General features: G+C 39.3%; 1 protein-coding gene across 1 annotated transcript; it reads right to left on the bottom strand.

The window, feature by feature from the left end:
* Nucleotides 1-36383: 36383 nt before the first annotated feature.
* On the bottom strand, nt 36384-55656 carry LOC120304885 (lysosomal acid lipase/cholesteryl ester hydrolase-like). The gene is made up of 9 exons (XM_039335939.1): nt 55480-55656; nt 54304-54421; nt 51018-51216; nt 49422-49531; nt 47698-47831; nt 46898-47038; nt 40060-40131; nt 38316-38387; nt 36384-37449 (listed from the first exon to the last, which is right to left on the bottom strand). The coding sequence occupies exons 1-9, from the start codon at nt 55492-55494 to the stop codon at nt 37216-37218; spliced, it is 1095 nt and encodes a 364-aa protein (XP_039191873.1). The 5' UTR covers nt 55495-55656; the 3' UTR covers nt 36384-37215.
* Nucleotides 55657-67944: the final 12288 nt, after the last annotated feature.

The following is a 67944-nucleotide window of genomic DNA, read 5'->3' as shown; positions in this document are numbered from 1 at the left end:
AGCTATAAAGAATGTTATTTCACAGGAAAACTGTGTTATTCTCATACCTGGTTATACTTTTCCATATTCTTTTCTTTAGTGCCATAATCATATGCTTGAAACACTTTTTCATCATGGATCTATAATGAATATGGAATTACAGAACTGAATAAAAGCAGTGCTTTTTTTGTAAAAAAAAAAAAAAAAAAAGGTGCAAGAACTCACACATGTCATACAACTCGCCTTGCCTACCCTACAATGTTCCATCCAAAAAAGGTGCTGGAACTCTGTTCTGGGCATTCTATGACAAAAAAAGCCCTGAATAAAAGTATTACAGGTCATTTTGAAAACATGACATTACTGTTATTCAAGCTACATTTGCTTCCAGATGCAACTCAAGGTTGTCATTTCTAAAACTTTTCATGGCTTGGGACTGAGTTACTTATGGGACCGTTTCTGCCCAGAGGTTCCTGTCTGTCCCATCCAGGAGGAGGGCATGCTCTGGGTATCATCAGCTGTGGGCTGGATAGGTCTCTATCTCTAGCCTAAGTCCTTAATATTATGGCTGCAATACACACACTCACACACACCCATACACACACACACACACACACACACACACACACTCTGCAACCATAACATTAAGGACTTTGGGTAGCGATAGCCTACAGTATTCAAGCAGTCACAATATCTCTTTCTGCAATTTTATAACAGGCCTGCAACATAGATCAATATGTTCATCCCAATATTTCCAACTTATTGTTACCATTACTTCAATAGAATACTAGATTCAATTTTTGTAATTTTTCAAATCAGAACTTAGAACTTAAAAAAACTAAAAACTTTGAAACATGCTTTGTGAAAAAAGTGCTGTATTTTTTAAAATAATATTTTATTAAGTTTCTAATTTTACATTTAAGTAGTTAAAAAGCAATGTGGTGGCTGGGTTAATCAATAGTTCAGTAACATACAAAAATCTTTAGTACAAATCTCAAACTAGAACCTCAAATATTTCCTTTCCCTTTTCCCTATCTACTATCTCATATTTAAGCTAATACAATTCTTACTATATCAACTAAATAAAAACATCATTATTACATTTATCAATACATTTTTAGCTTATACATATCTTAATTACTTTTACATTCAATCTTTACATTCAATTAATGTCCTCTTGTTGATTTTTCCCAATTTTTAGTTTCCCATCAATATTCAAGTTTAACATTTGATATTTATCATTTCCAGGTTTTAGGTAACCAAAGTTTCCTTTATCTCAATTCATCACAGAATCTAATATTCAAAATACACATCTTATCTATTTGGGTTTCCTGCCTGAGCAGGGGATTGAACTAGATGACCTCCAAGGTCCCTTCCAACTTTATTATTATTATTATCTATTTCCCCCATCTTACATCATCTAATTAATAATACAGTATCCCCTTTAATAAATCAAAGCCCATTATATATATTGTCTGAGTTAATCAATAAATCAAACATATTCATAATATTTTTTTCCTTTTGGGTCTAATTTTTAAGTATTAAACAAATAACATCCTTATTTTCAACTAATTTCCAAATGTTTTAAATTTAATGACCAAAATTTCCTTTATCTCAACTTCTCCCTTTGACTCTCTAATTAGTAATATGTAATCCCTTCTACTATATCAAAACCCTAATTTTCTTCAGCCTTTTTTGGGGGAAAGGCTAGCCCATTTGTATTCCTTAAGACATCTCCCTATTATTCCAAATCCCCATAATTGTCCTGGTATGTTTATCTTCCATTCAGTCTGTTCTTCCTCTTGCTCCTCAAATTTCTTTTGGTTTATATAGAAAGTCTTTTCCATTTTCAGTGTTGTCAGTCCCTCTTCTGGATATTCCATTGACTGTATTTGTTGTTCAATTGAATCCTCTGTCTGAGTATTTGATTGTTCCACTTCTCCTGTTACCTTCTGCATTGTTAGTTCTTTAGTTGTAGTCAAAATTTGGGTTTGTATATCTAAGCTGACATTTTGTTCTTTTCTGTAACATCTTATTTCATCACAAGCTGAAAGGATGGTTTCATGTATTGCTTTCAACATGGAAAGAATCTTTTCCTGGTCTTCATCCATCATCTCTTAATGGTGCATTAAGTTGAGGACTTTGAAATCAGATGATGAAAATAATTTTATAGTATGGGACCTCTATTTCACATATTTGTAGGTAATCTTTATAGTAAAAGTCATTTGTCAAGTAAGATTTTATAATCCAAGGTATTTCATCATCTCAAACAATGACCAACATTCCTCAGGTAAAAAAGGTGGTGTTTACCAAAGTTAAAAGAGTCTTATCTGTGGTCTGAGCTTCAAGACAAGGCAATAACAAGTTGTAATACCAGACTTCTGGTTTGCCGACATGACCGCCATGGACGTCTGGAAGGCAAGCTCTGTCTTCCGCGTCCAGTTTCACATTGCTGGGGGACCCTGGAAAGGGTCAAAAGTTGTCCTGTAGGGGTGACCAGCAAAGAGGGGATCCCTGCTTGATCATGGAAGAGCAGTAGCCCTTCCATTTGATCCAGGGCAGCCCTCCAAACCGGCAGATGAAAGACCGGCCATAAAAATATAGCTCGCACTAGGCTGCAGACAGCCGAAGTCACACTTACCATCAGGCAACTTTAAAGCAGCACAGAAGAGACTGGGTGAGATCTACCTCTCTTAAATCCTAATTATCTTTTTTACCTGCATAAACTGATTAAGTACTTTCCCTCCTATGGAGAGGGAAGGGAGATTTTACCCTCCCCCTAAAAAAGCAGTGACTGACTATCTAGGGGAATTTAAAAACTTTGCAAGAATTACTTGATCCTAATTGGAATTTTACTTCTTAAAGTTTGTGGACTAAAAGACTTTCTACTTTTACTGAAGATCTGGGTTTTTTACTTATAAAAAAGAAGTAAAACTGAAAATATTATAAAAACCTCGGACCTAAAGGAAAATTTTAAATATGGGGTGACATCTTGTGGCTAAACCTGATATTATAACCTGTTATTGTTCAAAAGAGATTTGGCTGGCAACCTAGACAATAGATAAGACTTATAATCTTGAGATATCAGCTATGAAGCCCAACAATAAGTGTTCCATACTTACTGAAAAAATTTTTTTTTACATTCTCTGAGTGCAAAGCTTTTAACTAAATACATTACTAAGAGAATATGGAGGAAGATCAGGAACAGATTCTCTTTATGCTGAAAGCAATTTACCAAACTATTCTTAAATCTACTGATGAAATAAGAGGTTGCAGAAAAGAATGGGATGTCACCCCAGATACACGAACTCAAATTTTGATTACAACTACACAGAATATAACGGAAAAATTGGACCAATTAAATACTATGACAGAGGATTCAACTGATCAACAAATACAATCAATGGAAAACCCAGAAAAGGGACTGACAATATGGAAAAGGAAAAAGACTTTCTACATAAATTGGAAGAAACCTGAGCATCAAGAAGAACAGCAGACTGAAGAGAAGATAAACAGTTTAAGACAAAATTTTTATAGTCCTTTTTCCAATTTTATTTCTTTTTTATAGATTAAAACAAAGGTGTCCAGTGAAAATAAGAAAACTTTTGGTCCCCAAGTTTCAGAAACATATAAATCCAATTAGATTAAAGTTATTCTTTTAGTGCTTTAAACTCCCCTGGGTAGTCAGTCACCAGTATTCTTAGAGGGTGGGATAGAAATTCCCTTCCCTCTCTCCTCACAGGGGGAAAGATGCTTTGGGCAGCTTTTACAGGAAGAAAAATACTTAGGATCTTAGAGAGAAGATCAGATCTCACCCAGTTTCATCCATGTTGTTTTAGAAGTGCCTGGTGGTAAGTTTGACTTCAGCTGTCTGCAGCCTAGTGACAAGCCATATTGCCATGGCCAGTCTTTCCTCTGCCAGTTTGGAAGGCTACCCCGGATCAAGCAGAAGGGCTACTGCCCTCCTGCGATCAAGCTGGGGTCCCCTTCTTGCTCATCGCCCCTACAGGGTGACTTTTGACTCTTTCCAAGGTCTCCTAGCAGAAAGAAACTGAACTGAACTGAATCTTATTTCTTTGGAAATAAACCCCTAAACCCCTAAACACAGATCCCACCACCTACCTGGAAAAAATGACCAGATCCAAAATAAAAGCCTCCCCCATTAACGAAGAGATCCAGCAAAAAATCATTCCCAGAGAGAAATCATCCAGATGCCTTAAGCTCTATGGTCTCCCCAAGATACACAAAGAAGGAACCTCACTTAGACCCATAGTCAGCTCCATAGGCTCACCTCTACAAAAACTAGCCAAATTTCTCGCCAAACAACTACAGCCCTATGCAGAATCCATCACCTCACACGTAAAAAAACTCATTCCATTTCTTAGAGATCATAAAGAAACAAAACTTACAGCCCAGAGACCTACTCGTGAACTTCGATGTCATATCCCTCTTCACTCAAGTGCCTATCAAAGAAGCCTTGACAGCTATCCAAAACAAATATAACCCCCCCAAACACATCCTAGATCTGACCAACCACTGCCTATCCAACACATACTTCATCTATAATAGACAAAAATACAAACAAACCATGGGATCACCCCTCTCACTTGTCATTGCAAACCTCTACATGGAACACTTTGAAATCCAAGCTCTAGAAAAATCGGATCACAAACCCAAACTCTGGCTCAGATACATAGATGACACCTTGATAATCTGGCCACATGGGAAAGAAAAACTGGACAACTTCCTCATACACCTCAACAGCCTACACCCCAAAATACAGTTAACCATGGAAACAGAAGCTAATAACCAACTTCCCTTCCTGGATGTCTTAGTCTACAAGAAATCCAATGGCTCCCTAGGACACACCATCTACCAGAAGAAAACACACACAAACCGCTATCTGCACGCTCTCTCACACCACCACCCAGCACAGATCAACTCCGTAGCCAAGACACTCATCTCTAGAACAAAACGCTTAGCTGATGAACAACACCTAAAAACCAAACTACACACTCTCACTAATGTACTGACATCCAATGGATTCCAAAGAAATAAGATTACCAAACTAATCCAAAAAGAAACCCCCACTAAAATCCAAGACAGAGAACAAGCAAACAGCAAAGCCCTCCTCCCTTACATAAAAGGCACCACAGACAGAATCAGCAAGATCCTCCACAAACACAACATTAAGACAGCATTCTGCACAAACAGAAAAATATCCACCATCCTAAGAAACCCCAAAGACAAAATTGAATTAGAAAATCAAGGAGTATACGAAATCCCATGCACCGTTTGTCCCACCACATACATCGGACAAACCAATAGAAGAATAAGTGCATGCATTGAAGAACATAAGAACTCAGTCAAAAAAGAGGAACCAACTTCTTCCCTGGTCCAACACCTTAAAATCACAGGACATGAAATTGACTTTAAAAAGGCCAGAACTATCACCAAAACTGAACACTTTAATAACAGAATAATCAGAGAAGCCATCGAGATAGAAAAACGCCCACACAGCATGAACAAACGAGATGATACCTCCCACCTACCAGCCATTTGGAAACCCACCCTTATTGACAAACAACTCCCTAACACAAAGAATGACACCAGACCCACACTCACAAAAGCCACACAGGATGTCACCACCACACGTCCACGCAAAAAGCAAACCCAAACCCACACCGATGATGAGGCATGACCACAAACCAGAAGCCAGACCACAGCTGCATCATTAGCCACTTTAAACCCCTCCAATCCATACATGAAGCAAACTGACACCCACCATGAAGATGAGGCACGACCACGAACACGAAGCCAAACAATAGCAATGTAGCTCACCATCTCACATCTCCGTGCAACTCAGACTAACCTGAGCACAACAATGCCCCCACCCAAACAGAAAACTCCCCCAACCAATCAGAGCACAGCCAACCCCCCATCCAATCAGAGCACAGCCAAGCTCCTAACCAATCAGAACACACCTCCATCCAATCAGAACACAGCCAAGCTCTCATCCAATCAGTTCATACCCCCACTGGCAGTTAAAAGGAAGAAACAGCTACGATCACACATTGCTCCTAGAAGCATGAAGCCGAAAACACCAGCCTGAAGATGACGAATGAGACTTCATAGAAATGTCGCCAAGACATTTCCAATTTGACACGGGAGAAAGCCTGAATAACCAAAGACTTATATATATATAGGTCTTTGGTTATTCGGGTTTTCTCCTGCGTAAAATTGGAAGTGTCTTGGCGATGTTTCGACAAAGTCCTATTCGTCATCTTCAGGCTGGTGTTTTCGGCTTCATGCTTCTAGCAGCCCAAAGCCGAAAACACCAGCCTGAAGATGACGAATGGGATGATGGCCAAAGCTAAAGTGAAGAAAAGAAAACACCTCTTCCACGTATGTAGATGCAACGGGTACCCAACAAAGTTTATCAAGCACCATGGCATACTATCCAGACCCTCAAATAACCATCAGACGGAAGAGCTACCACCACGAGTGGCCCGTATCACCCTCCCTTATATTAGTAACGTCTCAGAGGCCACAGCAAAGTTGTTGGCACCCTATAATGTGAGGGTGGCACATAAACCTAGCTGGATGCTGCGCTCCAGCATCATGAGACCTAAGGACCCACTCCCCACGGCAGAGAAATCGGGGGTCATATATAAGATCAATTGCAATGATTGCCCCAGTAATTATGTGGGTGAGACTTCGAAAAGAACAAGGGTCCACGAGCACAAGCTGGCCATAAAAAGAGGGGAACAATACTCTCAAATGTGGTCTCACATATGGAATCTGGGCATAGGTTCGATTTCGATGGTGTTCGAGTGATTGCCAGTGACAATACGAAAAGTGGCAAATTACTCAAAGAGGCTTGGCTCTCAGGTGGAGCATCCATCAATAGGCATGTGGACCTGTGTCAAGCCCATTTGGCGCTGAGGGCATGGGAAGCGCGTGCTCGCCCTCCACGGAGCAGGCAGGTTGGTAACATCTTCTGGCCACTAGAGAGAAGAACGGAGGGAGGGAGAACCACCCGACTCCATTGTTCCACTGGCATCGAAGAAACAAACGATCTCCAGCCTGAGAGCCCACCCATGAGGAGGCACTCACACCTACAACGAACGAAGCAGCCCATTAACATCAATGATTCAACTCTTGACAATCCTAACATCCTGTTAAATTATGGGAGGTGCTCGAAAGAGACGACTCTGCAAGTACGTGTTAGGACATGGAATGACTACTGTCAAAGGGGTGGTGCCTTCCCCCCTGCTCTTACTGACATTCCCACTGGTCCCCCCGTTTCCACCTATATACCAAAGACATGTGCGCACCCACGGGGAAAGGAGAGAGTTTTGTATGATATAAGGATATCACCACGTGAGTCAGGATTGCCAACACCCCCCCCAAAATGCCTGATGTGCCGAAATGAAATGTGAGGGGAGACGACCAGTACCACTCCACCTTGGGTGCAATCACGCGCTCTTGAAAAACAGCACAGTGGATGAACGCAGGGGAAGAAATGGCCAACGGACTGATGACTACGCCATACCCCATGTGGGAGGAGGATGGGAATGATCGGTCAGGTGAAACATCAGGACAGATATATCTGAGAACCCCCCTCGCCCCAGTCACGTGGTTGAGACGACGGGGACTTCGAACCAGTCCCCATAGCATTCCGCAGCTCACTAGCATCAGGAATGAGGGATGAGGGATGGTAACTGCTGGGAAGGATGTTGATTGTAGGACCATCAGATGCATGAAAGAAGAGGGTGAAATGTTGGATAATATAAGTCAACGCAGGACATCTAATAAGGAACCTCATGGTAGGAGGGATGATGTTGAGGACTATGAACAGGAAAGAGATGGAATTGGTAAAAAAATCTACTATGAGGGAGCACCCCAGTAAAAGGGGTGAGAAGATGAAATACCCCAAGGATTTGGACTGTGTGTCCATTTAAAGTAAGATGAGGAATACTCCTAGTTTGCAGACACAGGAGGAGGAGAGGGAAGTAAGTAGCAGTAGGTGCGCAGGTAAGGGAAGCAAGTGCAAATTGGCTATTAACACGGAGATCAAGACCGGAGCGTTGATTGGTCGGTCAGGACCTATAACGAGATCCATGAATTGGATGCAAGCGGCTTTGTCATCTATAAATAAACTCTCTCATTGACCTAAATGATCCCTGACGATGTTGGCAGAAGCCAACGAAAGCTTGGAATTTTATCTAATTAAAACTTTTATAGATTTTAACTTTCCTGGTGTTCACGTTTGTTTGTTGTTCATCATATATATATATATATATATATATATATATATATATATATATATATATATATATATATATATATATATATATATATATATATATTTGTTTTCTGAGGTTTTCGCGGGTATTTGTATGTAGGTCTTTGGTTGTTCGGGTTTTCTCCCACGTAAAATTGGAAGTGTCTTGGCGACGTTTCGACGAAGTCCCATTCGTCATCTTCAGGCTGGTGCTTTCAGCTTCGTGCCTCGAGCAGCAATGTGTGGTCTTAGCTGTTTCTTCCTTTTAACTGCCAGTGGGGGTATGAACTGATTGGATGGAAACAGAACTAACAACCAACTTCCCTTCCTGGATGTCTTAGTCTACAAGAAATCCAATGGCTCCCTAGGACACACCATCTACCAGAAGAAAACACACACAAACCGCTATCTGCACGCTCTCTCACACCACCACCCAGCACAGATCAACTCTGTAGCCAAGACACTCATCTCCAGAACAAAACGCTTAGCTGACGAACAACACCTAAAACCCGAACTACACACTCTCACCAATGTACTAACATCCAATGGATTCCATAGAAATAAGATTACAAACCTAATCCAAAAAGAAACCCCCACTAAAATCCAAGACAAAGAACAAGAAAACGGCAAAGCCCTCCTCCCATACATAAAAGGCACCACAGACAGAATCAGTAAGATCCTCCATAAACACAACATCAAAACAGCATTCTGCACAAACAGAAAAATATCCACCATCCTTAGAAACCCCAAAGATAAAATTGAATTAGAAAATCAAGGAGTATACGAAATCCCATGCACCACTTGTCCCACCACATACATCGGACAAACCAACAGAAGAATAAGTGCACGCATTGAAGAACATAAGAACTCAGTCAAAAAAGAGGAACCAACATCTTCCCTGGTCCAACACCTTAAAGCCACAGGACATGAAATTGACTTTAAAAATACCAGAACCATTGCCAAAAGTGAACATTTTAATAACAGAATAATCAGAGAAGCCATCGAGATAGAAAAACGCCCACACAGCATGAACAAGCGAGATGATACCTCCCGCCTACCAGCCATTTGGAAACCCGCCCTCATTGACAAACGACTCCCTAACACAAAAAATGATACCAGACCCACACTCACAAAAACCACACAGGAGGTCACCACCAAACATCCACGCAAAAAACAAACCCAAAGCCACACTGACTATGAGGCACGACCACAAACCAGAAGCCAGACCACAGCTGCATCATTAGCCACTTTAAACCCCCCCAATCCATACATGAAGCAAACTGACACCCTCCATGAAGAGGAAGCACGACCACGAACGCGAAGCCAAGGAATGGCAGGGCAGCCCAAAATCTTGAATCCCTCTGCAACTCAGACTAACCTGAGCACAACCAAACAGAACACTCCCCCAGCCAATCAGAGCACAGCCAACCCCCCAGCCAATCAGAGCACAGCCAGCCAATCAGAGCACAGCCAACCCCCCAGCCAATCAGAGCACAGCCACGCCCCTAACCAATCAGAACACACCTCCACCCAATCAGAACACAGCCAAGCTCCCACCCAATCAGTTCATACCCCCACTGGCAGTTAAAAGGAAGAAACAGCTAAGACCACACATTGCTGCTCGAAGCACGAAGCTGAAAACACCAGCCTGAAGATGACGAATGGGACTTCGTCGAAACGTCGCCAAGACACTTCCAATTTTACGTGGGAGAAAACCCGAACAACCAAAGACCTACATATATATATATATATATATATATATATATATATATATATATATATATATATATATATATATATATATATATATATATGTCATAACACTGGTAGAAGGGAATTAGACACCCCCAAAGTATGTAACGGAAAGGAGAATGGGAGGGGAACTAATGGCATTCAAAGAAAGGAGGAAGAAAGGGTTAATAATAAAACAAAAAAAGGAGTGATTTGGGGGAGTGATGTAAGTGAATGCATGGAGAGTAACAAGGAAACATCTAGAATACAGATTGACTGGTCAGGACCAGTGATGCGGTCCAAGAGCCGGGTGCAAATGTCAGCCAAACCCATTTAAGTCATCATTGTTTACTGGCTTCTCAGCCCTGATGATGTTGGGAGCCTCCCCAATGAAAGCTTGGCGTTTTTAGTAAAGTATATTTTTATACCTATATTCTCCTGGTAATTGTGTTTTTTATCTGTCATATATATATATATATATATATATATATATATATATATATATATATATATATATATATATATATATATATATTTGTAAGGAGTATAATTTTGTTTATTGTCTATAAATTTCTGAAAAGATAAAGAAAAGAGAAAGTGGATTGAAAGGAATGAAGTATGAATCTAATGGTCTAAAGGTTGCTAGAAGAAGCCACCTGAAAATCATAATGAGTCTAAAGGTTGCTAGAAGAAGCCACCTGAAATGAGTCTAATGAGTCTAAAGGTTGCTAGAAGAAGCCACCTGAAAATCATAAATAACAATTAAGATTGTCTATCTATCTATCTTTTCTAAAATGTTGACAAGTACAAATATGACAAGCAGGAGTTGCTAGCTAACTGAAACCGCAAGTAGAAGAAGAACATCATCTGTATATAAAATTTAGAGCCCAAGGCATAACTGCAGACAGATGAGAAGAAAGCTTCATTGATAGAAAAGAAGATGGTGCTAGACAAGATAAGAATAAAGGGCAGTGGTTTTAGGCAGTTCAGATTAAATAAGATGCTCAATTCAAATCCTTAACTGTCTGTTGTATATATTGGAAGTCTGTGTTTTAGGCAGGAATGTATGCTTTAAACTCATTGGCTGCTGCCTAGTGGCGGTCCGTATAAATAAGAGTCAAGTGGCTGCTAGAGCCGCTTCTATGTGGATTGAATAAATGAGTTGTTACTTTCACTCCTGTGTCTTCAATGCCTCACCATTCCCACTACATAACAGTAGCGACGAAGGTGGGATTATGCTGGTAAGAAGAAAGAGCTGGAGGACTAAGAGCTAAGAGTCACTAAGAGGTAAGACCAGGCATCAGCACCCTGGTAGGAACAGCATTCCCCCCCTTCTGCCTGCCAGCAAGCCATGCTGGAGGCATAACTATCCTAAGGATCCGTCCTAGGATTCATACAGAAGCCCCTAGCAGCATAAGGCATTGGAACACGCAATAACAGCCAGCTATGGCAAAAGTTGGCAAGCTATCCAAATTTGACGTAAAGCACCCAGAACAATGGAGTTCGTATGTCTCCAGAGTCGAAAACTACCTGAGAGCGAACCAGGTCAGGGATGATGGACTAAAGGCTGCGACCTTGTTGTGTGTATGTGGCCAAGCAACTTTTGATATAGCAAAGAATCTAGTCATTCCTGCTACTTTGGAGCCAGTTACCTTCGCTGACTTGAAAAGAAGACTCAAAGAACACTTCAAATCAAAACTATCTATCATCGCAGGGAGACATGCGTTCGAGCAGAGAGAACAGCAGCCCGGGGAATTCATGGCTGCCCTGCTGAATTCGTGGCTGCCCTGTGACAGGTGTCCAGGCTCTGCGAATTTCCAGATTTAGAGGATCGGCTCAGGGACTGACTAGTATGTGGCCTGAGAAGCAGAGAATTATAGCAGAGGCTGTTTGCAAAGGAGAACTTGGCATTCCAGGATGCACTGAAAGAAGTGATGGCAGAAGAGGCCGCAGGTGGAGCCGTCAAGGCTTTACAATCCTCAAAGAATTCCTCCAGCCAGATAGCCATTCATCATGAAGATTCTGAGAGAGCAGATGACCCAGAGGAGACATTGAGATCGACTGGGTGCAAAAGCTTCTAGAGAGAAAGCAGCAGCCACTTGACAAGGCAGCCTTCTTCCCTAGCTGTCCTGGCTGCAGAAGATGGCACCAGGACTCAGAAAGCAGGTTTCGTGTGGCTGTGTGCACAGCATGTGGCAAACAGGGCCACATCGCTACCATCTGTAAAGATCGCCAGAAGGAATCTCCACCCAAAGACTTCCCCAGGAAAGGTAAAGGAGCCCTGGGGCAAAACAGAGTAGGATATTGCTCATGAAGGAGGAGCATCCTTAGAACAGGAGCCCATCACCTCCTCAAAGAGCCCCCTGACTCAAGGTCAGGTTCCAAGGAGTCCCATGTTCAATGGAACTGGACACTGGGTCAGCTGTTTCTATAATTTACTACAAAACTTTTAATTACGTCAGCAGACATGGCGGGAAATGAGTCAGACTCAAGCTAACAAATCTAGTGTTGACAGATTTTCAAAATACCCGGGTAGTGGTTAAAGGTGAAGCTACATTAAAAGTGAAGTTCAAAGAGTTTGAGGGTCCCCTCAACATTGTGGTTGTCGAAGGCCAGTGCACAAGACTGATTGGCCTAGACTAGTTTGGTGCCCTGGGCATCCATGTGACAGGCATCAACAGAACCCAAGCAGCGGATTTGGCAGCTGTCTGCCAGAAGTTTGCTGATGTATTCAGCCCCAACTTAGGAAAATACAAAGGAGCACCAATTGCTCTTCACCTTGATCCAACCGTAACCCCTATCAGGATAAAGCAACGTTGAGTGCCTTTTGCCCTTAAACCCAAGATAGATGCAGAGTTAGACAAGCTTGTTCAACAAGGAGATTTGCAACCTGTTGACAGCAGTGTGTGGGAAACCCTCATAGTCACACCGGTTAAGCCTAATGAAAAGGTGCGCATCTGCACTGATTATAAGTGCACTATTAATAAGACACTTCAGCAGCATGCATATCCAGTACCTGTAGTTAGCCACATCCTGGCATCATTACAGGGAGGTCACTTATTCACAAAGCTGGACCTGGCACCGGCATAATAGCAACTGCCTGTGGATGATGCCACTGCTGAGGTACAAACAATAGTTACCCATAGAGGGGCATTCAGGGTTCATCGTCTGCAGTTTGGGCACTTTCAGAGTGTGATGGATCGCACAATCAAATATATTCCAGGTGTGTGTCCTAATTTTGATGATGTTGTAATTGCTGGGGAGTCAGCAGAAGTATTAGTAGAATGTCTAAGGGCTGTTCTTCAGTGATTCCGCGAAGAGGGGCTGAAGCTCAAAAGAGACAAATGTCAAATAGGAGTGAACTCCACAGAATTCCTCAGTTTCCAGATTGATGCTGCCAGAATACACCCCGCTGACACAAAGCTTAAGGCTATTCTGCAGGCTCCCCGCCCTAAGTCAAAGGGGGAGCTGCAAGCATTTTTAGGGTTACTTAACTTTTACTATGCCTTCCTTCCGCATAAGGCAGCATTAGCAGAGCCTCTGCATAGGCTCCTTGATAAAAGGGCACCGTAGCAGTGGACTAGCACCCATGAAAATAGTTTCAAAGCAGTCAAATCACTGCTGTCTTCAGACTCTGTGTTAACACATTTTAACAAAAAACTGTCTATCAGTATTGCATGTGATGCTTCATCATATGGGATAGGAGCAGTTTTGAGCCACTTAATGGCTGACAGGAGGCAAGCTCTCATAGCATATTATTCAAGGACACTTTCCCCTGCGGAAAGAAATTACGCACAAATTGATAAGGAGGCATTAGCCATAATAACTGGAATAAAGAAATTCCACGATTTCCTTTATGGTCACCCATTTATGGTCTTTACAGATCAGAAGCCTCTTTTAGGTCTGTTTACTGCAGACAAGCAAACCCCTCAGATCCTTTCTCCAAGGATGCTGAGGTGGTCAATCTTTATGACAGCCTACAATTACAGGCTAGTCCATAAGCCTGGAAAGGAAATGGGCCACGCTGACGCACTCAGCAGTTTGACCCCACCTAATTCAGAACTAGACTCCGCACCTGCTGCACATATCCTGTCAATTCAGGATCTGCCAGAATCTCCCCTTCACGCAGGGGATGTGGCTGCTGAAACAGCCACTGACAAAACACTCAGTCATGTTTTGAACTGGGTGCTGAGGGGGTGGCCAGGAACCAGTCCTGGGAGAGAATTTCACAGCTTCATCAGAAGACAAGGTGAGCTATCTGCATACAAGGGCTGCATTCTATGCTGCATACAAGGGCTGCATTCTGTGGGGAAGCAGAGTTATAGTCCTACACACATTAAGAGCAAGGGTCTTAGAATCTCTGCATGAGGGACATCCTGGAATAGTCAGGATGAAGGCACTTGTGAGAAGCTACCTGTGGTGGCCAGGGTTGGATAAGGAAATAGAGGTTCAAGTGAAAGGATGCCAGGTTTGCCAACAGATCAGACCTGAAATTCCTCAAGCCCCTAGACCACGCAAACCCCCTGGTCTAGGATTCACATAGACTATGCAGGACCCTTCCAAGGACAGGTGTTCCTCATTGTAGTGGACAGTTATTCCAAGTAGCTTGAAGTAGCACCTGTCCCTACTATGACTATTGCCAGGACCATCCAGAAACTGCGCAGAATCTTTGCCACGCATGGCTTACCTGATGTAATTGTGTCAGATAATGGGGCACAATTTACTGCTGCTGAATTTCTTAAGGACTAACATGATTAGACATGCCACTTCAGCCCCCTTTCATCCTGCTTCAAATGGCCAAGCAGAACATATGGTCAGGACGACTAAGGAGTCACTAAAAAGGGGATTGGCATCTGGGGATTGGCATCTTCGGCTGGCAGACTTTCTGCTCTGCCAGAATAGAACCCCTTGCACTTCAACAGGCCTTAGCTTAGCGGAACTGAGATGGGGATGTTGACTGACTACGAAGCTGAACCGTCTCCATCCAGACCGAGTAGCAACAGAGACAGCGCAGCTCAAGCCCCCAAGGAATTTGCAAGGAGGCAATTGAGTTTGGGCAAGGAACTATGGTCAAGGGGCACCGTGGGTGGTAGCTGTGGTTTGCAAGGTGTCAGGACCATGTCATACAAAGTGCTCCTAGAAGATGGGTGTGTTTTGTGCCACCACATTGACCAACTGCTTCGGCGGCAGACTAATCAGACCCTGACCAAAGAGCCAGTAGCTGCCTGACAGTTGTGACCCATCTGGGTCTCCTGGGTCTGGTAAGACTCACAGAGAAATGCTGGATGACTCAATCTTGGCTGAGTCACCACAGACTGGAGGGACCATACCCACAGAACAGAACTTGCTTGTGGATTTGTTCCCTAGTCTCTCCGGGATCACTCCGCTCACAGACACGAGCACTGGTGTACCCGGCGAAATCAGCCAAAGAGACACTGGTCTACCCAGACTGATCAGTCAAAGAGACACCAGTCTACCTGAAACTAGTGGGTCGAGGGGCCCTGGTCTACCCAGCCAGCCAAAGGGACGGGTAAACCGGGAACCTCCGGCAGAGATGCAGCGATCAGAGTGGTCAAGGAAGCCGCCTATCTACCTACAAGATTATGTTCAATTTCTTGATGTGTGATTTATCTAGGGGGAAGGGGTGTTGTGTATTAACCCAATTTCATAAGGTCATAAAATGGTTAAATAAGATATTCAATTCAAATCCTGTTGTATATATTGCAAGCCTGTGTTTTAGGCGGGAATGTATGCTTTAAATTCATTGGCTGCCACTTAGCGGCGGTCCATATAAATAAGAGTCAAGTGGCTGCTAGAGTTGCTTCTGTGTGGATTGAATAAAAGAGCTGTTACTTTCACTTCTGTGTCTTCGATGCCTCACCGTTCCCACTACACAACAACATCCATTTATTGGTTATATAACATCATTTCTGATTTTTCCCAGTTTATTTGCAATCCACTATGTTTCTCAAATTCATTCAAATGTGAATATACTCTCTCTATAGTAGTTATGGGATTTTGAAATGTTAGTAATTTATCATCTGCAAATAAATTTATTTTAGTTTTCTTATATACACCAATTCCTTCAATCAATGAATCTTTCCTGATTGCATTTGCCAAAACCTCCATCAATAATGCAAATAGAACTGGGGATAAGGAGTAACCCTGTCTCATTCCCCGGCTTAAGGTTATTGTCTCTGTAACATCATCATTTATAACTATTCTCACCTTATTCTCTGAGTATAGTTGATTTATCACCTTTCTAAAAAAATGTCCAAAGCCTAACTTCTCTATTAATATCTTCAGTGTAGGCCATTCCAAACAAAGGCCTTAAATACATCTAATGCTAATAAACCAGACTTTAATTTTTGATTCTTTATATAATAACCTATATTTAATACCCTTCTTACTACATCTGACATTTGTCGGCCTCTTATAAAGCCACATTGATAATTTTTAATATAATTCTCTACTTATGTATTTTTTTCCTTGAAATTTTGAATGCTTATGTGTTTTCTTACAAACTGAAATGCTTAAGTATTCTTGATACTGAACAGTGTAATGTCATGCTTATGTACCAGCGTATGCCATTATGCCTTTTGAATGTTTGTAATCTTTGAACAACAAACTATGCTTTGTAAGTGTCAAAGATCCAGGGGGAAGGGGTATAATGTATTGAGTTGAATTTATGAAACAGGTTGCTGAGTTTTGTGTAGGAACAGTTAGCAGACCACGTGGCCTGCCAGCCAGACTTGCTGTCTACTAGACTACTTAGTATGCATTTAAGCAGGAGAATATTGTGTTCTCATTTCCTGCCACCGCCCAAAGCTGAATGTATAAATAGGGGTGGAACAATGCTTGTTAGTTTCTGTTTTGACTATCAATAAAGAAATGTTCTGTCTACTGCTGCCTCTTAAATGCCACACCGAACTGAAAACTTAACAGTCTCCATTTAAAAGTATCCTGGCTGTTTATTTATTATAAATTGCTTGAATTGCATTTATAAAATTTTTGCCAAAGTCCATTTCCGTCAACTGTTGAAACATAAATTGCCAGTTTAAGTTGTCAAAAGCTTTTTGTGCATCAAGAAATATCGGTGCCATCTGTTTCCCGGGTGGTTTTCATAGTACTCCAGAACATTTAAAATGATCCTTAAATTATTTTTTATCTGTCTTTTAGGCAAAAAGCCATTTTGGTCTATGTGGTTAAATTCAGTCAGGAATTTCTTCATTCTTTCTGCCATTATTGAGGCAAAGATTTTATAGTCCACATTTAATAACGATATTGGTCTATAGTTTTTTATTTGTGTGAAGTCAGTATCTTTAGATATCAGGGTGATGTTAGTTTCAGTCCACGAATTTGGTATTTTTGTCTCTGAAAAGATTTCATTACATAGTTCCTTCAAAATCGGGCTTATTATATCTTGTGAAGCTACATAAAATTCTGCAGGAAGTCCATCAGGACCCGGAGTCTTATCCTTTTTTTGTCTTTTTATAGCTTCTATAATCTCCATCATTGATATTTTCTCATTTAATATATTTCGGATGTTCTCTGGGACTTTTGGGAGATCAGTTCCTTTCAAATTCCCTCTTTAGAAACCACTTCTGCTTTATAGAGTGCCTCGTAATAAGCCTTAATAATTTTTTTGATTGCATCATTGTGGAAGTGTAACTCGTCTTTTGAATCTTTTGAGTCTTGTAGCTTATTTATCATTCTTTTTTCTAGCTATCTTCCTGATTTATTAGCATTTTCAAAAATGTTCTGCTTAGATCGTTTAATCTGCTGTGCCATTATATCCATCTCACTTAGGTTTAATTTATGTTTTATTAGTTCCATTTGTTTCTTCAGAATCTTCTTTTGTAGATCGATTTGTAACTCAGATTTTAATTTATTAAGTTCTTCTTTTAACTGTAGCTATAGCCGTTTCTTTTCTTTATTCTTTTTAGCAACATAAGTTGTGGCCAAACCTCTAAAATATGCTTTGGCCATATCCCACACATTTTGGAGAGATGTGAGACATTTCTTCATTCTTCTTTATTTTAAAAAAAATACCATTTCCTTTGTTGCTGATTGTAGAAATTCTTTTTCTTTCAATATAGATTTATTCAGCGACCATCTTAGTTTTTTCCTTGTTCCTTTCCAGGTCATTTTGATTGAGTTATGGTCTGCCCACATGTTAGTTTCTATTTTGACCTCTTGTATTATAGTTTTCAAGTCATAAGATGTCCATATCATATCAATTCTTGACCAAGATTTGTGCCTATTTGAATAGAATGTATATTGTGATTTTTCTGGGTTCATCTCTCTCCAAATATCTTGAATAGACAGTTCTTCTTTCATTTTTAAGAAGGCCTCAGGTAGGGTATTTCCCCATTTTTTTTCCTTTTTATGGCTTTTATAGTCCTGAGTTGCATCAACTATTGGACTGAAGTCTCCCAGTATGCAAAGGTTTTGGTAATTTAAATCCACTATTTTATTATGTAGTTGATGATAAAACTGATCTTGCTTATCATTGGGTGCATATATTGCAACCCAAATTATGTTTTTGGTTCAACATAATTTCCATCATTAATATTTTCCCTTCTTCATCTGCATAAACTTGTTTTGAATTCATCTTTTCTTTTATATAAAGAGCTATAACTCTTTTCTTTTGAAGTGCCAGGGAGAAGTAAAGCTTACCCAATTTTGGTTGTTCTAAAATTCTAGAATGTTGTCTCTTAATATGTGTCTCTTGGAGGCAAATTATGTCCATTTTTAACTTTTGTAGTCTAGTAAAGGTTTTTCTCCTCTTTGAGGGAGAATTCAATCCTTTTATATTTATTGATAAAATTCCAAACTCCTCCATGACTTCAATTATATCTGTACCTCAACCGGAGCTTATCTGCCTCCGGTCTCTTGGTCTTGCTCCTTCCTCTGGATGGGTCTTTTTAAGTTCTTCCTCTTCAACTTGTTTAGATGCTCCTGCAGCACTTGTTTCCTCTTGTTTCTTGGGTTCAGGATCTCCTTTTTCCAAAAAGGCTCTGTGATTGTTGAAAAATTCCACAACTTTAAGCGGAGTATCCAATCTGTATCTTTTCAAATCCCAGAAGATTAATATCCCTTCTGGGACCAACCATCTGAAATTCACTCCTTTATCAAATAGTTTCCTTGTTAAGAATTGGTAATCTCTTCGAGCGTCTCTTATCCTGGGAATTTGCTTAAGCACTACTAGTTCTTTTTCTTTGTATTTTAGTGGTTGGTCTCTTATTATTCTCAAAATCGCATCTCGTGTAGAAGGAATCTTACATGGACTTTCTTGGGAACTCTGTTTCTTCTGGCATAGCTTGAGTTAACTCTGAAGACCTGATCTATTTCTCCATTCATTTAAGCCTTTGTCATTCCTAGTAAATCTGCCAATAGCTCAATTATCAAATCTAACAAATTTTTGTCCTTATCTTCTATTATGTTTTGTAATCTTAAGAAATTTGATGCTCTTTCCATCTCAATCATGGCCAAACTGTCTTCCAATTCTGCATTTCTTTGCGCCAATCTTTGATTCTTGTCTTGTAGGGATTCTAATTTCTGGTCACCTTCCACTGACTTGTCTTCTATTTTTTGGATTCTTTGTTGGTTATCTCTAACAGCCTGTTGGAAGGTTTCAATTTTTGATTCATTTTAATGATATCATTTTTCAGGTCTTCATAGTTTTTATTGACATCCTTTTTCAGGTCTTCATAGTTTTTAGTCAAGGATGCTGCCTGGGCTGCAATTGCTTGTAGTATCGCCTGGGTGTCCTTTTCTTGAGCTTCCATTTTTTCTTGTTGTAGGAGTGTAGTAATTGATTTTTGAGGAACTGGGCTCAGAGAGGTCAAAGCAGGAGCAGAAGATCCTTTTCTCCCCAATTTAGTCAAAATTGAAAGGCTCATCTTCAAATTGCTGTATTATATTATAATCCACCAGCTGGCCCAATGGCCAATTGTAATCCAAAAAGCTCCTATTGCTAGGAGGGGAAGTCAGAAGAAGTTTGAGAAGGAAAAAATAATTCCAATAAAGAGATAAAAAAGAACTCCAAAAACATCCCCCCCCAAAAAAGACCAGCAAAAGGAGAACAAAATCAATAATAGTAAAAATAGGAGGAGGCAAAAAGCAGTCCCACTAAAAGGTAAAAAAGAAAAAAGAAAAAACTGTGGAGAAAAATATCCAATTTATAATCCACCAGATTCTGTTCAGCAGCAGGGAAAAAGGCAAAAGAAATAGAAAAGAAAAGAAAAAGGGTTCCCTAATATTCAATTCTTCTTGGGAAGATACTTACAATCCAAGAAAAGAGATGCCAGGAAAAAAATAGTCTATGTCAGTGTGGCAAACCTATGGCATGGGTGCCAGAAGCAGCACTCAGAGCCCTCTCTGTGGGCATGCATGCACGCCGTCGCCCCAGTCCTAGGCCTTCAGCTGGGTTTATAAAACCTTTTTGCTTTAGGCCTCCACTGCAATGTGCAAAAAAAAAAAAGGTTCAATCAGTCAATTTCAACTTCTCGTGGGAAAAAAAAGATCTTGCAAAGCTGGAATTGATTGATTGAACTTTTTTTTAAACAATCTTTTTTATTAATTTTTTTCCCATCAACATATGTTAATTTTTCCAATCAACAAGTTGTCTGGTATTTGCTAAGCTAATACATGTTCACTTCCTAATCCTTCATTCTTTTCTCTAACCAAGAATAAAATAAATTCCAAATTTTATAATAGTCCATATCTTCTTTGTCTTTCAGCCTCATAGTTAGTCTGTCCAAGATTGATTGAACTTTTTAGTCCCACCCACTCTGCTGTTACCACCGCAGCCATGCCCACCCAATCAGCCATGCCTACCCAATGGGTCGCACCCAACCAATTGGCCACACCCAGCCAATGGGCCACACCCACTTGGCACTCGACGATGCATAAGTGGGTTTGGGGTTGCAGTTTGGGCATTCAGTCTCTAAAAGGTTCGTCATCACTGAGGTAGGATGATTGCCCTCCTTTTCAATCTATGTCCACCTTTCATTACTGTTACTTTCTTTGGAATAATGCACTTGACTGGACTATGCATCAACAGAGCCAAAAAGCACTTACATGAGCTAGTGGAGCAGGGAGGCTTAATACAGGAGATGTAGCATATGTTAGTATGACTATAGGTCCCATTCCAAAAAAGACCTTGATTCTTTCAGCCAGTTCTGGCCAAATAGAGAATGAGATGAAACTTGAAGAAATAAAACATTTCACAAAGAAACTGAGCCTCTTCAACTGTATAGGAGAGCAAATTTTTACTCTATGCTTGGTGCAAGGCCTATCAGAAACAGGTCTTTAAAAATTTAAAATATGAAATAAAATTACATGCTTGGCCTGTGATATGACTGGCAAGCAATTTAATTTGCAGGGCTCCTCGTTAGGGGCCTAGAACTTCAGATCTGGGTTATGATGGTGCTGGAAGTTATGATCTTTTCTCAGAAAAAATAAAGTACATTTAGTCATTGCCTCTAACTCGGCAGATTTCTGTAAAAATTATTATGTAATGAAGCTTCCTGTAGAAATTATGTCTATTATTATATATCTTGCTTGGTTGTATATAAAATATTGCACTATTAATATTTAAAGATTAGTATTTCTAATGCCAAGACTATGCGAAACCCAGATTGCATTTTTAATTAGATTTTTGGGGCATTGTAAAGTATCATTTTAAACCTTTCACACTGTCTACTGTTCAATTTTCTCCTACCCTCATGGTTCACAACCTTTTCTTCATCATGGACCTGCTTAACTCAAGATTTAAATCATAACATTTTTAGGCTTACTTTAAATGAGCAAAGCAAGCCTAAGTGAGGATGAGGAGAATTGAGGTGGCTAATTTTCATCTTTCATTCATGTTTACAGAGTAAAAGTCAGCCAGTTCCTCCTTCAGAGCAGGTGCCCTTCTACCCAGCTCATTGCTGCAACCTCTTTTGCAATTCTTCTCTCCAGTTTTCCTTTCCTCTAGTGGGAAGTATCTATATCTATCTATCTATCTATCTATCTATCTATCTATCTATCTATCTATCTATCTATCTATCTATCTATCTATCTATCTATCATCTTGATACTGTCTGATCATAAACATTGAGGGATATGGATTGTGCAAGGAACTTTAAATTACATATACTTGAGACATCAGCATGGTGAAAACCAGTTGGGTGACATCACTCTCACTTACTCTTTCAGTCAACTCATCTCACAGAGTAGTTGTTGTGGAAAAGATAAGAAAGAGAGGAGTATTAGATATATTTGTCACCTTGAATTATTTATAAAAATATAGGTTGGATTTTAAAAAAACTAAATAAAAAATTTAAAATGACTTTAATTTTCCCCCCTTAGTTATTGATTTTTATATTGTATAAAATAGCTTTTAGCATTAAACATTTCTACATTACACTGGAGTAAATACAATAAATAACTTTTCGAAGGCTATGGATTTGACAGTGATGCCTCTTTTGCATTGCCTTTGTGTATTTTCCTTTCATACTTTATGTATCAAAATATAACAGTCAAAATGAATTTAACATTTTAAAACCTCAGACTTGAACCAGCAGGATCCCAGGTGAATTATCTGGATCATAAAGCCAGGAGAAAGCTGTCTACAAAGCTGTTTTTTAGCAATTTTTGCTTAGAATAAAGTAGCTGATCTGAAAGAGCACCCACTAACTTCAGATTAGCTATACAATATGTTTTCCAAAATCAATTTGGGATTATTTAAAACAGAAAAATTAATGCATCACAATGTCCACTGGATCAGATTTTTGCTTGTTTTACACTCTCTGCCAACAGTAGTACCTCTATCGTTTTTCTTTTGGTTTAGTAGTTTTGAGAATTTGAGGAAAATCTCTAGCACTAGGCTAAAATTTTGGAATCCTACCATAGACAACTTTTGGGGGGGGGGTATCTTATTCTTCAGCTATTAAAAACTTACAGCTATTTATTTAGAACTACAGTAAAAGATAATAAAAGATAAGATCCTCACCACCATAACACACTATTTGCATTATTTTATAATATATGAACTCAAACAAGTACTAGCTATCTTTAGGGTGCTATTTTTTTATGAGGAAAGAGTGAGGTCCAAAATATGTCACACGATAACATACGATATTCATAAAACACTCAGGGTTCACGTTATAGTTTGTGTTAAGTCTTTCTGAAGTTTCCAGTTCTTCCAAGCTGAGCATTCCATGGCATAAATAAGCCATTATTATGAAACTCCTCATCTTCATCCTGTAGGAAGCAATTGTCATTCATTAACATTTTAGAAAAGCAAACTTTCTACAGACATAAAACACTTTAGCCATGAAATATCTTCTGCTATCTGTTGCCTTAACCAGAAACAGGCCATTGAGCAGAATTTTACTTCTAAAGATAACTTTTAATAAAAGATGAGTCTAAATCCAATCCAGGATCCCAGAGTCAGGTCAGGGTTGTCATTTAGTCCAAAGATCAGAAGCTCCAGGTTTTTTACACAAATAGAAGCCACACACAAATATCATGTAAGAGCTCTAAATCAGGTGTTGTTTCCCAGACCTATGAAAGACAGCATGCATAACAAGTGCTTCTTAAGTAAGGTTCTGGCCTAATAGAACTTTGCTGCTCTGATCCCTTCTCTACTCATTGAGTTTGGATATAGACGCCTGATGGGAGGATGGATAGGAGGGTACTGATCGGTTTCTGTTAGATCAGTTTCAATTGGAGGAAAGTTTTGTAAAGCCCAAATGTGTTGCAAGTAAATAAATCAGATCAAGTAGAACTATAATTATTTCTGGAAAATCAATTGGCGAGGATTCAAAGAAATGCATAGGCGAACCTATGGCACATGTGCCAGAGGCAACACTCAGAGCCCTCTCTGTGGGCACACGTGCCATGCCCCGGAGATGACAACCGCCCCTCTTCAACCAGCCACCCGCTAACTCGCCGAAGTCCCATGTGGCCAGATGCATCCCAGCATGGCTGGTTTTCCTCCCCCTGTCCCATCCCTCCTGGCCTCGCATGGTCTCCTTTTCCTGGGCATGACCCACTGCATTGCCTCCTGTCAGCCATCTGTCCAGCTCAGAGGCGGCTTCTCTGAACTTCTGGTGACGGGCTGCGGAGCCCCAGAGTGCGCTGGTCAAGGGGCCGGCAGGCTGTGGCTGCTGACAGACACTGTTGGCCCCCATGCACTTGCTGGCCTCTGTGTGTGGAGGCCGATGGTGTCAGGCCCCATCCGCCCCAGCCCCTGCCTTTCCTTGCCTCGCCTCACCTCAACCTGCAGGATGAGCTTCCTGCCCACTGCCCCACCTGCCAGAGAACCCCTGGATCTCCTCGAACCCTGCCCGGCCCACAGGCATCCCTCCCCATGAGCAACATCGAGGTGACCATGCCCACTTTGGCCACACCCACCCAGTATGCCATGACCACCACAGCCACGCCCATCCAGTGGGCCATGCCCACCTCGTACCCGGTGATAAATAAGTGGGTTTTGGGTTGCAGTTTGGGCACTCGGTCTCTAAAAAGTTTGCCATCACTGGCATAGGCAATACATCCTACAACTGACTATGCTGTAGAAAGATCCAGCACAACTGTTTACAAATTTTATGGATATACGTTTCTTAAAGAGCTGCCTTGCCCTATTCCTATTTCTATATGCAGATTCCTCCTATTAGAGATATTTCTCTCTTTTTTTGAATGCAACATATCTTCCCACTCAAATGCATGCTCAGAAGCTTGGAGACAGCCTGTCTGGCCCGGGCAGCCCACATGGTCTGCCCGGGTGTCAGTGCAGCTCCCTGCACCTGCTCTGTCAATCACAGTCCAGGACATAACAGTTGCCTTCCCAGATCAGATCAGAATCATAGTCTGGCAATTGCATTCATGCTTGATAGCCATATCACAGTGGTAATGTATGCTTTCATTAGCTGACTCTATATTATGGAAAAACTTGTTACTGAAATTGAGGCTGCACGATCAACTAATTTAGATGGTGATTCATTGGTGGAATATTATGTGAATGCCTGTTTTGGATAGGATTGTCTTCCTCTTACAGATTAGAATCATAGCCTGGGAATTGCATCCATGCTTGATAGCCATATTGCAGTGGTAATAGTGATGAGGAGTGTGTACTTTTATTAGCCCACTCTATATAATAGAAAAACAAGTTCTTGAAATTTTGGCTGCCAATCACCCTTGTTGCAATTTAGATGATGTTTAATTGGAGGAATATGATGTGAATATCTCTAATACTGTTATTAATTGGAGTGTGACATCTCTCCTTATTCTTCATTTATAAGGCTGTTTTATTTGTTTTGCTGATTAAACTGGAAGACTGATAATCTAAGGTGAGATGGATTGTTGGTAATGTTGCTGAGAGGTAAGATGTCTCTTCATAGATGAAATATTCAAGTCAAGGGTGTATTAACTGTATTATGCAAGATACATTTCCTTCATTTTAGCCTCAAGGTGAAATTGCATTTAGCAATGCATAGCAATTGTATTTAGATCTATTTACTGACCCATAGCACTTTACAGGATGTTCATTTTCATATTGCCCCAATAATCTGGGTCCCCATTTTACTGACCTCAGAAGGATAGAAGATTGAGCCAACCTCAAGCCCCAGCAGGATTGAACTCCATGCTATGGAGAGAGGTTGCCTGCAATACTGCATTTTAACCACCAGGGCTCAGAAAGAGGAGTGAGATACACAAAAAATCCAAAGTCTTTAAGCACTCCCACCATTTAAACATAAAAACAGACTGTAAACTGGACAAAAAAGAAGGTTCAGCAGAAACAGAAGCCTAGGCAGTACAGTGGGAGGTGGTGGTGTTGGGAAGCAATACTTTCACCCAGCATGGGTAGAAAATGGTGCCCACTGGACAATATAGGGACTGAGAAGAACTATAAATCTTTAGAAGGGGTGGGCAAAACCCAGGGCAAGGACAGTTCATTGATGTAACTGGCCATCATTAGATGAATTGCCAGATAATAACCAAAAATCCAACTATCAATCTTGTGAAGAGCCTAAAAGCCCATCAACCCAGGTAAAAATGTCTGCAGCATTTTGAAAGCAGCAACCAGGTGTTGGAAGGGAGGGGAAATGCCATGTGATAGCCAATCAGAATTAGGACCATCACTAGATCTGAAAGAAGGGCTTAAAGCAGGCACTGTTTTAAAGCAGAGCCAATACAGGGAGAGATGAATAACAATTTAACTAGGGGAGTGAAGCCCACAAAGACCTGCTTTCTTTCACCACCAATATTTTGTAAATGGAAAATGGGAAAACAAATTCAGTGTGCAGATTCATATAAATGAATTTAATTAGTAGGGAATTTATTAATTTCCTGGCCCTAAGTTTCCCAGTCTATTCAACTATCCTTCTCCTACCGCTGTTTAACATTACATAGTCAGTAATATATTTTAGAAGCAATCTGGAATAAACATAAGTGGGGTGTGAGATTAAAAAAATAATTTTAATTATTTTCATTAAGTTTATACTCAATGATCTTAAATATATTCTTTCAGTCATTGATTCAGTTGTTTGCCTTAATCCCTCTTTCTATCATCTCTCTAGAAGATTCAATCAACTTTCAATGTGAAAGATTTTTTTAAAAAATCCTGAATATGTGGACAGAGTCAACATTGCTCTGATGACATCACCCTTTCTGAATATCCATGAATTCAATGTTTATATCTGCAGGGGGAAGACTTTGCTGATGACTACCATTTTCTGTCCATAGACAGTCAAATTTCCTGCAAGAATGTTTTTGGTGATCCTTTTGAACAATATCAACAAGGGAAGAATGCCTAATGGGATTGCTTGTACAACAGTGCTTCCCTTAAAATTAAATTCAGATAATGAGGGCTGAAAGAAATGAAGCGAAAATAGAATCACTTATGAAGCTGTCAGAATGATCAGGAAAACGTCATCAGGAAATGATCAGAATGATCAGAAAAAAACCCTCACCAATTCTTTTTACCTTTGTTATTTATAATTTGAGCAGAATGATACAATCTCTTTCAATATTGCTTAATTCTCTAAGGCATTCAAAGGAATATTGTTTAGATTTTACTATTTTGTTTTAGTTTAGTACCCTCCCATCCATCCTCCCATAAGCCTCCCATACTCAGACTTTATTGCCAGTTTATCTCTTGTTTCATTTCCTTATTCTTAGTTTTTGATTTTCCCATTTTACAGATACTTTTTCTAAGATTTTCTAGTTATGGACCATAATAAAGAAATTGACTCATTGCATTAAGACGGGGAGATCCCAAGAAGTATTCATATTAGGCAGTGAGACTACATAGCAACTTTTTTTTTTTTGCAGACTTATCTCTATCATCTTTCTCTCTATCTCTTATCATCTCTTATCTCTCCCTCTCCTTCTATCTCTATCTTTATTTCTGTACATGGTTGCACATGGTTGTTCAGGGTGGTTTGCCTCAAGTTCATTTCTCAAAGCCAAATTCCTGGCATGCTAGTTTGCCAGTGCAGTATTCTACCTTAGAGGATGACAGGAATACAATGCTTTTTTTTCCTGCAGCACAAGATGATAGCCATGCCTGAATGGAAGAATAGAATCCTGTAGTGTGAGATTATTAGTTACAGGCAGTTATACACTAAACTCTGTAGTTCCTATTAAATATGTACCCTATCTTTTTATTGCTGTCCAGCTGCCTTGTGTTGGTTCACTGATCTTTCCACTTAGCAGTTCAACTGCATTCATTGTGTCAGGTTCACTCACAGTTGTGATGCATAGTAGTGTTCCACAATTGTCGGATACTGTTCATTATTTGCCAGCTTGAATTGTTTTCTTGTGATGCATACCTGGTTTTCCCCGAAAATAAGACCGGGTCACCAAGACTTATTTTGGGGAGGTGTCTTTTTCACTCACCTCTGGCACCAACAGCCCCGCCCAGCTGGCCCACTTCTTCTGAGGCTGAAGGACAAGCTTCATTCTGCAGTTTAGAATGGAGCTCAGGCCTGCATTTCACAGCCAGGTCTTTCCAGAAGGCTTCTGCAGCCAATAACCAAGCTATGGATTGAATCTATAGCTTGGTTCACAGCTGCAGAGGCCTTCTGGAAAGGCCTAACTATGAAATGCAGGCCTGTGGATGCTAGAGAAGAAGTGGGCCAGCGAGGAGAGGCCTGACTGCAAGGTAAGTGGGTGTGGGGTTCGTGGGGCAGGTCCACTCCCTCACCTCCCCAGCTTGATATTTAGATATATGCCTCGCCCCATAAGGGTAGAGCTTATATTATGTTCACCCCCAAAAAGTCAAGTTAAAGTTTATTTTCAGGGTAGGTCTTACTTTCAGGAAAACACTGTATTCCTACAGTTGTCGGGTACTGTTCATTTTTTGCCAACTTGAATTGTTTACTTTTGCAACTTCTTTGCCTCACTGAGAAATTTTTTCCTCTATTACAGTATATTTGGGTTTTTTTTGTAAAAAAATTTATTTCAATTTTCAATACAATTAATACTTTCAATACATTATATATAAAAAAAATAAAAAAGAAAAATACCTTTAAAATAAGACCTTAGGTGTCGCTCGTCTATCTCCCCCCAACTGCATCCACCCTCTCAACCTTCCTTCCTACTTCCCTACTCCCTCTCTCCTTTCATCTCCTCTCTCCCCTCATCCCTTCCTCCCATCCAATTTCCTTCCATCCCTTCCTCCTCCCCTCTCATCCCTCTTCGGATACAGTTCAGGGGAAATACCCGAGCGGCACCTCCCTCTGAATTACTCTATCTATTTTATACATTAATATTTCTATATATCTGACCTACTTAATCCCATCCATCCCCTCCCGCCCTACCTCCCCCCCCGCTTCCCGGAGCAAAATACAAGGTTATTGTAAACAAAACAAACACAAGCTATAACTTTTAAAACAAAAAAAATATACAATAAACAAATTCATACTTAACCCTTAACTCCCTCTAAACTTTAAAAATAATAATATAAACAAATCTACTATAAATCGAATATTATAAAATTCTATAAATAATAATTATTACATCAAGAAAAAGTTAATCATAAAATAAATGGAACTTTAAAGTTCCATATTTATTCTGAATATAATCTATCCACCTTCTCCACACTATAATAATTTTTTCTTGTGTATGGTCCTTTAAATAAGCAGAAATCTTTGCCATTTCCGCTAAAGTAGAAACCTTAAGTATCCATTCTTCTAAAGTAGGCAGTGAATCCTTCTTCCAATATAAACCTACAAGTAACCTTGCTGCAGTTATTAGATTCAACATTAAAATAGTTTCGTTAACATCTAAATCCATAAAAATACCCAACAAAAATAATTGAGGAGTAAACTTTATCTTCTTTTTAAAAATCTTTTGAATGTTCCACCAAATCATTATCCAAAAAGCTTTAAGCTTCTTACAGATCCACCAAACATGAAAGTAAGTTGCATCAGTACTACCACACCTCCAACATTTGGGCTGTAAGTTAGGATACATACAAGACAATTTTTTGGGATCCAAATGCCACCTATAAACATTTTGTAAAAATTTTCCCTCAAATTTTGGGCCTGTGTAAATTTAACATTTCTAATCCAAATATTCTCCTATTGATCCAATAAAATCAGTTCCTGGATATTCTGAGCCCATTTAATCATACAATCTTTTACTAACTCTGTTTCCGAATCCAATTTTATTAACTCATCGTAGATTCTTTTAATATGAGCATGATTCTGATTTTTAATCTGAATAATCAAGTTTTCATCTCCTAATGTTATTCCAACTTTCTTATCTACTGTCCACCTATCCACAATTTGTATGTATTGAAACCATGAGTATAAAATATTTTCTTGTCTTAATACGTCTAAAGATTTTAGCTGCCAATCATTACCTGACCAAATTAATAACTCCTTATATGAAATTTTATCAAAATTCATCCCCTTAGAAACTTCCTCAATCACATGTCCAGGAATCCCCCAAATAGGTATTTTTTAATTTAACCTATAATAATACTTCTTCCAAACTCGAAGAAAAGCATTCCTTAAAATATGTGATTTAAAAGCCCGATCTACTTTCTTATTAAAAATCAAATATGCATGCCAACCATACAATAAATACCACCCTTCAATAGAAAGAACATCTTTATTTGTTAAATTAAGCCAATCGCTTATCAAAATTAAGGTGGCTGCATCATAACATAATTTCAAATTGGGTGCTTTAAGCCCACCACTTTCTCAGGCATCTTGCAAAATCTTAAACTTTACCCTTGTTTTTCCCCCAGCCCAGATAAATTTATTAATACCCTTTTGCCACTCGTCCAAATTTGCATCTTTTTTTAGAATAGGTAACATTTGAAACAAAAAAAGAAACTTTGGTAGAACATTCATTTTTACCGCTGATATTCTCCCCAACGACAATTGCAACTTTTTCCAGTCATTTAAATCCTTTTGTACTTTTGCCCATAATAATTCATAATTATTCTTATATAGTTTACCATTAGAAGCTGTTATATATACTCCTAAATATTTAACCTTTTTCACCATCTGAAAACCTGTAAGTTTAACTAAAATTTCATTTTCCTTATTAGACATATTTTTAGATAACATTTTAGTTTTATTATTATTTATTTTAAAACCAGAAACTTTTCCTTACTGAGATATAATTTCCAACAAGTGACCAGCTACTTGAGTAGGTTGTACTAAAGTTAAAACCAGATCATCTGCAAAAGCTCTCAATTTAAACTCATTCCTGTTTACTTTTATTCCCTTAATTACCGTTGACTCTCTAATCTGAATTAACAAAACCTCCGTCGTTAAAACAAATAACAATGGAGAGAATGGACATCCTTCTCTTGTTCCCCTTTCAATATTAAAAGTCTCAGTCAGACCCCCATTGATAATAATTTGAGCAGACTGTTGTTGATATATAGCCTTAATAACATGTAAAAACTTATCTCCAAAATTCATTTTCTCTATCAATAGAAATAAAAATTTCCAATCTAGTTGATCAAAAGCTTTCTCAGCATCTAAAAATATAAAAGCCGCAGGGATCTGATTATTCTTATCCAAATACTCTATTAAGTTAAGAATTTGCCTTACATTATATTTCATATATCTTCCTGTTATGAATCCTGATTGGTCACAATGAATCAAGTCCTTCATTATCTCCATTAATCTATTTGCCAAAATTTTTGAGAAAATCTTGTAATCCACATTTAAAAGAGATATAGGTCTATAATTCCTAGGTTCAGTAAGATCTTGATCCTCCTTCGGGATCAATGATATAAACGCACTTCTCCATGAAGGGGGAACTTGAGCTCCCAACAAAATACTATTAAAAATCTCCTTTAATGGCTCCATCATTTCCTCAGATAAAATTTTATAATACATTGTCGTCAATCCATCTGTACCTGGAGACTTTCCCACTTTTAACTGCTTAATAGCTAAACCAATTTCCTCTGAGGTAATTGAACAATTCATCATAATTTGTTGTTCATTAGAAAGTTTAGGAAAATGTGCAGATTGTAAATACTTTTCTACTTCTGCAACATGTATATTATCACTAGCATATAATTTTGTATAAAAATCTAAAAAACTCTTTTTAATCAAATTATATTGAAAAACTTCAGTACCTTTATATTTTACTTTCTCTATAATTCTTGCTTTCCGTTTCTTACGTAATTGATAAGCTAACCACCTCCCAGGCTTATTTGCATTACAAAAAGTATTATATTTCATATAACGCAAATTTGTCACCACCTGATCTGCCATCAACATATTAAATTGTGCCCTGAGCGTATTTATAGCAACCTTTAACCTATTATCCGTCAGATTCAAAGCAAAGGCTTCTTCTTTTAATTTAATCTCTTCTGCTAATTCTTTACGTTTTTGTGTCAAGTTGCCCCTAAAAACATTATTCATGTGAATCAAAATTCCCCACATATAAGCTTTACTAGCATCCCACACCATAGACATTGATGTTCCCTTGTTCATATTTAAAACAAAAAAAATCCTTCAAATGTTCTTTACATTTTTGTACAAACTCCTCCTGAGTGAACAAATTCTCATTCAATCTCCAGGATCTTCTATTTCCATCTTCCACAAAAAACTCCAACCACACAGGGCTATGATCCGACAATGTCCTAGGAAAAATCTTAACCTTCTTAACCCTAGAAAAAAGATCATTGGAAATTAAAATAAAATCAATCCTTGAAAATGATTGATGTCTGTCCGAATAGAAAGTGTAATCTCTGTCATTTATATTCCTTTCATGCCAAACATCAATAAATTCCAGCTCATCTCTCATATCAAAAAATGCTTTAGATAACTTAGATTGAGTAAGAGTTTTGAAAGTATCCTTTTTATCCTTTCTTGAATCCAAAACTCCATTCCAATCTCCCATCATAATTACAGATTTGTAATCCAACTGAGTTATTTTTCCATGCAAAAACTTATAGAATTGCTTCTGATGTTGATTAGGGGCATATAATCCAACAATAAGAAATTTCTTGCCTCGTAGTAGTAAATCTATAAAAACATATCTTCCTTGAGGATCAGATTCTATTAATTCAGCTGAAAAATTTTTCTTCACATAAATTACAACACCCTCTTTTTTCCCTGGAGCTGGAGCCATAAAATGTGATCCCAAACAATAATTAGCCAAATATTTAGAATCCTTTAAAGTTATATGAGTTTCTTGCAAACATATTATGTCATTTTTATATTGCTTCAGGTAATGAAAAACTTTTTTCCTTTTCTGCGGTGAGTTCAAGCCATTAACATTCCATGTCAGGAGCTTTGCCATCCCTACAGACCTGAAGCCTCTGAAGCATAGCTTGAAGATTAATTGTTGAAGATCTTTTTGGTCTTGCTCCTCCCACAGATTCTGTAGTAGTAGTAGTAGTAGTACCTACTGTTGTTTCACTATTCTTCTGCTGCTTCTCTCTACGTTTATACGCAGCTCTTGTCATCCTTTGTTCTTTTATCTCCAAATTCTGTACAGCGGATTGACCTTGTACTTCTCTAACAATCAATGAAGTTGCTCCTCCAATTATCTGCTCTTCTTCAATTTTACTAGCTTGTAAAGATGAGGAGGAACTTGCCTTCAAAACAGAATTATAAAATTCTTCTGCCTTTGAAACTGTAGTTAATCTATAACACTTTTCTTCATAAATCACAGCTATTCCAGTTGGAATCTCCCATCTAAACTGAATTTGACGACGTTTTAACTCCTCAGATAGAAAAGCAAAATCTTTTCTTCTTCTTCAAATTTTTGGAGGTATCTCTTTTAAAATCATAACATCTTGAGCTGCAATTTGGAACCTCTGTTTATAAAAAGCCTGTAAAATTTCATTACATATAGATCTTCTTGAAAAGTAGATAACCACATCTCTGGGTAAATTTCTTTGTCTGGCAACCCATAAATTAACTCTGAAGATTTTTTCTATCTCATTCCGAATTTCCTCCAGTTTCCAACCCAGATTAAAAGTGATATCTTTAATAATTACCTCCTTTAAATCTTCTTGTTGATTTTCTTTCATCCCTCTAATATGCAGCGCAAATTCCATGTCTCTATACTGTGAAATAATTAATTCATCTTGTGTCATATCTATCTTGTTCTCAACTTCTTCAACTCTACTTTCCAATCTTGCTGCGTTTTCAGTCACCTCTTCCATTTTGTCATCAATTCTCTCAATATGCATGGCTAAACCTTGAAATGCTAAAATTATATCTTCCCTCAATTCTTTATTTTTTTCCTCCAATAGTTCTGCCATAACAGCCCTCTCTGAAGCCATTTTACAATCCAAAAGATCAGCTACCTCCTCTTTAATATCCAAAGCATTCTTTTTTAAAGCTTCTTGTAAATCTTTAAGTGAAATTGCAGGTGGGGGAGAAGGAGGAGGTGTCTTTGGCTTAGGCTGAGAGATAGTCTGAGTCTGAGTCAATGGAGAGGAAATAGAGGCTTTAGGCACCAAAGAAGCCAAACATTTTGAAGCCATCCTTATAACTTTACAATCTTAGGATTCCTGCCTCTATACACAAACTGTAACAATTTCAATAGGCTAAGTCCATTACTCTGAAGAAACTTTGTTGCAAAAGTCAGAGAAAGTGAAAGTCTTCAAACAAAGACAGAGAATTCCTCCACCATTTTCCCCCTTTTTTCTTCCCCTTCCACGCCCTTCTTGTTAAAATACTAATTAGGGAAGATATTAATTTTTGAGTTAAGGTTGAAATACAAAATCAAAATATTATTTCTCCTGTACTGCTCCATCTGCTTCTGAGTTTACTCACAATTCCTCTTGATTTAGCAGAGGTGTAGGCAGCATCTTGCTCCGTTCTCCCATTCCAGAGAACAAAGGCATCCCAGGATGCGGAGTAGTCCCAGACTCCGAAGGAGCTCTCACTCTTCGTCTCTCAGAGTATATTTGGGTTTTGAGCAGGAAAGAACCTACCACATTTGTCCTTTTTTATTTCATTTCCAAGATTAGTGACTAATATCTCAAAGATGCTTTACTTCTGCTTCTTTATTTAAATTCCCCACTATCTGCCGCTTGTCTCTTTCATCGTCTGCAAGCAAACCAAATGCAACTTCCATTTTTAACTCTTGTATATAAGTGTCAGCCTTTGAGGTTGTCCAGACAAAAAGCACACTCAGTAATACTAGCTCTAACTTATTATAAGATTACATTAACAGAATCTTGCAAGTCTGAAAGTATATCTCTCCCTTCTCCCTCACCTTTACAGTCCAAGGAAGGTACCTTCTGAGACATTCCCAATTCTTCTGTGGACTCAGCTGCTGTTCCATGTATCTCGGTGTATACTTTTGCTGGCCACATGACCATGTAATTGTCTTCAGACTATGCTGGCTTCCTTGACTAAGCAACAAAGATAACACTGCTCCCTAGAGTCAGACACAACTGGATAGGGGAAATCTTTACCTTTACCTCCCCCCCCCCAGTTTGTGGCTTTTCCACCCATCTCCCAAGGCCATTCCCACCTGCAATTACAGTAACCATGGAACAGCATTTCTCTGTTCAATGTCCATGTTTTATAACATTTGATTTAATGTATGTAATGACTCCCTTGGATGATTCCCCAGATACCTCTTTAGATATCAGCTTGCAGGAGGATGAGCTGATCCCTGGCATGTCAGAAACTGAGTTGATTGATGGCTATGAATGACCATCCAGAAGGGATTTGGCTAAGGCTCCAGCTGGGAAAATCTTGTAGTTGCAGACACCCAGCAAAGAGGAGGAACTGCCTTATGCATCTGATCTGAGAAGAGCAGAGAAAAGGCAGGAGCAGAAAAGGTCAGCCAGACTACTCAAGAGGAGAAAGCCCTGACTGTCTTGATGGGCTGCACTGGGAGCTGATTATTTATTATTACAGCAGACAGAGGGAGGTGTTGCTGGGAACAATGTGTTGTTTCATAGCTATGTGTTTTCTGATCATTGTGATTCCTGCTTCACTCTGGATTGACACAGTGTTTGGAATTGAATCATACCTTGAAAATTCTGGACTTTTCTTGCCTTGTGAGCTCTCCTGTGTGTGGATTTAAGTTTCCCTGGTGTATTTAAGTTGGTCTGGTGGAGTTATTCTGTTTGAGAAACTTTTAAGTGCTTTTTGGACTATTTGGCCATTGTAATGTTGACTAACCTTAGTCTGTTTGTGGCTGGACTTAATGGGAAAATTCTGGGTTTTGCTGAAGGGAATTGCTGGGGAATATTAATATTAATAAACTCACTAAACTCACTAAACCACAGTGAGTGAGTGAGCCGGTCAGCACAGTGTAGCCGAACTGTGTTTGCTGTTTTAACCCATATATATTATTGTTGTTTTGCAATTTATACACCAGTTTTTTTTCCTGGTTCTTCCAAACCTGGTGACTAGCATAAATAAATATCTTCCCTCAGATCACATAAAAAAAGCCTATCTTAATATCTAAGTGCTCCATCTGTAGTTTTCTAACTGGTCCTACACTAAATGGATGCTTGCGTCTTTAACTGCATGCACAAAACTATCACAGTCCTCTTCATGATTTTGTATTCAGCATTTTGTTAACCCAGATTTGTGGTGTAGCATATAACTATGAGTATCATGATGTAGCCTGTTATGTTTGGTGATAGGTGAGGCATTGACAAAGCAGCAGGTGCAACAACAACTCTTTATTTAAGGTTTAAACAGAAGCCTGGATAACTGCCGGTCCATCCCTATTTATACACTCAGAAACTAGGTGGCGGCCAATAGGATTCAAGTATTAGTTCCTGCTTTAACACAAGTTAATTAGCAAGTAGACAGAAAGTCTGGCACTTAACTGACAGAGTCTTATGATCATTTTTTCAATATTTCCAAGTAATTCACATCAATATATTACATAGCCTATGGCTTTCTGGCCTTTTGGTAGTTCTGTGGGATTGGGCACATCCTTCCTATAGTGGTATTGCACATTAATGTCTGGTGGGATTCCTTTATTAGATTTTAGGGATATTTTAGATTTTAATTCTGTTTCTTGTTCTTACAATATGGCAGCAGCCCCTTCTGAATCATAGCTCTGGGTGCTACTAGGTGGTTTGGACCAGAATCCGAATCCTGCAACTCATTTTGGGTTATCTTTTCAGAATTATTTCTTCATTAAAATAATAACCCTATCTGTATTTACTTATCCAGGATCTGAATCTAAAACCTGTTAAGCTTTTGCTCCAAATGTGCCATTTAATTTCTTTTCTTTTTCTTTAGGGATATGTGCATAACACTTGCCACCAAATGCCTTTAACTCTGACAGAGTAGACTTGTTCCCCTTCTATATGGAGTTTTCCTTTCGTTTTGCAGACTGGCTTTGTGAAATGTGCTTCTCCCCAAAACTTATCTAGGAAGTTTGCATTCAGCAGAAGGCATATCAATATGTTTAGCAAACTTTTATTCTTTTCTACTGCTACCCCATTTTATTAGTACTATAGCTTAGTATTTCTGCTATGATGGGCATCCAAATTAAAAAAAAGGAAACCTCTTGATGGTCTATGAGAATTTAATTTGTTTCTCAATTACAGAGGAATAAGGTAAAAAATTTAGAGGAAATGGGAACAGTTTGAAGAAGTGAGTTAATGTAAATACCATTTAGGGAAACAGTGTTCAGTCAGATTGCAAATATTTCTTCAACTAACTAATCAGCTCAGCTGCATTAAGACTTTAAGGTGTGTTTTTAAATTGTCATCATACAACATGCTTTCTCTGTATATCACTGCTGAAGAATCATGCATAACTTTTCATTATCTCAATGATACGCATGTACATAATCTCAGTGGCATCCAGTCCCCAAATGTAATCCAGATGTTGCCATTCAGGAACATGTTGGTGATAAATGACGTTACTAAGCCGCGATATTAATGCCTCGACATCTCTTATGTTCACAAATAAGTCATTTCCACCAGACCAGAGTGCAATGGGTATTTTTATATCTTCTATCTTGTATACAGGAGGAATAATCTGGGAAGAAAAGCAACAAACCTAATTAGTCAAAAACTGCTCGGGAAAAGATACAACATATAAAATATTGCAAATTACCACTTTAAAAAAAGTCAGTGAGCAAGCAAAGTAGTAGGACTTCCTAGAACTCAGTGCAAACACCAAACCTGTAATGAAACTGAGTTTCTCTCTCTCTCTCTCTCTCTCTCTCTCTCTCTCTCTCTCTCTCTTTCTCTTTCTCTCTCTCTCTCTCTCTCTCTTTCTCTCTCTTTCTCTTTCTCTCTCTCTGTGTGTGTTAGACATGTTTTTTTTAAACTCTGATGTTTGCCTTCAATGCATAGCTGATCAGCTCAGAGCCCCAAAAAGGGCAGGACATTCTGCCATTGGTCTAAAAGAGATCATGCTAGCTTAAATTAGTGATGCAATTCCTGGTGTAAAGAAGCCCTGGTGGCACAGTAGTTAAAGTGCAATATATTGCAGGCAAACTCTTCCCGTAGCCAGGAGTTTGATTCTGAATGGGCTCAAGGTTGACTCACCCTCCCATCCTTCTGAGGCTGGTAAAACAAAGACTCAGATTGTTGGGAGCAATTTGCAAGTAATGCTTCTACATTGCAAACCACCCAGAGAGTCTATAAAGCTCTACAGGGTGGTATATAAGTCTAAATTACATTTAGGTGTTGACTGTCTTCAGACTGGGAAGGTAAGAAATATTTCTTTACATTTACAGTCACTTTGATACACTTTCCTTATTTTGCTCAACCTTAGCCTGCAAAATTTGAAACAAAGTGGAAAAAAATTCTACCCACCTACAACACATCTAACAGGGAAAGCATTCTGATCTAACAGCTACAAACATATTTCACAGGAAAAATGTTTTATTTTCATACCTGGTTATACTTCTCCATATTCTTTTCCTTAGTGCCATAGTCGTATGCTTGAAACCCTTTTTTATTATGGATCTGTAATCAATAGTATGTAATTACAGAACTGAGTAAAATATAACCATCATTTTGATAACACGACACCACTGCTATACAAGCTACATTGGCTTCCAGATGCAACTCAAGGTCCTGGTTGTCATCTTTAAAACTCCTCATGGCTTAGGAATGAGCTACTTATGGACCGTCTCTCCCCAGTGGTCTCTATCTGTCCCATCCAGCAAGAGATTATGCCTGGGTACCATCAGCTGTGGGCTGGATTGGTCCCATCCATGCTGGGCTTCTGCAAGACCTTGAAAACCTGGTTTGATGCCCAAGACTGGAGAGAGAGAGAGAGAGAGAGAGAGAGAGAGAGAGAGAGAGAGAGAGAGAGAGAGAGAGAGAGACTTTTTGTATACTATATGTGACTTTAGTCAGTTTAGTACAGAAAGTGTGTATACAGATGGGAAAATCTGTAAAGGAAATAAATAAATTCATATGTATCAAAGCAATATTACTCACACTTGAATCTCAACAAAATAAAAGGACAATTTATTCTAATGCAACCATAACTTAAAGGACTTAGGCTAGTGATAGCCTACAGTATTCAAGCAGTCACAATATCTATTTCAGCAATTTTATAACAATATGATCATCCCAATATTTCCAACTTACAGTTATAGTTACTTCAATAGCAATATTAGATTTAATTTTTATAATTTTCCAAAATGGAACTTAGAAAATTTTCTGTTTAAAAAACTTTGAAACATGCTTTATGTAGAAAGTGCTGTATACAGGCAGTCCCCAATTTAAGAACAAGTTCAATTAAGTCTGTCCTTAGCTCAAATTTGTATGTAACCCAGAACAATATTACTGTTTAATTCTGTATAAGTAATATTATTTAATGAAATTGAAGCATTGTGTATTTATCCTGAATCATTGTGTGTTTAACTTGAATTTTGCTAGGATAAGCTCCGTTCTTAACTATGGTTCATCCTTAAAGTAGGACAGACTTAAGCTGGAGACTTTCTATAAAAACAATAAAGATTGCAGCATAAACAGAAAAACTATATACTAACATCATATGCTGAATGAGCTGAATGTAGTAGTTCCAGATATTACAAGCTGCAGATTATTATCCCCAAAGGAGACAGTTTTGAGTTATGTTACAAACCTTACAGTTTTAGGTTGCTTTCTCTGATCTAGTGCTCTTCTTCTTAGCCAATTTTTTTTACTTTAGTCAGTTTTATTTATAGTTAATGTTTTATCAATTTTTAATTTTTTTAAAAAATCCTTCAACCTGAAATGCATCTGTGGATTGAGTTGTTTTAGACATTCAATTTGTTTTCTCCCTTTCTGCCACTAGATGATCATGAATGGATCTCCTTAGGTATGATTTAATTATATCAATGGAATTTATAAATTATATAATTATATATTTGTTTAGTTGATTTCTTTGTCCTGACTCATTCTATTCTAACTCATTCTATTTGTGTCTAGTATTGCTGGTATAATGGGTGAATATGTATGGATGTGATTTATTAGGTTGTATTTTAATTAGGATAGTCCCTGGTGCTGGAAATGTTTAATCAATTCACACATGGCTCCACTGGATCCAGAGTTAGTCAGAAGCAACCCAAATATAGTACAATGATTAACAGATCTCTTCTACGTATGGTTAGAACTGGATTCAATCCATGATACAATAACATACCTGTTTCCAGTGAAAAATGTTTTGCACAGATGTTCCAGCAGGAGAATGTGCTATATACACATCCATACGACTCTGAAATAAAACAATTGTTCAACTTATTTCCCCTAATTAATTGCATCTGCTGTATAGTAAAAATTCAGTTAGGGCTTTTCTAAATTTTTGGGCCTTTTTACATTCATGAATAGATCTTATACAATTGATGAACATCCCCAACCCAGGATACTTTCTTGTTCTGTGCAGTGCAGTAGATTTAATTTTCATAATTCAGCTGGAGTTAATTTGCTATATAGTTACTTTATATTTTGAAGTTAATTGCAAATACATCAATAGTCTTGGATGACTCTAGCCATGATGTCAGAATCCAATTATATTTCATTTCTAGCTACCTACTCTGGAAAAAAACCATTTCTTACTCTCTCTGGATTCTGTCATACTATGAAAGGGGAGGAGAATAAGCAAGAGGGTTTTATGGCTCTCACTTCCTTCATTAAACTACAAAGGACTGGATGTTGATTCTCATCAAGAGGACTGACCATAATAATATGGCCATCGCTTTTGATCTAATCTCTCTGAAGTCTCTCTTTTGCTGGCAGTGAGGGAAAAGGGGGAGGGAATAATGCAATGCCTGGGATCTGGGAAAAGATGAGGATGAGTGATTGTCGCCCGGAAGAACTGTGGGGCTGCTGTGGGGCTGCTTGGGAACATTTTAAAACATTGAAGATGGGAGAGAATTCCCCAGTTCCTGTTTAGAACGCCTGCAATAATTTTCTCTTAATAAAGATGCATGTTGGAAGAGAAATTCCAAGAGTTCTGTCTTCTTAAGATGTAAAATGAGGTGGGTCCTTACATTAGACAGGATCTGCAAAATTAGTCCACCTGGAAGGGAGAACCTTGCCGGGGGACTTTGCAAAAATTACCATGTCAGACAACGGATCAGGGAAGGGAGAAAGCCCCCCCCCCGGAGAGGGAGCCACTGCCCCGACTGAAAATCTGCCAGATGTCAGGAACTGAGAAGTCAGATTCCTCAGGAGAAGAGATGGTGGAGACACGTAATCACAAACCTCGGTGGTCAATTGGCATTGGAAAGAAAGGCAAGTGGGAAAAGAAATCAAGAAAGGTGACCCTGAGACGGGGGGCCAACCAACCAGAATGGAAGTAGGAGATGGGGAAATCCCTGTACGCAAGTGAAGAGGAAGGAAGCTGGGCACTGCACTCGAGCTGGATCCTACAGAAAGCTATCAACCTGATGAAGAGAACCCTCAGCTCCCTAGGAGGGGAGAATTCTGAGCCCTACGGCTGCACCAGCTCCTGGAGCCGCAACTGGAGAGACACCAAGGGGGAAGTGGAACCTGCAGCCACGGGGAGTCCACTGATCCAGTAGTCCCCACTCTCTGCCAACCCGCAGATGGTGATCTGGATGGAAGACAATACCACCGACAATGAAGGCATCGATCCATTCAAAGACTCCCACCGCTGGACATGAGATTCAAGGGGGAGCTGACACACTTGGGGTTTTTCCTAATCCAAGTCCTCAGATACATGGAGGAATATGGGAGACATATCCCCAGCGACAAAGCCCGTATCCGGATCCTGCAATCTGCTCTGGACGGGCCAGCCGCAGATTGGGTGGTAAACTTGCACGACTCCAATGCCTCAGAGCTCAATGACTTCAACTGTTTCATGTCCTCTCTGAAAAGGTGATTTGAGGACCCCCTGGCTGACCCCCCATGAAAGGATAAAAACTATGAGGCAAGGCAAATGCCCAGTAGCCAAATATACACAAGAAATCCGGGTCATTGCCAGCAAACTGAACTGGCTGGAAGATATCCTCCTTAGCCATTTCAAAGATGGACTAAACTACGACCTATACAACACTTGCCTGTCCTGAGGGGACCCACACCAACTTGATGAATGGTATGTCCTGGCAGAGGAAGCAGAGATCGACCTACTGAAGAGGCACCGCCAAGGAAAACAAAGTAGCCGCTCACTGCTTGAGTCGATATGTGAACCAGTGAAACCATTGGCTACAACCAAGAAGCAAATGGGGTGTTTCAAGTGTGGGAGAGAGGGGCATCAGGCTGTAGAATGCCACTCAAAAGCCCTCCAGAACAACCCAGACAGATCACCGGCCAGCAAATCTGGGAAGTCTCCAGCTAAGCCAAAAGAACCTGCCATGAGAGTGATGGAGGGGAAAGAACTCCAGCCTACACTGCAGGGCTGGTGGATGCCTCAGACAACAGCTCAGAGGGTGAACCCCTGGTAAATGGACCCATTGCACCCATCCTCACGACAGTGACTATATTAATTCCCCCATGCCCAAAGCTGTCAAGGTGAAAGCCTTAATCGACTCTGGCTGTACCCACTGCCTTATTAGCCTGACGCTAGTGGGAAACCTGGGCAGTCCGTTGAGGAGACTAGAACAACCAATCTCATTTGGCCAGTTAGACGGGTCCATAGCAGGGGGGGGGTGCCAGCTACCCTAGCCACTTTACTAATCAACCTGTCCCTGGGCAATCATGAGGAGGACATAACGTTTATGGTGACCCCAGGCATGGAATGCCCAATGATCCTAGGGATGGAATGGTTAAAGAAATGGAATCCCTGGGTGAATTGGAGGATGGCAGAAATCAATTTCCCAAAGGGGGATCCTATGAACTTAAAACCCCAAGGAGATCTACCAAAATTAAGAATGGAAAAAGCATCCATGGGAGAGGAAAAGGGGCTACCAGAAATACCAGAGGAATACAGAGATCTTGCTGAAGTTTTCAGTGAGGAGAGGGCAGATGAGCTTTCGCCCCACCAACCCACGGACTGTGCCATAGAGCAAAACTCCCAAAGCCCAGATTATACTCCATGAGCCTAAAGTAGAAGGAGGAAATGGAAAGATTCATAAAGAAAAACCTAGAAAGGGGGTTCATTGAACCTGCCAAGCCTAAAGTGGTTGCTCTGGTCCTCTTTAGAGAGAAGAAGGATGGCTCTTTATGCTTATGTGTGGGTTATAGGCTCTTAATTACAATCAGTGAAAGCAACCTATACCCCCTACCCCTCATGAAGGACATGTTATCACACCTCTCAAAAAGGAATTTTTTTTACTAAACTAGATCTAAGGGAAGCATACTATCACGTGAGAATTAAGGAAGGGGATGAATGGAAGACTGCATTTAACTGCTCCATGGGGTGCTACCAATTCAAAGTCTTGCCATTTGGATTACAAGGGGGCCCCATAGTATTTATGCAATTAATCAATGACGTACTAAGGGAGCACCTATTTAAGGGGGTCCTGGTTTACTTAGACAACATTCTTATCTTCACTGAATCAAAAGAAGAACATGTCAACCTAGTCAGAGCAGTTTTAAATAAACTGCAAGCCGCCCCCCTATATGCCAAACTATCGAAATCCGAATTCCACCAGGAAAGGACTACCTAGGTTATCGCATATCCCCACAGGGCATTGAAATGGACTTAGGAAAGGTCAGAGCAGTATTAGAATGGGCACCACCTCAAACAAGAAAGCAACTGCAAAGTTTCCTGGGTTTCGCAAACTTTTACCACCAATTCATCTCCTCATTTGTCCAGATAGCCCTGCCCCTCATGAACTTACTAAAAATGAAGGGAGCATCCTCAGTAAAACCTAGCCAGCCACTAAAATGGACAATGGAATGACAAGCGGCATTTGAGAGATTAAAGAGACTCTTTTCTGCGGAACCAGTACTGAGACACCCAGACATGGATAAGCCCTTTGCAATATAGGCAGATGCAAGTGATGTGGCAGTGGGAGCTGTTCTATTACAAGAAAACAATGAAGGGGTATTGCAACCCTGTGCGTATACATCCAAGAAAGTCACCAAAATGCAACAGCGCTGGCCTGGGTTGGAGAAAGAGGCATATGGGATACGTTGGTCATTACTCACATGGTGCCAGTTCCTTGAAGACAATAAAATCCCTTTCCAGGTGTGGACAGAACACAAAAATTTAGAAGCCTTGAAAACATTCAGGAAGCTCAACCCCAAGCACACCCGCTGGTCCCAGCATTTTCACCAATTCCACTTTACGCTCAAGCATTTGCCAGGGGGAAAAAACTTCCTGGCAGATGCACATGTCCCATATCTCGCATGCCCCAATATAACAGCATGCGAGCTACTGACTCTAAACCGATGATGGTAGAATCACAACTGGCAGCGTCAGTAACCACCAGAGCCAAGCTAAATTGAAACCACATCTGGGTAGCCAAACTGGAATTGAATTCTGAAAAAGTTTGGAAACAGATGAATGGTTCCAGAAAAATAAACATGTGTGCACAATGAAAGACGGGCTGCCTTGGGTGGGGGAAAATTATATATACCAACAACACAAAGAGTCACATTCATGCAGCTTTGCCAGGACACAAAATGTTTGTAAAAACATTGCACTTAATTAAACGGCAATTTTGGTGGCCGTCCATGAAAAAGGACATAGAAAGTTACGTGGCCAGCTGCCCAAAGTGTGCAACTGCCAAGAGGTTGCAAGGGAAATCTCCCAGACCATTACAAACAGTGGAAAATCCCTCAGCCCCCTGGAGGGAAATAGCCATGGATTTTATAGTGGAATTACCAGAAAGCAATGGGAATACTGTCGTCTGGACGATCATGGACTTGTTTTCCAAAGAGGTGCATTTTATCCCTTGCCAAGAGATTCCCACTGCAAAAGCCTTAGCAAAACTTTTTGTGCAGCATATTTACAGATGCATCATATCTGATAGGGGAGTGCAATTTACATCTGCATTTTGGAAGGAATTTTTATCCCTTTTAGGGACCACTCAGGGACTGACATCTAGCCATCATCCTCAAGGGAATGGACAAACAGAAAATTCGAACTCAGTACTTGAGCAATATCTAAGATGCTTTCTTAATTTCCAACAGTCTGATTGGATGGACCTACTCCCCTTCACAGAAGTGGCCTACAATAATGCAGTCCACTCCAGCACAGGTTACACTCCTTTTCAAATAGCTACTGGTCAAAGTTTCAACCCCATGCCAGAACTAACCCCAAATGAACCGGCGATCCCATCACTGAAAGAATGGATGGAACAATTACAAAACACCTGGCCAATAGTTAGAAAAGCACTAGATGAAGCTAGGCATGCATACAAAGCACAAGCCGATAAAAAAAGGGTTGAGCCTACACCATTCATTATAGGAGAAATGGTGTACTTATCTACAAAATACCTAAAATCCCTACAACCCTGTAAAAAACTTGGACCAAAATATATAGGGCCTTTTCCAATTAAAGGAATCATAAACCCAGTAACAGTAGAATTAGAATTACCCAAAAATCTTAGGCAAATGCACCCAATTTTTTACTGCAGTTTGCTGAAAAGAGAGCATCAGTCACCTTTATGGCCCAAAATCCCCACCACCACCTCCAATCATGGTGGAAGGTGAACAACACTTCAAGATAAAGGAAATCCTAGATTCTAGGAGATATCTTGGGGCACTCAATACCCAGTAGCATGGAAACATCTCCCTGCCTCACAAAACGAGTGGGTCCATAAATGTCATGTCAGAGCCCCGAAGTTATTAAAGAAGTTTCATACAGAGTATCCAACAAGCCAGACTAACTTTTACACCTGTTTTGTTTTCTTTACAGGTGGATCTCTCTTATTTTTAAGGGGGGCAGGATGTCAAAATCCAATTATATTTCATTTCTAGCTACCTACTCTGGAAAAAAACCATTTCTTACTCTCTCTGGATTCTGTCATATTACGAAAGGGGAGGAGGATAAGCAAGGGGGTTTTATGGCTCTCACTTCCTTCATTAAACTACAAAGGACTGGATGTTGATTCTCATCAAGAGGACTGACCATAACAATATGGACATCACCTTTCATCTAATCTCTCTGAAGTCTCCCTTTTGCCAGCAGTGAGGGAAAAGGGGGAGGGAATAATACAACGCCTGGGATCTGGGAAAAGATGAGGAAGAACTGTGGGGTGGGGCTGTTTGGGAACATTTTAAAACATTGAAGGATGGGAGAGAATTCCCCAGATCCTGTCTAGAACGTCTGAAATCATTTTCTCTTAATAAAGATGCCTGTTGGAAGAGATATTCCAAGAATTCTGTCTTCTTAAGATGTAAAGTGAGGTGGGTCCTTACAGTTATCCTGCAACTAGCCAGAAAGATAAAGTGGCAGCTCAGAATGCAGTCTATGTGCTTTGTATTTTTAGTTTTCAGACAATTATCGTTCCAGTTTGCTGACATTGGATACAAGTCATTAGTTTTTGGAACATCATAAAGCTTGATTCTTCAATTCTATTGGAATGACATTTGCTAAAAGCAACTTGGAAAGTTCTCACTTCAAATATAATGAACACAGTTACCTCTCCTTTTCTAATTCTTTCTTCCAGGAAATCTTGAAATGCAAAGGTTAATAGTAAAGCTCAACTTTGTCTTATTTAAAATTTGAGAAAAGGTTTAATCTAAGGGCTTACAAACCTTTTCTGTAAATGGCCAGATTCTATCCCCTTCCCCCTGTCTCCATGTGAGTGACTGGCAGGTCTGCAGGCTAGGGAGCACATCAGGCATTGGACAATGCTGGCCCAGCAAGGGCTCAACAGATCGCCCCCTGCTGCCCAGAATTTCCCATATTTGTCTCTTAGCTCTGCTCCAAATCCCAGAGTTTGTGACCTGCTGCCCACCCACCCATCCATGCTTAGCTCGGAGGCCATATAAAAATCAGTTGGCAGGTGAGATTTGACTTGTGGACCATGCTTTGCCTTAATTTAAGTAAAAGTTTTATTTTCCACCCGGCATTGCAAACATGTTTAATAGAAACCAAGCCTGACCCAGTTTTCCTTTATACATACCAAGTTGCAATTGGGAGTATTAGAACCAACTACAAAAGAGATTAGACGTTCGCAGATTTTAGGTTGAAAATTACAAAATGCAACCCTTAGCTTTCTCATAGACGTAGGATACTGCAAAATTCCTTTGTAGCCAAACAGTGTCTGAAATATATTGATTAATTTATTCATTAGTTAATTGGAACTGTTAGAATTAAGCCAGATCAAATATCATCCTAACGCTATATCCACTATAAACCATAAATTTAAGAAAGAAAAACTCCTTAGTTCGGGAATACACAAACTGGATCTTTGCATGCTACACATGAGTTGAAATTCGAAAAAGTGGACAAGAAAAAACAAAAGTTCATTTAATTTAGCTATTGTAAATAAAAGTATATTAATGAAATATAGGTATATGATCATCTTCACATACCATATAAGGATTTTTAATGCTTTTTTCCTAAAAACAACCTGTAGTCAGTTATGAAGTTTTTATCTTATCTTATTTTAAATATTTTTCAGCCAACTCTGGTGGCTCTCAGACATTAAAAAACATAAAATCTTTTTTTTAAATGCTTGGTTTTTTCATTTATAATATAAATACAAAAATACAAAAGAAAATATTAGGAAAATAAGAGAGAAAAAAGGAAGGGAAAGTGTGGGGCAAAAGGAAAAAAGAAAAAAAGGCATTAAATTCCAACTCTCTTTGGATGATTAACCTCCTTTTCAAGCTATGTCCACCTTTCATTACTTTACTGTTACTTTCTTTGGAATAATGCACTTGACTGTATTATGCATCAACATATCCCAAAAGCACTTACATGAAATAGTGAATTATTGAGCTTTATTTTTAATACAGGACTTGTAGCATATGTTAGTGTGGCTATAGGTCCCATTCCAAAAAAGACCTTGATTTTTTCAGCCAGTTCTGGCCAAGTAGAGAATGAGATGAAACCTGAAGAAATAAAAGATTTTGCAAAGAAAGTGGGCCTCTTCAACTGTAGAGGAGAGCAAAGTTTTACTCTAAACCAAGGGTGTCAAACTCAATTTCATTGAGGGCCACTGTGGTTGCCCTCATGGAGCTGGGTGGGTGTGGCCAGGGTGGGCGCAGCCTACTGGGTGGGCATGGCTGGGGTGGATGTGGCTTATTGGGTGGGCATGGCCAGTTTGACGTCACTCACATCAGGGTGCCTATGGGGGCCTGGGCAGGACTGGGGCAGATCCGAGGTTCTCCAGCAGAGGGGGGTGGGACCGGGGTGAGCACCAGGGAGTAGCCTCACCATCCCTCTCAGACTGTGGGGGGGGGAGCTGGAAAGTGACGCAGACTGCCTGGAGCCCTGAGCAGCAGAGGTCAAATGCCCGGCCCTCGAACTCCCATGGCACCTAGCCCAGCCCACTTCCCCAAGGGGGTGCCCAGCTGCGCTTACCTCCTCCTCAAGGCTGCTACTGTGCTCACTCTCCTTAGCCAGGTTGCTCATGGTGGGTGCAGGAGGGCAAAGTGAGTAGATCATAGGGAGGCCCACTCCTTCTCCATGCAAGGAGACCCAGCTTTGTAACTAAAGCATCCTTCATGATAGGATGGGAGACCCCCAGGATAGGCCAGGAGGAGGGGGCAAGGGGATGCAAAAAGGCAGCAGGGCAGGACTAAGGCAGGACTTCCATCAGACCCTCCCTCCCTCTCATTCCAATCTACTTACTTACTTACTTACTTACTTACTTACTTACTTACTTACTTACTTCAAAACAGAGTGGCCTGAAAATATTTGAGGTAGGGAGGGAGAAAAACAGGCAAGAAACGCAGCTGGGGAGGTGTCTCCCTTCATGAGGAATGAAGAAATGCACCATCGCCTGGAAGTGGCCAGAAAATGGCCCTCGTCTACTTCACATATCCAGCTTGGTGGGCTCCGGGGGAGGGGATGTCATGAGAAGTGTGAGAGTCGACGTTACCTGTGCAATGCCACCCAGCCCCCAGCATGCCAAGTTTTGGCAGGCAGCAGGGCGCAGGGCGCTCTCCTGCCGACAGCGCCGAGAGGATGGGCCAGGCCATGTAAATCTATCATTTCAGGGCTATCATTTCATGTTAGAACACATTGTTTACATGCAAAATTCCTAGGCTCAGTGCTTTTTTTCTAAAAAAAAAAAAAGGTGCCGGAACTCACACATGTCATACAACCCGCCTTGCCTACCCTACAAGGTTCCATCCCAAAAAGGTGCCGGAACTCCATTCTGGGCATTCTATGAGAAAAAAAGCCCTGCCTAGGCTTATCTTTCTGTAGAGTATGGCAAGACTTATTGCAAAAAACTCTTACAGAGGAAGAGCTGGGTTAGATGAGCCAAGCATTGCAAAGCGGTTCATGATTAATAGGAATTCAGAAGTTGATTTGTCACTCACAAATTCAAATTCATCCTAATTTGGCCTCCATAAAGTATTTGCCAGGAAAAATGCATTCTCAAATTGTACACAGCAAGTTGCACAATTGCAATATGTAGACTGTAATAGTTTTCCTCATTCATCCCTGCTCATAGATTTGCCTATGTAACTTACCAGCAGTTGTGCCTTCTGAATGGCCCACATAATAAAGCTGCTGCTGTTTGGTTTGGTTCAGGATAAAGTATATGGCTGCTGGAATATCATAGTATCCCATCTCATGAAAACTAGGAAGAAAGCAAGCAAGCACATGGCTTTATAAATGCTCAGAAATTAGCTCAGCTAATCACATGGAAAGGACCACAGGGTAAAAAGCTGTAAAGGTATTCATACAAGTGTAAGAAGGATTTTAGAAGATGTAAATGAAGATCAGTTTGTTGGGAAAATTTAGGAGAAAATAAGAGGATCCTAGATTACAGATCTTGTTGAACTAATATAGCTAGATTAATATCAGCCCAGAACCTAATCTAGATTCACTGAATATAACTAGATTGAATATAATTAAAATCTTTGCTAGCAAGGTTGAAAGTCTATCTAAGCATTGCTGAACACACACGCTGTCTTTGCAGCCAGAGCATGTTTAGTAAGGAAATGTTTCAGAGTCCTTTTTTAAAGCCAGGAAAAGCAAACAACAGACAACTGTTCTTTCTGCCAAATGAAAATAAATAGCATTGGCTCCTTTGAATTCCATCATTACATTTCTCCCAGATAATGTTAAATATTTAAAAATTAAAATAGTTAAAATATACAAATTCATATAATGGTCAATTGCATAAGTTAGCAAATACATTTACATTATTTATCACTAGATAGTGCAGCATTAAAATAATGTTCTCTTCAGGTGCTCTTCTGGACCTAGTCTTAGTGTTCTCTGGAAGCAAATGGTCAACAATCACTCTGTGTGTGATAAGTATAGGAAATCAGCACCCCTCCTAGAGAATGAAATATTTGGGGGAATATTAAAAAAGGCAGGATAGAATATTTCCCCTAAAAGAGAAATGGAGAAAAATCTTAAAAGCAGAAAGCTGCCCCAGTCTTAATAGCCTCAAGCAGAAGCCTCAAGCGAAAGCCTATTAAGAAAGACTGGGTTTATCTGTTCATAAACAAAATGCCTTCAGCCCCCACAGTTGATGGGATTAAGAATTTACATTCCCCCATCCAAATTCTAAGGACAGGACATGACCTTTAGAACATAATAGAATTAATCCATCATCATTAGAATAGCAAAAGGCACAAGGCTCACTACATTGCACAACCTCCTGGACCATCTCAATCAGATCCATCCATTTGTTCAGCCATTTTAATTCTGTTTTATTATTTTTATTTTATTTATTATTGGAATACGCTTAGTAGATGGAAACCCCAGAGATCAGTTTTCATCCCTGGTTCTACTTTATATTCAGTTCAATTCAATTCAGTTCAATTCAATTCTTATCTTTTCAAGTCAGTCTTGATTCCAAGCAACTGCCTGGACAAGTCCCTGAAGTTTACTTGGCAAAATTTCAGAAGTGGTTCACCATTGCCTGTACTCTGGAACTAAGAGAGATTGACTGGCCTAAGGTCACCCAGCTTGGTTCGTGCCCAAGATAGAATTAGAAGTCATAGTTTCCTGGTTTCTAGCCTGATGCCTTACCCACTACAACAAAGTGCCTCCTGCTTCTATCTTTTTAAGTTAATAGTTAAGCATCTGATATCCCTTTTAGATTTTCTTACCTAAAGCTCCAGAATTCCTTCTGCCATGGCTTCAGTATCTTATGATTTGAAGACCAGGTGTTTCCTCTGCTATTTCCAAGCCAAACGTCATAACCATTATCTGCTAATATGAAACCAAAACTGTTGTGCGGCTGGTTAGAAATCCAGTGGGAACCATCTCCAACGACACCATGTAGCAAAAACACAACAGGTCGTGCAGCTGTAAAATGAGAAGAGATGCTTTTTTAATGAGCCAGATCATTGAAGATTGCAAAACAATTGAAGTATTAGTTGCAAATAAATCTTGCAAAGAATCAACATTTGTGGTACATTGTCACAATCTATTGTTCAAAATATGGTAGGTGACGGTGACTGAAATGAAAGCATGATCATTGCATGTTTAAATCCATAGAATTTAGGAACCGAGATTTTATTGATTCAATGGATATACTCTATAAACATACCCAAATCCATTCCTTTGTCTCCAACATTATGATATATTCTCAACAGTACCGTGATATAATCTCCCAATCTAGATACACCTTTGAAAGTTTTTTAAAAATCTTCACTGTTTATTTTGAAACATTTCACGAGAAGCTTCCATTGGATCCTAAAATATTCTTTAATAGACAATTCTACAGATGTCTTCTTAAGAGATTATTTTCCTGAATTCTTGACCTTTTTCCATTATAAATGATACAGGATTTCAGTTAAGATCATGGATAAAAAAAATAACTTCAGCAATTAGAATCCAGATGAGAGAGAGATAGTTTGCTGTTTTGTTATACCATTCTTGTTTTTAAAAATTGTTTATTGAAATGAGGAGTGTAAGATTATCAAAATCTCAATTAATCTGTCAGTCGGTCTCTTCTAAGATATTGAAAGGAGAAGGTTACAGTACAATTTCTTGTAATACCAATACTAATGTCAGTTTTCATTCTGAAAATTTTACATTTCATTTTGAAGAGCTATATCATTCCACTTCAATTATTGAAAAGTATTTTCAGCCATATTCGGTAAGAATGTTGCATAAGGTCATAAAGGCTAGACAAGAGTAGAATAGTTCAGGTTCACTTCCGGTTCTGGATCACGGTGCTCCTAGTTGCACGAAGAGACTCGTCTCCTCATCAGCTAGTTTCCCTCCGCTGGTAGACCCTTATGCCGGTTTAAAGTCGCCCTGGAGGGTGCGACTTCTGTCAAAGAGGCTTTGCTCAGCTGTGGAGGAGTGGCAGCTCCTCCAGCTGTCCAGGCTAACTCTGAGGGCTGACAGAGAAGAAGATCAGCCAGTAAAATGGCCGATCACCTAGCCGCTGGAAACCGCAAGTCAAAGAACAGAATCCAGGTGAGACTTTTTTTTTTGTTCCTCTCTTCATTTTATTTTGCGCTTTTTTTTGCCTGTAAGAGCCCTGTTGGAATTATTTCCCTGGCTTGGAAAAGCAGATTCTACATGTTGGGGAAGAAAGGCGATCAAAAAAATAGAACAAAATTTTAAAGACTACATTTTTTTTACACATTTTGGGGTACTGAAAATTTTTTTTTCCTAAGAAGTGTATTATCAGTCTATGTTGTCATTTTTTTTTGGGGGGGGGGAGAGTGGTATTATTCTCTTATATTGGAAGAGTATTTCTTTCTCCACTTTTTCCTTAAAAAATAGAAAAAAGGAAAAATAAAAATGATGACTCTTGAAAAAGATTTCTTAGCTTTCTGAGGACATCTACTGGTTAAAAGCTAATATTGTAATTGTTGACTATTTGGAGATGAGATAGTTTTGGCCTTCAACTGTTTTCTAAGAGAAAGATAATTTGATGCAGCTGAACACTTATTAAAATGGAGCTGCATTCATATTTAAATTGTAAACTTATTCTGGAAAAGATCTATGAGGCTAAATAAGAAATATGTGCTACAATGAAAGAGTTTACTACAGAATTAAGAGCCAGAATCTCTCCTTTAAACTTCAAAACTGACTTTCAGATTACACCTGATTATTCTAATTATTCAGATTACACAAGAAGAGGACCTAACTGAGAATAAAGAGAAATTGATTTTGCCTTATAAGCAGTTCAGTTATGATGTTGAGGACCAGAAAAAGCAAAGACTGAGACTTGAAATGTTAAAGCAATGAGACTTTATGGTTAAGAGAAACAGGGTCAATGCAGAGGCCAAGATGGTTTTCACTGATCCAAATGATACTATAAGCAATAAAGAGAGACTTATCAGCTGGAAGGGAAGCTCTGCTATGGAAACCTACCTGGCATAAGATGAAGCCCAGAATAAGACTGAAAAGAAATGAAATTTAAAAATTTATGTAATGGATTAAAGGCAACCTAGAATTATGGATGATTTAAGGACTAAGATTATGACCTAGATGTAAGAGAAATGGGTGACCAATGGAAGATATATAAGATTTATCTATATGAAAATTACTATTTCTAATAAGATGATTTATTAGTTTGATGCCCAATGGATTGAAATGATTTAAGATTTGATATTATCTTGTCAGCTTAAAGAGATTGATTGATGGATTAGATATGGTGATTAATGGAATATATATTAAATTGATTAAGAATGTGGGTTTTTTTAGGACGATAGGTTTACTTGTAAGAAAATTACTATGCAATGTTGAGTTAATCTAATAAGACGATTTCTTTGTTTGATAACATGAATGTTATTAGTTATGACAATTAATTGGATGAAATTTGAATTCTGGCTAATGGATTGAAATGATTTAAGGTCTGATTTTCTTCTGTCAGCTTAAAGAGATTGATTGATTAATTGATGGATTAGATATGTATAGGATAGATTAATATTTTATTTTAATTAAGGGATATTAGTGGAAGAAGAAATAAATAAGAATTATGATAAAATTAAGGAACTAGAACTTATTTGGAAGGGATATCCGAATTGATAATGTTTGTACTTAAAGTTAATTTGATTATGGTAGTGTAAATTTATAAAGCTTTAAAAACAGGTATAGGTTGAATAAATTTAAGCTAGAATTGGACTATTTTAAATAAATTATGTTACTTAAGGGAAAAAGAGAGGGAATACTTGATACACTGATTGAATTATGTATATACATTTTGTCTTGGATGTTTGATTACCCTAACACCACAGTGTGTCTTGAGCACTTTGTCTTAAAAATAAAAAAAACAATAAAATTTGTTTTAAAAAAAGAGTAGAATGGTTCAGCAATTCAGATAGGAAGAGAAAAAGGTGCTTCTGCAGGTGTGGAATATAAAGGTAGCCTCTTTGCCATTTCTTAAACCAGATTGCAATTGGATGTTATTTGACTTGCCCACGGTCTTACCTTTACTTGCAGCATTATACCTTCCATGAGGTATTCTGTTAATGGTAAGTATATATCCATCTTCTGTTTCAACATGATATTCCTCACTTGGATAGTTATGAAAATGGATAATCTCACTCTGTTGGTAGAAAGAAAACAGAGCAAACTTGTTTGCAGATATATTTTCTGAACATAAATGAGCAAACAAGATGATAAATACTACAGAAATCTCAGGAATATTCCACTTTCATGACCTCCAACTTCAGGGAGGTTGCCAAAATTTGGACCTTCAAGAGGTGGAGCATAAGCAAAATCAGATTTATTTGTTGCGGATCCATCCCCAAAGTCAATGGAATGAAAAGCTGTTTTAAGAATATTGATAATCTTTTGAAATACTTTGAATGATACAGACAAAAATAAATGCTAGGGTTTTTTTTTTTCATTAGGAGAAATAAGAATCTCAAATGCCTTTAATAAGTGTGTCTTTTGACACTATGTAGAGTACAGAGTCTTGCATTGACCCTGGAGGTAATTTTCAGGTTTTCTTTCTGTGTAGATGGAATTGTTTTACACTTGCAAAGTTCTTACTCTATGCTTGGTGCAAGGGCTATCAGAAATAAGTCTTTAAAATTTAAAATATGAAATAAAATTATATGCTTGGCCTGTGATATGACTGGCAAACAATTTAATTTGCAGGGCTCCTCATTAGGGGCTTAGAACTTCAGATTTGGGTTATGGTGGTGCTGGAAGTTATGATCTTTTCTCAGAAAAAATAAAGTACATTTAGTCATCACCTCTAACTCCCGCTGTTTTCTGTAAAAATTATTTGTTTGGGGAAGCTTCCTATACAAACTGTGTCTATTATTACATATCTTGCTTGGTTGTGTATATAAAAAAGACTTATGATCTTTGAAGCATCCCCATGATTATGTGATCAAAATTCAGATGTTTGGCAACTGGTTCATATTTATGACAGTTGCAGTTTCCTGGGGTCGTGTGATCTATCCCCTTCTGACAAGCAAAGTCAATGGACAAGCCAGATTCACTTAACAAACAGGTTACTAAGTTAACAACTGCAACGATTCACTTAACAACTGAGGCAAGAAAGGTCATAAAATAGGGCAGAACTCACTTAACAAAAGTCTCACTTAACTACAGAAATTTTGGACTCAGTTGTGGTCGTAAGTGAAGGACTACCTGTATATGTACCATCTTGATACCATCTGATCATAAATTATTGACGAAAACCAGTTGGGTGACGTCACTCTCACTTATTCTTTCAGCCCAGCTCATTTCACAGAGTAGTTGTGGGGAAAATAAGAGGGAGAAAGAGTATTAGATATTTTTGTTGCCTTCAGTTATTTATAAAAATAGAGGTTTGATAAAAAAAACTAAATAAAAATTTAAAAAATGTTCCTGACTTTGCTTTTCTCCCCTTATTTGGTGATTTTTATATTGTATAAAATAGCATATAGCCTTAAAGATTTCTACATCACACTGGAGTAAATAGAATAAACAATTCTTTGAAGGCTATAGATTTGGTGTGATGCTTCTTTTGCATTTCCTTTATGTATCAAAATATAACAGTTAAAATGAATTTAACATACAATATTCATAAAACATTCAGGGTCCACTTTATAGTTTGTGTTACGTCTTTCTGAAGTTTCCAATTCTTCCAAGCTGAGCATTCCATGGCATAAATAAGCCATTATTATGAAACTCCTCATCTTCATCCTGTAGGAAGCAATTCAGTCATTCATTAACATTTTAGAAACACGAGCTTCCTGAAGATACAAAGCACCAGTAGCTCTGAAATATCTTCTGCTATATGTTACCTTAAGCAGAAACAGGCCATTGAGCAGAATTTTACCAATTTGAATATGGCTTCAATCTGAATAGTGCTGAAAAATAATTAAATTTACTTCAACAGTGGATTAAACAAATAGGTAGCAAGGATCTGCATCAAGATTAAGCAACAGACAAGCCTACTGGCTAGTATCTCTGTCTCATATTCCCACATTAGCTGTTTCACCTATTATATCTCCAATTTTAATTAAATTATATGAAAACAGACTCTAGGATGAACTTGCCAACCGATCTGCTCAGCTTCCATTTGGATTGATTCCCAACTGTTGAATTTTAATAATGTAGATTTTGCCAAAGATAGTTGCATTCCATAATCTTAACCGAATGGGGTTATGAGTTTTGTACAGTGGTGACTTGGTTCTCATTGTTAATTGGTTCCAGGAGGCATGTTGAATAGCAAAAATAATGAGGATCAAACAGTTTTTTCCCGTAAGGAATAAGGCAGCTGAGACTGACAAGTTCTGGTTTGTGTATAAATAAATGATGAATAATGGAACAAAATTTTTACATCAATATCCATTGAGTACCAAATTCAATGAGTTTCAAAGCAGTTAAACATCAGGTTCTACTGTATTTCAATGCATTTGTAGGACATTAGACCATTACATTTTAGTTAAACTTTTCTTAGTCAGGCTGTTAGCATATACTATTTGTCCTGTTTCAGATTCTAATCACACATAAACACAGTTGCAATGGAATTTTACATTTCATTTCAAAACTTTAGAGATAAACAGTGAACAAAATATGTAAACAAAACAGGATCTTGCCTGAAAAGTTTGTTTTTTTATAGAAGCATGCAGAAGATGAATCTAAATCCAATCAAGGGTCCAAGAACCAAGTCAGGGTTGTCATCCAGTCCAAAGATCAAAGGTTCCAGGTTTCTTACAGAAATAGGAGCCACACATGTGTATCATAGAAGAGCTAAAAGAACTTTGCTGAGCTGATCTCTTCTCTACTTATTGAGTCTCAGTATGGGAGGTTTATGGGAGGATGGATGGGAGGGTACTCTTTCAACTTGTCATAAATTTCTTTAATAGCTGCCTTGCTCTAATTCCATATGCAGATTCTTTGAACTTTGCAGAGAAATGGATAAATGAGAATTGACTGTGAATTAATGAGCACTGGGTATTAATTGGTCACATTAACTTTTGGGAAGTTGGGAGTGGCTGGAAAAAGAGGACTGGAATTTTGGTTGACAAATCCATAGCTCTCCAGTTATTAAACCATGGTACCATATTTCCTCCTCACAGCCTTCACCAGTAGGAATATTGGTTTTGGTCATGTGAAGTTCTAATTCAACAATATCTCCAAGTTGCTTTTTTCAAAAGGTAACTGGACTTGGTTTTCCTTGAAGACGTTTTGCCAGATCTGCCCCAGTGAGATCCCTTAGGAAAGAAAGACCGTCAACTCCATTTAAGTAAAGTGATAGGTTCCTTTACTAAAGGTTCCTGGTTGCAGTAAAGTTAGACCAGAACTAAAGATTCCCATACAAAAGGTTACAAAATGTTTCCCTCCCCCAGCCCTCCCCCTTTTGATCAGTTCATCTTCAGCTAATGGAAAGTCATCTAACTATTTTGAATATCAAGATGTTTGGAGCGATCCACATTCCATTCCCAGGGTGCATGGTCTTGAGTACTGGCACAAACCGGTTTTATGCTGCCCTGGTCTTTCTCAAGCTGTCATTTTCCCCTCCCCATAAATGTTTATTGCCCATTTGTCCATCTTGCCCCCTCCCCCCTAATTCTTGATGTTAGGATGCTGGCAATGCAGCAAGCTGAAGATGGCAGAACTTACATTCTGCTTCCACCCCCTTGTCAGAGTTGTTAGTCCTGTAAAGGAAACAAAAGAGAAGGGGAAAAAACAAACACAAATACATAATTAATCTGACAGTTACTGAGGTTTATCTAGGTATTATTAATGGCTTTTGTTAAGTAGTTTGGAACACACTCAATTACAGAGGGAGGGAAGTCCTTCCATGACACCAAATACTGGGTTTTGCCTTGATGCGTGCGAGAGTCCAATATACCCTTGACATCAAAAAGTTGCCCTCCTTTGATCATGATGAGATCAGGAGGAAGTTTTATTTCTGGGCATAGGGAAGAAGTGATTTCCAATTTTAGAATGCCTCAGTGGAATACCAGATAGACCTGCCTAAAAGAGTTTTTGGTAATTCAAATTCAAGAGTCACAGGATTAATAACCCTATTGTCAACAATGTAAACATTAGATGTTTCCGCTCTGACAACTAATGAAAATCACATCCATTTTCTCTTTTTGCTTTTAACATGCCTTTTCTTCTATTTAGAGATTAGGTGCAGAAGGGGGGTTGGGATGAATGCTGAACTCAGCTAGCCATAATAATAAACGGTGTGGGAACCCAAGGATGAATTGATAATGTTTTGGCGGCCTGAGGAGCTGGGGAGAAAAGCCCACATTTCAGACTAATTGGAGAACGTGATTTATGACTGCTTGTTGGGGGTGGGAGTTGCAATTTGTTACTTTGAATCCGGGGGAAAAGAAACCAGTTTTGTGTTCAACTATGTAGTGCCGATACTTTGTTTCCTGAATAAAATGTTCTTTAAGGAAGAATTCTTGCCTTGAGATTCTTTTGATAGGTTTCATCTATCGGAATCATGAGACCTTTTTATGTGGAAAGGGCCAATGTACTTTGGACCTAATTTTTTTGGAGGGTTTTCTAGACTGCAGGTATTTGGTGGACAGATAGACTTTGTTCCCAAAGTCTTTTGGCGTTGAACCCTTTTTGTCAGCTTGTTTAGTATATGCTTCCTTGCCTCCTCCAGAGATTTTCTAACTACTGGCCAAGTGTTTTATAATTGTAAAGTCCATTCTTTTAAGGTGGCAGTTGGTGGGGTAGCCTGGGGCAGTTAGAGGATAAATACTAAATCCTGTCCCATGGCCACCTTAAAAGGAATGAATCAGTGCTACTGTAGACTGAGTTATTGTAAGCAATCTCAGCCAAAGGAACGAGATCCACCCAGTTGTCCTGTTAATAGTTAATGTAACACCTGATGAATTGTGCCACAATCCCATTCGTATGTTCATAGGCCCCATTCATTTTTGGATGATGTGAGCAGCTAAGGCCCTGGGTGGTCCCCAAACGTTTTAAGAACTCTTGCCAAAACTGCGAAATGAATTGGACTCTGAGATCTGAGATTATTCTTTCTGGACCTCCGTGCAGTCTATATATATACTGCATGAACATTTTTGCCAAAGTGTGATAGAAGGAATTTCTGGGAAGGGCACAAAATGCACTTGCTTAGAGAATAAGTCAATTATCACCCAGTTCACCGTATTTACTGAACTGTCGGGTAATTCTATGATAAAGTCCAATGAAATCTTCTGCCACTGTCTTGAGGAGGCCTGGTGTTTTTCTTTGCTGCCTTTTGGCAGAGGCATAGGTAAGGTAGCTAGCCACATAGCTTTCTATGTCTCTCTTTAGTGATGGCCACCAAAACTGGTGTTTAACCAAGTACAAGGTTTTGACAAAGCCAAAATACCCTGCTATTTTTGAATCACGGATTTTCTGTAGGACTGTTAGTAATTGGCTTTCAGGGATGTATAATTTGCACACCCACCCATGCTGAGCAATCTTGCATCATGTACTCATTCCCATGAGCTTGGAACCACTTATCTTTCTGTAGTGCTGCTTTTAGGGCACTCCTTAAGTTCTCTGCTACTTGGGTCTTGAGTTTCGCTTGTGCCCTAGTGGTGACTGGAGCTGCCAGTTGCTGGGATGGGATAACCAATCTAATTAACCCCGGCATGGAGCTGTTGCATTGTGGCAGTCTAGGTTGAGCATCTGCTAGGAAATTCTTCCCCCTGGGAGGTACTGCAGGGTGAAATTGAATTGGTTGAAGTACTGAGCCCAGTGGACCTGTTTGGGTGATAGTCTCCAGTTATTTTAGGGCTTCTAAGTTTTGTGGCCAGTCCACACTTTAAAGGGGGCTTTGCCCCCCTTCAATAAATGCCTCCTGGTCAGAAGTGCCCAATACACCACATATGTTTCTTTCTCCCAAACTGCCCACCTGCGCTTATTTTTGATGAGCTTTTTGGATGTGTATGCACATTGCTGCAGAACCCCTCATTTGTTCTTCTGTAGCACCACTGCCCTCTCCCCCACATCATTCGCATCTCCTTGGGTCAGGGTGTTTTAGAATCATCTCTGCCGTGAACAGGCACTTGAATTTTTTGAATGCTGCTTGGCATTCCATTGTCCATTTCAATGGCTGGCTAGGTTTGGGCTTCGCCTCCCTTTTTGTCTTCAGTAGGTTGATGATGGGGAGGGCTATCTGGGCAAATGATGGGATGAATTGGTAGTAAATGTTCATAAATCCCAGGAAGCTTTGAAGCTGCTTCTGAGCGTAGGGAGGAGTCCATTCCAGAACTCCCCAGGATCCATCTCTATCCCCTCGTGGGAAATGCAATACCCTAGATCATGTGACTTGTTGCGACATATCATGACTTTTTTCCATTGCTGGCAATGTGGCGTGGATGTGGTTTCACCATGACGCATCTGGCTCACGGGCCAGCAGTTTGACACCCCTGCCCTAGATAGTTAATTTTGCTTTGATGGAAATCATATTTGTATATTTTAATACATTTAATATAATTGGGCTTCCTGGAGTTTTTTGAGCACTGCTCTGATTAGTTTTACATGTTCCTCTATGATTTTGATATAAATCAAAATGTCATCCAAATAGACCAGAACTCCCTTATACAGATGTTTTTGCAGCACCTTAGTTATCAGCTGCATATATACAGCAGGGGTACCCAGCAGTCCAAACAGGAGGACTCCAAATTAGAAACACCCCAAGGGTCAATTAAAAGCCATTTTCCACTCATCTCCTTCCTTGATTCTAACCCTGTAATATGCTTCCCACAAGTTCAGTTTGGTAAAAATCTTATCTTGGGCAAATGGGCAAGCATGTCCTCCATTAGGAGCACTGGGTAGATGTTTTCAAGAGAGATGGTATTTAGCCCATAGACAAAGGGACCCATCCTTCTTTTCCCTAAACAGCACTGGGGCAGCTACTTGTGGTCAGGCAGGTTGTATAAAGCCACACTTCAGGTTTTTGTCTATGAATGCCCGTAGTTCTTCTATGGTAATTCTCTGGGGGTCATAGAGTACAGTTTGGGCTTGGGCAGCTGACAGAACTGAAGAAGCTTTTTGGATGAGAAGTGAAACATCTTCAAGGAAAACCAAATTCAGTTGCCTTTTGAAAAAAGCACTTTTGGGACAATCATGACCTGGATGACTGAGAATTTCTACAGACATTAATTTGGCAATAGTTTTAAGGATTTTTGCTGACATTTTATGGAAACTCCTACTATATATTTCATTGTATTGTTTCCAATTATGTCTAACAATTGAGTAGATCAAAACAGGATTGTACCACATAACATAAATAAGTAGAAGAACATGCTCACCTGACAGGCAGATATTTTAGAAACAAAGTCTTGGCACAATAAATATATTTATTTTAGATGAGTTGCATGTACAATGATGAAGTAGATGTGGCTCATAAAATAGATGGGCTGCTCAGAAAAGATTTGGGGAACTCTCTGAAAAGAGGCAAGAAAAAACAAATTGTGTTCATCTGAAGATTGTGAGCAATTTGGTACTCTCATGTGTCACAACAAATTTAACATTCCCAGACTGACAAGCAAACCAGCAGGGAGCTATTAGGAAGACATAGTTGTTGAAGAACTGTCTGTCATGCATTATTTAGTTAGCTGCTATCAAGTTCATTTAGATTCCTGATGACTATATTGACATTAATTGCTATTATGATTTCTCTTTAGTACAATAATGTTTTTGACTCTACCCATCAGCCTTACCCATTTTTCTTCCTATTCTTCTTTCCTTAACTCTGCAAGCACAAACATTTTCCATAATTTCTGGTTTTGTTTGCTTTGGTTTAGTGTTTTTGGATGTTTGATTTGGTGTGGCTTTACAGTTTTTAATCTGGATCATTTATCATTGCATCAAATTGTGTATGTGCGTAATAGCTTAAGATGTTGCATTAAACAAAGAAATTAATTCAAATGTGGAAATACATCAGGCAATTAGGTCACTTATGAATAGGGCTGGGCAGAACTTTGAAGGATCCTTTGCTTCAATTATGCTTTGGGTAAAGAAACCTTTCAAAGTCGCATCATGATGGAATGCAATTTTATACACATACACCCAGAGATTTATTCAATTCAATGTTTAGAACAATTAAAGCATTGAGTCATAAAATTCATAATAATATAACAATAAAACTCATTTCAAACCATATGTAAAATTCTAATGACATGGCATAAGGCATAACTCACCTTGAACATAAGAATAGAGAGAATAGAATAGAGCTGGAAGGGACCTTGGAGGTCTTCTAGTCCAGCTCCCTGTTCAAGCAGGAAACCCTATACCATCTCAGACAGGTGACTGTCTAGTCTCTTCTTAAAAATCTCCAGTGATGGAGTGCCCACGATTTCTGGGGATAAGCTGTTCCACTGGTTGATTGTCCTCATTATCAGGAAGTTTCTCCTTAATTCCAGGTTGCTACTCTTTGATCAGTTTCCAACCATTGTTTCTTGTCCTTCCCTCTGGTGGTTTGGTGAACAACCTGGCCCCCTCTGCCTTGTGGCAGCCCCTCAGGTACTGGAATACTGCTATCATGTCTCTCCTACTTCTTCTTTTCTTTAGATTAGCCAAACCCAAGTCCTGCAGCCATTCTTTGTACTGTATGTTTTAGTCTCCAGGCCTTTTGTAAGGAACCACTTCAATCCACATCTTAAGAAAGCAGAACTCTTAGAAACGGTTTCTTCCAACAGGAACTTTTATTAAGAGAAATTGATAGTAGGCATGATAGACAGGATCTGAGGGATTCCCTCACAAATATATGTTTTAAAGTGTCCCTAAGCAACCCCCATCCCACAGCTCTTCCGGGCGATTCAGACTGGCAGATTTCTAGGTGTTAAATCCAGGAAAGATAACATCAATCCGGCTCCGTTGTACACAATCATGCAGCAGCTCCTCACTTGATGACGGATAAATAAACCAGATTCCAGAGGCTGTATCTTTTCAACCCCCCCTTTCCTAGTTGCCCAGTAAGGAGGAAAAGTTCAGAGGTGCATAGGATAAGAGGCAAATGGTTATATTGTAATGGATAGCAGAGGTGAATAAACAAAAGGTTACTTTGTAGTGAATAGAGGAAGTGAAAGTAATAAAAAACCCTCCCCCTTGGGACTATGGCAGGACCCAGGAAAGGGTAAAAATTGGTTTTAGATCAGAGGAGATAGATAGAAAGGAAATATAATTGGATCCTGACACCTTTCATCATATTAGTTGCTCTTCTTTGAATTTTTTCAAAACTCTCAACATCGTTTTTGTGATATGGTGACCAAAATTGGCTGCATTATACCAGCTGTAGTCTTACCAGAGTTTTATAAAGTGATAATAATACTTCACGTGATCTTGATTCTATGCTTCTGTTTATACAACCCAAGATTGTATTAGCTTTTTTGGTTGTTGGTGCACACTGCTGGCTTAAGATACAGGAGGACCTGGAAAGACTTGAACACTGGGTGCTATCTAACAAAATGAAATTCAATGATGAAAAAAGTAAGGTTCTACATTTAGGAAAGAAAAATCAAATGTATAGGTATAGTATAGGGGTACCTTGCTCAATAGTAGTAACTGTGAGAGGGATCTCAGAGTCCTACTGGACAATCACTTAAATATAAGCCAGCAGTGTGCTGCAACTGCCAAAAAAGCCAAAACAGTGCTAGGCTGCATTAACAGAGGGATAGAATCAAGATCACGTGAAGTATTAATACCATTTTACAATGTCTTAGTAAGGCCACACTTGGAATACTGCATCCAGTTTTGGTCACCACGATGTGAGACTCTAGAAAGAGTACAGAGAAGAGCAACAAAGATGATTAGGGGACTGGAGGTTAAAATATATAAGGAACGGTTGCTGGAATTGGGTATGTCTAGTTTAACAAAGAGAAGGATGAGGGGGGACATGATAGCAGTGTTCCAATATCTCAGGGGCTGCCACAAAGAAGAGGGAGTCAATCTATTCTCCAAGGCGCCTGAAGGCAGGACAAGAAGCAACGGATGGAAACTGATCAAGGAGAGAAGCAACTTAGAACTAAGGAGAAACTTCCTGACAGTTAGAACAATTAACCAATGGAACAACCTACCTCCAGAAGCGGTGAATGCTCCAATACTGGAAGTTTTTAAGGAGAGACTGGACAGCCATTTGTCTGAAATGGTGTAGGGTTCCTGCCCGAGCAGAGGGTTGGACTCGATGACCTGCAAGGTCCCTTCCAACTTTATTATTATTATGGATCATCGCACAGTCAGCCAGATGTTCAGACTGGATTTGGCATTTTGTCTACCTATCGAGTCCTTACCCAGGACCTGGGATAGGCAGATGTGGATGTTTGATGGTATTACAGATATCGTCGCAGGATGGAAGCAGTTCCTAGTAATGCCGCCTTTTGCAATTGACTAATAGCGAATTTGTCAATGCCAATGGTGTTCAAATGGTGCTCCAGTTGTTTTGGGATTGCACCCAAGGAGCCTATGACTATTGGTACTACCCTTGCTTGCTTTTGCCACAGTCTTTCTATTTCTATTTGTAGGTCTTTGTATTTTGTTATCTTCTCCAGTTCTTTCTCGTCTATTCTGCTGTCTCCAGGCACTGCCACGTCCACTATCCAGACTTTTTTGTCTTTCTTATCGACAATTGTTAAGTCTGGGGTGTTATGTTGCAGGTGCTTGTCTGTTTGAATTCTGAAGTCCCAGAGCAGTTTAATTTTATCATTTTCTATGACTTTCTCTATTTTATGATCCCACCAGTTTTTGCTTACAGGCAAATGATATTTTTTGCAGATCTTCCAATGCACCATTGTTGCTACTTTGTCATGCCGCTGCTTGTAATCAGTCTGTGCAATCTTCTTGCAACAGCTTACCAAGTGGTCCACTGTTTCTTCAGCTTCTTTGCATAGGCGGCACTTACTGTCTGTTGCTGTCTTCTCAATTTTGACTTTGTATGCATTTGTCCTTAAGGCTTGGTCTTGTGCAGCCAGAATTAGTCCCTCGGTCTCTTTCTTCAATTTTCCTGCTCTTAGCCATTGCCAGGTTTTATTATTATCTGCTTTCCCAGCTATTTTTTTCATGTATTGGCCATGTAGTGCTTTGTCTTCCCATGCCTCTATTCTGTTCTTCATTTGGTCTTTCTTGTAGGCCAGTTTGGTCTCTCCAGTAGTCAGTAAGCCTTCCTGATATACTAATTTCAGTGCAGCTTCATCATTGTTCTTCAGATATTCTTCCAAAGCCATTTTTTCTTCTTCAACCATCTGATGTACTTGTAGCATTCCTCGCCCACCTATTTGCCGTGATAGATAAAGTCTGTCAATGTCACTGCGTGGATGAAGGGCATGATTCATTGTCATTATTTTTCTGGTCTGCCTATCCATTGCTTTTAGTTCTGCTTGAGTCCAGTCCACTATTCCAGCTGTGTACCTAATGACTGGGATTGCCCAGGTGTTGATTGCCTTTATGGTATTTCCTCCATTGAGTTTGGATTTTAAGATCTTCTTCACTCTCTTGATGTATTCACCTCTAATCTTTTTCTTGACTTCAGTGTGCTTGATGTTGTCAGCTTGAAGGATACCCAAGTATTTGTAGTAATCTTCTCATCCAGACTCTTAATGTTATTTTCGTGGGGCATCTTGACTCCTTCAGTTTTCACTACTTTTCCTTGTTTGATAGTAAGTGTGGCACATTTGTCCAAGCCAAATTCCATAAAAATATCTTGGCTATATATACAGAGAGTGTTGAGCAGCGATTCTATTTCAGATGATGTTTTTCCATACAGCTTCAGATCATCCATGTAAAGGAGATGGGACAGTCTGGTAGATGTTTTTGATGTTTGATAGCCATGTCCTGAGTTATTCAGTATTGTTGACAGAGGAAACAGTGCAATAACAAATAGTAATGGTGACAATGAATCTCCTTGAAATATTCCGCTCTTGATATTAACCTCTCCCACTCTCTCATCATTGATCTGCAATTGTCTTCCATCATGCCATCGATCTTTGCACAAATTTTCTGATGTTTCTACTGACTCCTGTTATTTCTAGGCACTTGATTATCCAGTCATGTGGCAGACAGTCAAATGCCTTTTTGTAGTCAATCCATGCCACATTAAGGTTGGTCTTCCTTTTCTTGCAGTTTTCCAAGATCATTTTGTCTATTAGGAGTTGATCTTTTGTTCCTCTGTTATTGGGGCAGTTTCCTTTCTGCTCAGGTGGAAAGAGATTGTTTTCAACTAGATGCTGTTGTACTGCATCAGCTATCACACCAGTTAGTAATTTGAAAGTTGTTGGTAAGCAGGTAATTGGCCTGTAGTTGCCTGGTGTTGCCCCTTTTGCTGGATTTTTCATTTTTATTATTATTATTGTGGATCATCGCACAGTCAGCCAGATGTTCAGACTGGATTTGGCATTTTGTCTACCTATCGAGTCCTTACCCAGGACCTGGGATAGGCAGATGTGGATGTTTGATGGTATTACAGATATCGTCGCAGGATGGAAGCAATTCCTAGTAAGGCCCTTTTGCAATTGACTAATAGCGAATTTGTCAATACCAATTGTGTTCAAGTGGTGCTCCAGTTGTTTTGGGATTGCACCCAAGGAGCCTATTACTATTGGTACTACCCTTGCTTGCTTTTGCCACAGTCTTTCTATTTCTATTTGTAGGTCTTTGTATTTTGTTATCTTCTCCAGTTCTTTCTCTTCTATTCTGCTGTCTCCAGGCACTACCACGTCCACTATCCAGACTTTTTTGTCTTTCTTATCGACAATTGTTACGTCTGGTGTGTTATGTTGCAGGTGCTTGTCTGTTTGAATTCTGAAGTCCCAGAGCAGTTTAATTTTATCATTTTCTAGACTTTCTCTATTTTATGATCCCACCAGTTTTTGCTTTATTATTATTATTATTATTATTATTATTATTATTATTATTATTATTATTATTGTAGTAGTCAAGTGATCGTCCATTAGGACTCCAAAGTCCCTCTCATAGTTTCTGTTTTTAATCCAGGTCTCGCCCAATCTGTATTTCTACCTTTGGTTTTTCCTGCCTAGATGTAAGACTTTTCTCCACATTGAAACTCATTTTATTGGATAGGGCCCATTGGTCAAGTATGTCAAAATCTTTTTGGATCCTGAGTTTGTGTTCTGGGGTATTGGCTACTCCTGTCAGTTTGGTATTCAAACTGTTCCCCTTCAATTCCCTCATCTAAGTCATTTATGAAGATATTGAAGAGTACTGGGCCTAAGACAGAACCTTGTGGTACCCTACTGCTCACCTCTCTCCATGTGGATGTAGTGCCATTGAGGGCTACTCATTGAGTACGGTTTGTCAGCCAGCAACAGATCCATCTGGTAGTGGTGTTGTCTATTCCATCTTTTCCTAGCTTATCAAGCACTAAGTTATGGTCTACTTTGTCAAATGCCTCACTGAAATTTAAGTATACTATGTCCACTGCGTTTCACTGGTGTACTAGTTTAGTCACTTTATTGAAGAATGAGATAAGATTGGTTTGGCATGATTTGTTTTTAACAAATCCGTGCTGGCTACTAGTTATGACTTTGTCATTGAAGATGGGGACCACATCAGCCCTTTTCCAATCCTCAGGTACTTCCCCGGTGCTCCAGGATTTATGAAAGATATGGTGCAACAGTTCTGAGATAACATCTGCCAGCTCTTTCAGAA

This window comes from Crotalus tigris, unplaced genomic scaffold (assembly GCF_016545835.1).
Source record: "Crotalus tigris isolate CLP2741 ecotype Arizona unplaced genomic scaffold, ASM1654583v1 scf7180000017663.5292952, whole genome shotgun sequence".
Taxonomy (NCBI): domain Eukaryota; kingdom Metazoa; phylum Chordata; class Lepidosauria; order Squamata; family Viperidae; genus Crotalus; species Crotalus tigris.
Note: the sequence above shows the minus strand (reverse complement) of the source record. Positions and strands in the feature narration are given on the sequence as shown.

Bases quoted from the DNA above. Each gene is read 5' to 3' on its own strand.
- LOC120304885 (XM_039335939.1), bottom strand. The intron at 49,532-51,017 runs GTAAGAAAATCT...CTTTCTTCCTAG, and splicing joins AAGGAATTCTGGAGCTTTAG to TTTTCATGAGATGGGATACT. The intron at 40,132-46,897 runs GTATGTATAAAG...GTTTTATTTCAG, and splicing joins ATACTCCCAATTGCAACTTG to AGTCGTATGGATGTGTATAT.